Raw genomic sequence first — 72,089 nt, forward strand, 5'->3', positions numbered from 1 at the left:
ACCTGCGACTGTTCATCTCCAAACCAGCAGAGGGCGACAAACCCCACAGTTAACAATCACTAAACTAAATTCAAAATTAGTTTAGATCAGCCGGAACCGGGAACACGTCCCGTAAATCCTGATGTACTTGATACATCAAAAGAAGGATGGCGTCTACGCTAATATTAGTTTCTCAGTTTATCCCGAAGAACCCTCTATGGTGGACCTGCGCCTGGACCCATCCCGACTCATTCTTATGTGCCGGCCTCATCGACACGACAGCCGTCGGCACTGATCCTCAACATCTCGTCTCCAAAATGGAGTGATTACTTTGACTTACAAACAGATGGAAATTAACAGATTCTCTTAATGTTTCAATCCAATTTGTTTTGTAATCACGGTTCCTTCATTGGCCAGAGGAGAACTGGCCCCCGACTGAGCCTGGGTTCTCCCAAGGTTTTTTTCTCCATTCAATCACCTGATGGAGTTTTGGTTCCTTGCCACTGTTGCCTTGGCTTTTGGCTTGCTTAGTTGGGGACAATTAATATTCAACAATTGTATTGATCTGTGTTGTATTATCTTCATGTTATCACTGTGAAGCTGCTTTGATACAATCTGTATTGTAAAAAGCGCTATATAAATAAATGTGACTTGACTTGACTAAACCTGCGACTGTTAATGTCCAAACCAGCAGAGGGCGACAAACCCCACAATTAACAAACACTAAACGTGCGACTGTTGATCTCCATTTATAACATGCTCTCATGGAATTATTTAAGTCATACAAGGGTGTTTCTTAAACGTCAGAATTTTTTAATGAACAGTTTATTTCCCCCTTTTTGTTATAACAAGGTCAAATTTCCTTCTTTTTAAAATTATTTTACCCTTTAAAAGACTTTAGAATATTAAAGTATATAAATAATATTTCCATCACACGGAACAATTACAAGAAGTCAACAGTGTCAGTGAAGAAGATGAAATGTGAGACATCTGATGAGTGAGGAAAATAAAGAAAAGTCAAAGTAAATATCAGAACATGTAATGAAATATTAACAGGCAAGACTAAGGAGTATGCATTTTATTCCAAAAATATTAAAAATGTAATTTCCATGACAGAATGCTATTAAACACAACAAAACATTTGAGATGTGATGGTAATGACACTATGTGATGATTTTCATGACTCTCAGCAAAAGGACATTATTTGTAATGTTTTATGAAAAGTAGATGAATGTCAGTAATTCTATAGACGAATCCGACGAGCGTTCTTGTGTAGGCTGCCATCTTGTGGCGACGCCATTACTGAGCTGTTACACCGGCATAGACATATGCACCGGTATGTAAACAAACCTCGGAGATAAGGTGATAACGCACCCTTGATGACAGCTACAGCCAGGCAGACTTGTTGGGTTGATGATGTTAGACATTGGCCTCCAGTCACAGATGAAGGTACAAACGATCTTACAGATTATTTATGAAAATAGCTTGGCAAGCAAGCTAGGCTAACGTTTGCTACCGAGGAAACTAAAAAAGATCTGTCCATTTGGCAACAATAAATAAATGAAATCAAATAAACAATTTCATGTTTTTCATTTGTGTCCATTATTTATCTCATTTTTACATTGCAACGGGCATGGGTAAGGTAACGTTACAGCTAGAAAGTATACACAATATCGACCAACTACTGTTTTTAAACCATGGAAAGAGGTCAATATAACAGCAGGAAAACAATAATGTCACATAACGTTACATTTAGCTCAGGAAAGCCATTTAATGACCATAGCATGTAAATTGAATAGAAAAAATAACAAGAGAGGAGATTTTGCTGATCACTATATCACACATTTATTATATTTTTTTACTTATGTCATTAAATAATTGTTATTATACGCGAATGTCCGCGTCTTGTACTCGCCCAGGAAATCTGTGTAAACCGTACGGCACCAGACAGGGGCAGTCGACCCGGGGTATTCACAGTGTTTTCTCTTCAAAATTGAAATTTTACTGCCACCATTGAAACAATTTATAACGGAAACTGTTTACCCACTCGACATTATACAAGGGCAAACGTTGTAACGTTAGTGACAGTCGTAAATCGCGGGCTGTTTATTCCAGTGGACGCAAGTTGCAACTAAAACAATAGAAGGCAATGGCGCAACGCTACCCAGCAACAGCTCAGTAATGGCGCCCGCTTACTTCCGGTAGTTTCGCCGGATTCGTCTATAGTCTTCTACAGAAACATTAGACTTTATTTGATGGTTTGTAACCCCAGTATATCTCCAGAAATTGGAGAAGTGGTGTATTCCAGTACCATAAATCTCCTGTGAGGACGCTGAACATCTGCTGATAGAGCGCCTCTATTCTCAGAGGAACACAATCACCTGATGATGCAAATATGAGTTTCACTGTCTGACACTTTATTCTCTGAAATGAGTCAGAAGAGTTGGACTAAATGGAGAGATGAGCTTTGCTCATATTTAGGGTGAGTGTAGTCTGAATTATACATCTTCTTTAACAAAATACACAACATTTCCTCTCCTCTTATCCTTTGAGGTATAACACAAAGATTACAAATTAAACTGAACCACCTATAGTCGAGAATAATGAAATGAAATTTCTCTTATAAACATTTCTATAAAAGAATGAGAACATTCAGCTTTCAAGTTGAATTCCTTATGTAAATGAACAGAACTAATCACCTGGGAATGAGGTTAGCCTACCTCAAACGCTAGCTTACCCTTAGGGGATAATTCTGCCCCGAGCAATAAGGGGAACCCCTGACTGAGTATAATTGAAGGCGCGACTCCCGTACTGGATATCGTGGCCTGTCTGGTTTTCATTTTCTGTCAGAACAACGGGTGATGACGGTTTCCTGAGGAGATGGGCAATATGCTGTGGTAGGCTCAGAAGTGAACACTCCTGACACTGGTGTACTGTCACTAATTTGGTCAGTAACGTCAGTGAGTTTGTGGAAATTTGTCAAGCATCAAGATGTTTGTCTGAAACGTGTAACCTCCTGGAAAAAGAGGATTTGGTCGTTTGAAGGTCGAGAAGGAAGTAGAGCCAGTGGAGCCACGGGATTCTCTCAAGAAAAGAACAGAATACAGAGATTTACAGACCAGCAAGATCATGAACTCCAGGCCTAAAACACCTAGAAACCCTGAGACCTGCCATGGGCTGGATGGAACAGAAGAGGCACAGACACGAACAACACCAGTGACTGCTTCTTCTAGAAGGACTTATGGTCTATGTGAAAAAGAATGGACAATGAGAAAAGAAACAAGAAGAGATCAAACCATTTCAGAGACTACGGACAGCAATCTTTGCACATAGAGGAAAACAAGTGTATAAAGGATGTCCACACTGAGCAAAATGAAAAGCATGTACTGACACACACACACACACACACACACACACACACACACACACACACACACACACACACACACACATACACACAAATTATATTGTCTATTGATTGTTGATATTTTTTTGAGTTATCAAAACCAAACAATATGCTAACATCACTGATACATTGTGAGAGCCCAACAAGGCCTTGAAAAAAAAAAACATTTTGGGAAAACAAATACATGATGGAGATTTAGATATTGTCTTTTATGGTTTAATTTGGAATGTAACCTGTAAAACGGCTGTGTGTATATGTATGTATGTATCTTATCATTTTCCAATGCATTATATTATGTGTTCTATGTTTAAACGTTGAATTTCAGATAACTTAATGATTGGTGTAGGACACTCCTGCTGACTCTGCTGGTTCTTAAATGTCATCTCACCCACATACAAGATCATGTTTGTATCTCATATTTCCAAATTTTCGAAGAGTCTCTTTGATAATTCTGCCCAATCGAATGGAGCTGTAACGAGTGTGCATGAGGTGTCGACCCAAAGACGGGTAAGATTCGCCGATGGCCATAGAGGGGGACAACCTAAGCCAGGGCTTCACCTCCACTGGGCACCTGCCCGATAGAGAAGGGAGGCGTAATCTGTGAGTGGATGTGATGCTTCTTTTGGGCCAGGAGTATCAGAGAGGGGACTGTACGAAATTGTAGTCTGCCTCGACCCGGATTCCACTCCCAAATATATTTTAGAATGAGCTCATCCCCAAAATGGCTTATCATAGAGATGAAGGAAGTGTTATATTGTTTCTTCACCTTTTGGGTTGATCACTTCATGAATGGGAATGGGTGTGAGACACCGATAACCTCCTCAGACAGCGAGGTGTCTCAACTTTATTAACATGCAGAACACAGCAGTTACAACACAAGCAACTTCATTTACACATCATTTTTTTCTTACAATTGTGTAGTGTGTGATCCTCCATCAGCAGCTGCAGTTTCTCTCAGCTGTATTAGTGCAGTCACTGTGACGTCTGACTGACAGAGGTTTTTGTACGACTCTTTATCACTGTGTGAACACCCATTTACCACTGATATAGTGTGCACTCTGACAGTAATAATCTCCTGTATCTTCAGTCTGGACTCCACTGATGCTCAGAGTAAAATCACTGCCAGATCCACTGCCACTGAATCTAGATGGAGTTCCAGTATTACTGTATGTTGTTGCAAATATGAGGAGTTTGGGAGCTTCTCCAGGTTTCTGCTGATACCAGGCTAAATAATAATGACCACGAGACGCATACACATTACTGCTGGTTTTACAGTTTATTCTGACTTGTTCTCCTGGTTGAACTGCTGATATTGATGGACTCTGAATTACAGTGATCTGTCCTCTACACTCTGGAAGAAAACAAACAAAAATGAAAATTATATATGATGATTGTCACGGATCCATCTGCGTCAGCACCAGATACCTTCACTCCGCCTACTCGTTCCGGTTCCCCTGACTACTAATCATCACCACCTGTCGTCACCACCTGCCATCACTTATCCGGACTATCATCCACTCCATATATACTCACCTCATTCAGTCACTCACTGTCTGGTCTCGTCTTTACCACGATTACAGACTCCCTATCGCTATCTCACGTTCCTGATTCTACTTACCCGCATCGAATCTCCAGCCCGTCAGCCTCCCGTCTGTTCCTGTCCTTGGTCCCCGTCTGCTGCCAGTCCTCTCCAGTCTCCAGCTCCGCTGTTCCGGTCAGCTCTCCAACCTCCCGCTCCTGTTCAGATAAGGAAACCATCATCAGACTGTTTATAGCCCTCTCCAACTTCTACTACCACGCTACTTACCATTCAGTGACTGTTATTCAATAAACTCTGTTCATACTCACCCGTCTGTGCCATTCTGTTCTGTGACAGAAGACCAGACCAACCTAAACATGCTTCAACCGACGCCCACAACCACCACGGCCACGAGTTCCCCACCTACAGCACCCCTTCCCCGGACTAGTGCATCTGTGCTCGCTACTTCCACCGTAGCCTTTTCCTCTGCCTCTGCCTCTGTATGTCCCATGGCCCAACCAGCGCCCTTCTCTGGCGAGGAGGAGGAGTGCAGCGGCTTCCTTCTGCAGTGCGAGCTCTACATGCAAATGATTCCATCCTCGTTCCCCACTGAACAATCGAAGGTAGCTTTTTTCATTTCCCTTCTCCGTGGTCGGGCTCTTCAATGGGCTCATGCCCTATGGAAAGATCGTGGGCCCGTCACCAGAACCTTCGCCACATTCTCCAGTCATTTCCAGGAAGTGTTCTCACAATCTGTGCACTCGATCTCCGTGCAAGATCAGCTGTTTCGATTGAAGCAAGGGAGATCCTCAGTTGCTGCATATGCTCTGCAGTTCCGGACCCTCGCCGCTACGCTGGGATGGAATGAGTCTGCCCTCATCACCGCATATCGCCACGGTCTGAATCCCGACATTCGCCTTCAGTTAGCCATCTACGATGACACAGTGGGTATCGAGAGCATCATACAGCGATCCATCCGCATCGATCAACGCCGCACTGCTTGCCAGCTAGATAGCCCTGCACCTCCGCCTCCTCGCCCATCTGCCGCTTACAGTCCTCCAGCACCAGAGCCGATGGAGATCGGGTCTGCACGCCTACCGATCTCCGAGCGCAACCGCCGCATAACCAACGGGCTATGTTTGTATTGCGGGGCTGCTGGTCATATGTTATCCACCTGTCCCATTCGTCCACCTCGACCCGCAGTGAGTACTGTTCAGTTACCCCTATCCATATCGAATATGAAGTATACATCTGCTACTATCACTTATATGAACCGTTCCCTTCCAGTTCAAGCGCTAATTGACTCAGGATCCGCCGGTAACTTCATCTCACTCACCACTCTCCATCGGCTCCAAACTAAGCAACGTACCATTCCTCACACCCTTCACGTTCAGTCCATCGTCGGAAAACCTCTTGGCCGGGGCCGGATTGGACACCGCAGCCCGGACCTAGGGCTAGAGATCGGCTGGCTTCACAAGGAGGCTGTTTCCTTTCTGGTGCTGGAGGGCTCGACGGCCGAGATCATCCTGGGACGCCCTTGGTTAGAACTCCACTCACCGCATATCCAATGGTCCACCGGTGAGGTCTTACAGTGGGGTGAAGAATGCCACCATCATTGTCTGCCTACCATTTCCAAGCCAACTATCTGCCCATCCGCTCCGGTTCAGAAAATCTCTCTGTCCGCCACCTCCGTGGAGGGTTCCACTACCGTGTTTCTCCCGGAAATTCCTCCTCCTTACCGGGCGTTCCAGGAGGTCTTTGATAAACAGCTGGCAACCACCTTACCACCTCATCGGCCATGGGACTGTGCGATCGACCTGCTGCCTGGGGCGGTCCTACCGCGAGGTAAGATCTATCCTCTGTCCATCCCGGAGCAGAAGGCCATGGAGGAGTACATCCAGGAAGCCCTGAGCCAAGGATTTATTCGACCATCCACGTCCCCTGCCGCATCAAGTTTCTTCTTCGTGGGCAAGAAGGACGGAGGCTTGCGCCCCTGCATCGATTATCGTATTCTCAATCAATCCACCATCAAGTACCGCTATCCTCTTCCTCTGGTCCCCGCCGCTCTAGAACAACTCCGTGGGGCTACCGTCTACTCCAAGCTCGATCTCCGGAGTGCTTACAATCTCATCCGCATCCGTGAAGGAGACGAATGGAAGACAGCTTTCATTACCCCTGCGGGGCACTACGAGTACCTCGTCATGCCCTTCGGATTGTCCAACGCACCCGCCGTGTTCCAGGGGTTTATGAACGAGATATTCAGAGACTTACTACACCAATTTGTCATAATCTATATCGATGATATCCTCATATACTCTCCAGATCTGTCCACTCACATCCGCCATGTCCAAACCGTACTCCAACGCCTCAGAGATCATCAACTCTTTCTGAAACTAGAGAAGTGCGAATTCCATCTAGACACCGTTCAGTTCCTGGGCTACCTCATCACTCCCCGCGGTATAACCATGGACCAGAGGAAGGTGGATGCCGTCAACAACTGGCCACAACCCACCTCTCGGAAGGACCTCCAACGGTTTCTTGGGTTTGCAAACTTCTATCGCCGCTTCATCAAAAACTTCAGTCAGACCTGCTTCCCTCTCACAAACCTCCTCAAGGGCGGGGCCAAGTCTCTGTCCTGAAACACCGACTCCACACGGGCGTTTGACAGCTTGAAACGGGCCTTCAGTTCCGCTCCTACCCTCTCCCTTCCCAATCCAGCTCTACCCTTCATCGTGGAAGTGGATGCCTCCACCTCCGGGGTAGGAGCGGTTCTTTCCCAGCGGCAGGGGACTCCATTGCAACTCCATCCATGTGCCTTCTACTCCAAAAAACTGTCCCCGGCGGAGCAGAATTATGATATCGGCAACCGAGAGCTGCTCGCAATCAAACTGGCCTTAGAAGAATGGAGACACTGGCTGGAGGGGGCTCAACACCCTTTTACCGTTATCACTGATCACCGGAACCTCGAATACCTCCGTGAGGCTAGAAGACTCAACCCCCGTCAAGCTCGCTGGGCCCTCTTCTTCACCCGCTTCAACTTCTCCGTCACCTACCGTCCTGGACACAAGAATGTAAAAGCAGACGCTCTATCACGACAGTTCCAGCCCAGTTCTCCTCCTCTCAGTCCCGAGACCATCCTCCCTCCAGCCATCGTCGTAAGCCCCATTCAGTGGAGTATGGACGATCACATTACCGAAGCCACCCAATCCGAACCTGCTCCGCCGGGAGGTCCAGAGGGACGGGTTTATGTCCCGACTCGCCTACGCCTGTCCCTCATGGACTCAGTACATACCTCCCCGGGCTCTGGACACCCAGGCAGCCAATTAACTCTCTCGCTCGTCCAACAACGTTACTGGTGGCCGGGTATGGCCCAGGATGTCTCCCGATACGTCAGGGGATGCTCAGTCTGTGCCATGGCCAAGGTTCCCCGTCATCTTCCCGAAGGCAAACTCATTCCCCTACCAATTCCCACTCGACCCTGGTCCCATCTGGGTGTCGACTTTGTCACCGACCTTCCCCGTTCCAACAATCACACCTGCATTCTTGTGGTAGTCGACCGATTCTCCAAGGCATGTAAACTAATTCCTCTCCCCGGGCTCCCTACTGCCTTTGAGACCGCTGAAGCCCTATTCCACTACGTCTTCAGGAACTTTGGAATCCCCGAGGACGTCGTATCTGACAGAGGTCCACAATTTATCTCCCGTGTGTGGAAGTACTTCTTCAATCTCCTGGGCGTTTCCGTCAGCCTTACGTCGGGGTACCACCCCCAGTCCAACGGCCAGACTGAGCGGAAGATCCAGGAAATCGGGAGATATTTACGGTCATACTGCCACGACCACCAGGACTGCTGGAGTCGCTACCTGCCGTGGACCGAGTATGCACAAAACTCTCTCCGTCAATCCACCACTGGGCTCACCCCCTTCCAGTGCATACTCGGTTACCAACCTCCTCTGTTTCCCTGGTCCGGTGAACCATCAGATGTTCCAGCAGTCCATCACTGGTTCCAGACGAGCGAGAGGGTCTGGGACTCAGCCCATACTCACCTCCAGCGGGCTGTCCGGAGACACAAGAGCCAGGCGGACGTTCGACGTGCCTCAACTCCCCAATACCATCCGGGTCAACTGGTCTGGCTCTCCACCCGGGACATCCGTCTCCGACAGCCCTGTCGTAAGCTGAGTCCCAGATACATCGGTCCGTTCGCCATACAGAGGCAGATCAACCCCGTCACCTATCGACTCACTCTTCCCGCTCACTACCGCATCGCACCTACCTTCCATGTCTCCCTCCTCAAGCCCTATACTAATCCTCTCACTCCTTCCTCCCCAGGGTCTGGTGCTGCGGACGTGCCCCCTCCTCCTGTGGATCCGGAGGACGATAACATCTACCGAGTGCAAGAAATCCTCGACTCCCGGCGACGGGGCGGCCTTCTGGAATACCTCGTCGACTGGGAAGGATTTGGGGTGGAAGAGAGATGTTGGGTTCAGCGGGAGGACATTCTTGATCCCACCCTACTCCAGGACTTCCATTCGGCCCATCCAGGTCGTCCTGCACCCAGGGGCCGTGGCCGTCCCCGTCGTCGGTCCCGCCCGCCAGCTGGAGCTGGCCGTGGGCGGGGGGGTACTGTCACGGATCCATCTGCGTCAGCACCAGATACCTTCACTCCGCCTACTCGTTCCGGTTCCCCTGACTACTAATCATCACCACCTGTCGTCACCACCTGCCATCACTTATCCGGACTATCATCCACTCCATATATACTCACCTCATTCAGTCACTCACTGTCTGGTCTCGTCTTTACCACGATTACAGACTCCCTATCGCTATCTCACGTTCCTGATTCTACTTACCCGCATCGAATCTCCAGCCCGTCAGCCTCCCGTCTGTTCCTGTCCTTGGTCCCCGTCTGCTGCCAGTCCTCTCCAGTCTCCAGCTCCGCTGTTCCGGTCAGCTCTCCAACCTCCCGCTCCTGTTCAGATAAGGAAACCATCATCAGACTGTTTATAGCCCTCTCCAACTTCTACTACCACGCTACTTACCATTCAGTGACTGTTATTCAATAAACTCTGTTCATACTCACCCGTCTGTGCCATTCTGTTCTGTGACAATGATATACAGTATATGATAAATAGATATAATTTAGATTTTAAGAGAATTTATAATTATTGTAAAAACTGTATCACACAAACCTTGAGCAAACAGTGCAATGGTCCAGATGAAGATGCAGATGTTGTTCATAGTTGTAGTTTAGTCTTGTGTGATGATGAAGAGTGTGTGTGTTCTGCTCTCAGTCATGAAGTGTTAAACTCACAGCACTATAAACACTCTCAGAGCACTGAAGCATGTGCTGACAATGCAAAGAAGTGGGCAGGATTTACAACAGCTTGTGCTGACAACACACTCATATACACTAGAGTTACACAATCATGACTTTATTTAGTGTGTTTATTGTGACTCCTGAGACACTGAGGATGTGCAGATGAACGTCCATCTCTGTGTCCATATTCAGTCATGTGACCATCATCACTGCTACACTTCCACTAGATGAAGCGCCATCACTAAAGTAAGATCATGAATCATGAGTGTGTTCAGAAAGTATCAGGACTGATTGTGAATCTCTAATCAGAGTTCATGGTGTCACTCCATCTATCATGAAGCCTCATGTGTGTCTGAAATCATCAGATGGAGAAGAAACAGGCTGTTAAAGATGGACACATATTAGAGCTTGTTCACGTTTCATGAGATTCAGAACCAGTCCAGATACTTTTATAACACACCTTGAATATGAAAACATGCAAAACACAACTTTTAGATCTTCATTGTCACACTTTCTATTGACTTTGGCTCTAATATTCAATAAAGTCATTATTTGAACAGATTCTCACTGAAGATTGAAGTGTGAAGCTGCAGGTTTTTCCGTCAATCATGATGATTGATCTGCATATGAAGAACAGAAGCATCATTATGAGAAACTCATCATCCATGATCAAAGAGGTCAAAGGTCACCTCAGAGGTCACAGCTCATCCCATATATTTCTTTAAACAGTGTTATATCAGAAAGCATTTAGTCAAATCTGAATGAGTGAGTGTTGAGAAGAGCTGAGGATCTTCTAATATCAGTGTGTTGAAGTGTTGTTTCTCTCTCTCTGCTGGAGTGTGTGTTCACTCGAGTGGAATAGAGGTTTTTGTACGAGTGTTTCATTAGATTGGATCACTGTGGTGGACATTCGGTGGAGGAACTAAACTGGTGATCAGTAAGTCTGTCCATTTAATCACCTAATAATAAATACAATTTAGATTTCAGAAAGTGTTTTACAGTTGAAACAAGAACAACATTTATTAATAATAAATGGTTATTTTGATGATTAGATGTTGTGGTAAAACTTTACTTCAAGCCTTAATGTACGATACATTATAAAGGTTTTCATAATGTATGTTATAATGCAGTATATATTTTCTTAAATAATTGCAACCACATTTAAAATGTATTATAATACTTAAAATATCTTGTTACATCTGAAATTGGTTGTTTGTCATGAGTGTGAAAATGAATAGATAATATTATAATGTGTTAAAGTCTTGGTTACAATTACTGATGAGATCATACATGCATTATAATGAGTAAAACAATATTTAATTAATGCATTAAAAATACCTTTATAATGCAATATGTATAAAGGCTTTAATTAAAGTGTTACTGATATTTTTGTATAATTATTTAATCTAAAACAATGATATTATTATCAGAATAGCATTATTCCTTTAAAAAAAATCAATACAATTTTAAGCATATCTCTATACTGTGTCTCACTATGAGTTTATTCAGTTTATTAGGGCCCGAGCACTAACAGTGCGAGGACCCTATTGAAACTGTTAGGATAATGTCACAGGTCGGGATGGCCCCCCCTGTTACAGACCACCCCTATGGGCGTACCACCTCAAGGAGTTACCCAGAAACACCACGACCACAAACAAGGTATCAAATGTAAAAATATTTTATTGAATTAAAATTTCATAAACTAAAACTGGATGTTTCTTCTTCTTGGCTGCTAGGGGTCAGTATAGATCGGATGCTGTTCTGGAATTCACACGGCAGTTCCTCTTCAGACAGCCAGGGGTAAGTATAGAGCAGATGCTGTTCTGGAATTCACACGGCAGTTCCTCTTCAGACAGCCAGGGGTAAGTATAGAGCAGATACTGTTCTGGAATCCACACGGCGGTTCCTCTTCAGACAGCCAGGGGTAAGTATAGAGCAGATGCTGTTCTGGAATTCACACGGCAGTTCCTCTTCAGACAGCCAGGGGTAAGTATAGAGCAAATACTATTCTGGAATTCACACGGCAGTTCCTCTTCAGACAGCCAGGGGTAAGTATAGAGCAAATACTGTTCTGGAATTCACACGGCGGTTCCTCTTCGGACAGCCAGGGGTAAGTATAGAGCAGATACTGTTCTGGAATTCACACGGCAGTTCCTCTTCGGACAGCCAGGGGTAAGTAAAGAGCAGATGCTATTCTGGAATTCACACGGCAGTTCCTCTTCAGACAGCCAGGGGTAAGTATAGAGCAGATGCTGTTCTGGAATTCACACGGCAGTTCCTCTTCAGACAGCCAGGGGTAAGTATAGAGCAAATACTATTCTGGAATTCACACGGCAGTTCCTCTTCAGACAGCCAGGGGTAAGTATAGAGCAGATGCTGTTCTGGAATTCACACGGCAGTTCCTCTTCAGACAGCCAGGGGTAAGTATAGAGCAAATACTATTCTGGAATTCACACGGCAGTTCCTCTTCAGACAGCCAGGGGTAAGTAAAGAGCAAATACTATTCTGGAATTCACACGGCAGTTCCTCTTCAGACAGCCAGGGGTAAGGATAGAGCAGATACTGTTCTGGAATTCACACGGCAGTTCCTCTTCGGACAGCCAGGGGTAAGTAAAGAGCAGATGCTATTCTGGAATTCACACGGCAGTTCCTCTTCAGACAGCCAGGGGTAAGTATAGAGCAGATACTGTTCTGGATTTCACACGGCGGTTCCTCTTCAGACAGCCAGGGGTAAGTATAGAGCAGATGCTGTTCTGGAATTCACATGGCAGTTCCTCTTCAGACAGCCAGGGGTAAGTATAGAGCAAATACTATTCTGGAATTCACACGGCAGTTCCTCTTCGGACAGCCAGGGGTAAGTATAGAGCAGATACTGTTCTGGAAGTTGCTGACTTCAGCATGAGAGACTCGGTGGGCAGATTCAGGCTTTCAATATGAGAGGCGCACTGGAAAGATGCTGGTTCTTCTTTAGGACAGGGAAGTCAAACAGCAGTGCATAAACATTCCACAATTCATCTTTGAGTCAATAGTATATACGTACTCACAGCAGGTGGCTGGCTACAGCATGAGAGACTCGGTGGACAGATTCAGGCTTTCAATATGAGAGGCTCAATGGAAAGATGCTGGTTCTTATTTAGGACAGGGAAGTCAGACAGCAGTGCATAAACATTCCACAATTCATCTTTGAGTCAATAGTATATACGTACTCACAGCAGGTGGCTGGCTTCAGCATGAGAGACTCGGTGGACAGATTCAGGCTTTCAATATGAGAGGCTCAATGGAAAGATGCTGGTTCTTATTTAGGACAGGGAAGTCAGACAGCAGTGCATAAACATTTCACGACTCCTCTTCACACTGGATAGACCGGAGGCACACTCCTGCACAGTGCATACTCAACGCACACAGTAAGGGGTTAATTCTGGAATAAGACGGCTGGGGGCACGAACAGACACAACAATCCTCACCTCAGTGCAACCGTCAATCACTTCAAATAATCATATGTGATCACTCCACAATAGTCACTTCACACTAGGCACAGCAACTCACACCACTCGCAGTGAATAAGATCTCCACTCGTAATCCCAGCCAGCTCACTCCTCTCGTGCCAAATGGAAACAGCGTGTCCACACTGTATGGAGAGTATACTACGCACACATCACTGCCATAAAAAGGTTTCCACAAGATCAAACAGAAGACCTCAATCGGCAAATTCGCTGATCACTGATAACGGTATGAGACCAGAGTCAGATAATGAGGATCTCCAATAGCACTTAACTGTTACTGCTGTCTCTCCTTCTCTATCCGGGGTTAAACTGCTGTGTTCAGGCTCCTTCCCTGCCGTGGGTTCCTCTGTCCCCTGCCACACCCTGCTCTTCACTCAAACATCCGCTTTTATGATCCCCCTCGTGAACGCGATGATTCAATCTCCGCCCATCTCACAGCTGCCGCTCGTTTCTCCTTTGCGGAATCCAGCCGAACTGTTTTTCATGGGGCAACCGGCGGGGTGTTACATTAAATTAGCTCCCCATGGAAACAACACCGCGTTCATGGTTCCTCACTTTGTCACCTGGTGACATCCTCCCCCACCAGTCTGTTCTAGTCCCTAGAACCAATTCTCGAGACCCAGTCCCCATACCTCTCCGGGGGTTGTCCTCGGTTTTCCCGTTGAGATCGTCTCGGAGGGGAGGCAGGATCTACCCCCCTTGGCTCGATAGTTGGAGCTCTCGGAACAACTGCCCAGCCTACTAAGGGTGGCTGGGGTGCCACCGGATCGGAGGGAGCCTCCACCACAGGTTTTGGATAGTTCGGGCAGGGTCGGATTAGATTCCGATGTATGACCCGCTCTGGGCCAGACTTCCCCTCTGGACGAATGGTGTACACCGGCTGGTCGAGACGTTGCTGGCGTTGCACCACATAAGGCTGAGCCTCCCACCGGTCGCTCAGCTTGCCCTTTCCTTGGCGCCGATTGTCCCGCAGCAAAACTCTCTCCCCGGGCAACAGTGGGGCCTCTCGTGATGTCCGGTCATATAAACGCTTATTCTTAGCAGCAGCTGTGTTTATTCTCTTAGTGACCTCTTCGTATGCCGAATGAAGTCGCTGATGGTGCTTGCCGGCCCAATCAGTCAGGCTCATAACTTCCCCTGCCGCTGCCGTCCCAAGCAGCAAATCCGTGGGCAAGCGTACATGTCTCCCAAACATCAAGTACGTCGGTGCGTACCCAGTTGTACTGTGAACACTATTGTTATAAGCCTGAACCAGAGCGGGAAGATTATCCACCCAGTTACTCTGACGGTCCGTGTCCAGTGTTCCCAATAAGCCCAACAGGGTCTGGTTGAACCGCTCACATCCCCCGTTTCCCTGAGGGTGGTACGGCGTGGTGTGGGTCTTCTTACACCCATAGAGCTGGCACAGTTCCTGAATAACCTTTGATTCAAAGTTCGGCCCTTGATCCGAATGAAGGGTCTCTGGGCACCCAAACGGCTGGAATACTGTCCTCCACAAGGCATTTGCGGTGGTGACGGCAGTCTGGTCCAAAGTTGGAATGGCCCAAGCGTATTTTGTAAACAGGTCAGTTACCACCAGGATATTCTGAATACGGTCCGCCGGTCGACTCAGTGTCAGGTAGTCCATAGCCACGATGTGCAGAGGGGCTTTGGCTCGTATCGGGACCAGTGGGGCTCTCACCTCCTTCCTTGTTTTGAAGAGCGTGCAGCGTGGGCAGTCCCGGATGAATAAGTTGACGGACGCCTCCATCCCTGGCCAATGGAAATGCCTTCGCAGCAAAGATAGCGTCCTCTCTTGCCCTTGGTGTCCCAACTGAGTGTGGTAAGCTTGCAGAAGAGCCTGAACCTGGCCCTCCGGTGCAACCACCTGGCAGACTGCTTCGCCCCGCTCGGCATCTTGGATGGTCCGGCAGACCACCCCATCCCGCAGATAGAGCCTCTCCCACTGCCCCAAGAGTTTTCTCACCGCCCACGTCTGGGCCCGGCGTTCTGTCCTCTCCGGCTGCAGCCCCTGTGTCAACCAGGACCGTATTGCCAGCAGCCCAGCGTCTGCCGCCTGCCGTCCCTTCCACCGCTCGGGGTCCCAGCCCCAACTAACGGGGGCTTCCTCCGGCTGGAGGCCCGGTGCTTCCACAATTCCTACCATGAGTCCCTCATCACGCTCCTCCCTGGTCTCCATTGGGACGCTCCGGCCTTCGGCCCCTGGAAGTCTGGACATTACATCAGCATTAGTGTGCTCCCGTCCCGGCCGATACTGAAGTTCGTAATCATAATTAGCCAGTTGAGCTACCCAGCGCTGTTCGACTGCCCCCAATTTGGCTGTCCGCAAGTGGACTAGTGGGTTATTATCCGTTATCACCAGTACCTTCGCTCCCCATAGATAGTCTTTGAATTTCTCGCTCATTGCCCACTTCATAGCCAGCAATTCGATTTTAAATGAGCTGTAGTTGGAATCATTTCGCTCAGCAGGGTGAAGGCTTCGGCTTGCGTAGGCAATGACTCGTTCCACTCCCTGCTGCCGCTGGGCCAGCACTGCTCCTAAGCCGAGGTTACTAGCATCTGTATATAGAATAAACGGCTGGGTGAAGTCCGCATAGGCCAGAATGGGGGCCTGAAGCAGCTCCTGTTTGAGCCTCCGAAAGGCCACATCGCAGGCGGAGTCCCAAGCAACAGGAGGGGACCCGCGACCACGGGGACGGCCTGTACCCGCAAGGAGCTGATTTAATGGTCTAGCGATCTTAGAGAAACCCTTAATGTACCGCCGATAATACCCCACGAAACCTAAAAAGGACCTCACTTGTCGCACTGTCTTTGGTACACCCCACTCCTGTACAACGGACACTTTTTCTGGGTCCACCGAGACTCCAGAGGCACTTACACAGTGGCCCAGAAATTTCACTTCCTTACGAAATAGCTGGCATTTATCTGGTTGCAACTTCAGTCCGTACTTCTCCATAGCCTGAAACACTCGTTCCAAGTGCTGAAGATGGGATGCGAAGTCAGGAGAGTAAACAATGACATCATCTAGATATACCAACGTGGAATCTACTAACTGGCCCCCCAGACACCGTTGCATCAGCCTTTGGAAGGTAGCTGGAGCGTTGCAAGGGCCGAACGGCATCCGGTCCCACTCGAAGAGCCCGAAAGGGGTGGTGAATGCAGTCTTTTCTCGGTCTTCCTCCTCCACCTGTACCTGCCAATATCCACTGGCCAGATCTAAGGTGGAATACCACGCGGCTTGTGTCAGGCTGGTTAGTGAGTCCTCGATCCGCGGTAGTGGAAAGGCATCCTTCTTGGTGACTTGGTTCAGTCTGCGGTAATCCACGCAGAACCTCCAAGCTCCGGTCTTCTTTCGCACCAAGACGATCGGAGCCGCCCAAGGGCTACTGCTCTCCCGGATGACCCCTCTCTCCAGCATCCCCTTCAACAAGGTACGAACCTCGGAATAGAGGGTTGGTGGCACAGGCCGGTACCGCTCCCGGCTTGGTGCGGCATCACCCGTAGGGATCTGATGTTTCACGATGGCGGTGCGGCCATAATCCTCATCATGTGTAGAAAATACGTGTGTTTGCTCTATACTTAAGCTTTCAGAGAATAGGGTGACTTGGGATCCGGTGTCAACCAGGCACTGGACGTTAATGCCATTCACCTGGACCTCCACAAGGGGGCAATGCCCGACTAGCCGATCTCTAGGGGAAGAAGGTAAAGAAGGGTCACTTAAGGGGGTCCCGACCACTTGACCCACAGTGGCCGGTGACTCTAAAAACCCCCTTGTGAGCTGCGGCGAGTGCCACACTGGCGACGGTAATGTCCAGACTCTCCACAGTTATTGCAAATTGGGCGACCCTGGTCATCCCACTGGAACCTAGGCCCCGCAGGCCGGGATAGACGTCTCCCTCTATCTCGACTCCCGTCGGAGTAAGAACGCTCTCGAGGCAAGGGCAATGGACTTGGCCGGTCTCGACGGAACTCCTCCAAAATAGTCTTGGACAGCTCGGTCATTTGTTCCTGGACGTCCTTCATGAGTTCAGCCCGAAAGGTCTGCTTCCAATCGGATGGCCCAGCCGAGACTGAATCCCGGGCCCCACCGACAGCCATACAAACAGAGGGGTCCACCGCTTCCGCATGGTCCAGTTCCAAAGCCAGCGCCTCTCTCCGCAACTCCTCGAACGTCGATTCGGGATTTCGGCGGAGCTGTATCCGTAAACTCTGACGAATGGGGCCTTCCCTAAGTCCCAGGAGGAATTGATCGCGCAACAGGGTCTCTTCCCCTCCCAGACCATGGTCGCGCCTCCCCTTCAGCCTGGTATACTGTTCCCGTAGTTGCAGAGCATAGGCCCGTAGGGTTTGCCGGGGTCCTTGTTTACAATTAAAGAACTGAGTCCGGAGGACGGCTACAGGAGTAACATCGCCATACTGTCCAGTCAAGAAATCGAAGACCGCCTGTGCCGTAGCCCGAGTCCCTTCTGGCGCAGCCTGTACTTCCCTCCGGGCCTCCCCCTCAAGTGAATTTAGGACAAACTGCAATGTCTGGGAGGCACTTAGCCCCTGGAGCCCTGCCAGATATTCAACTTGGGCTTTCCACTCCGACAAGCTCAGCTCTGACCCTGATCCTCCATACCTTCGTGCCCATGGGGCTCCCATAAAAATGGGCGTGACTTGAGGCCGGAACGCTGGCAACTCTTCATCTGCCATCGGGTGTCTCTGGTCGCTCAACCCGAGGTGGTTATCCTGCCGACTACGCCAATTCTGTCACAGGTCGGGATGGCCCCCCCTGTTACAGACCACCCCTATGGGCGTACCACCTCAAGGAGTTACCCAGAAACACCACGACCACAAACAAGGTATCAAATGTAAAAATATTTTATTGAATTAAAATTTCATAAACTAAAACTGGATGTTTCTTCTTCTTGGCTGCTAGGGGTCAGTATAGATCGGATGCTGTTCTGGAATTCACACGGCAGTTCCTCTTCAGACAGCCAGGGGTAAGTATAGAGCAGATACTGTTCTGGAATTCACACGGCGGTTCCTCTTCAGACAGCCAGGGGTAAGTATAGAGCAGATGCTGTTCTGGAATTCACACGGCAGTTCCTCTTCAGACAGCCAGGGGTAAGTATAGAGCAGATACTGTTCTGGAATTCACACGGCGGTTCCTCTTCAGACAGCCAGGGGTAAGTATAGAGCAGATGCTGTTCTGGAATTCACACGGCAGTTCCTCTTCAGACAGCCAGGGGTAAGTATAGAGCAAATACTATTCTGGAATTCACACGGCAGTTCCTCTTCAGACAGCCAGGGGTAAGTATAGAGCAAATACTGTTCTGGAATTCACACGGCGGTTCCTCTTCGGACAGCCAGGGGTAAGTATAGAGCAGATACTGTTCTGGAATTCACACGGCAGTTCCTCTTCGGACAGCCAGGGGTAAGTAAAGAGCAGATGCTATTCTGGAATTCACACGGCAGTTCCTCTTCAGACAGCCAGGGGTAAGTATAGAGCAGATGCTGTTCTGGAATTCACACGGCAGTTCCTCTTCAGACAGCCAGGGGTAAGTATAGAGCAAATACTATTCTGGAATTCACACGGCAGTTCCTCTTCAGACAGCCAGGGGTAAGTATAGAGCAGATGCTGTTCTGGAATTCACACGGCAGTTCCTCTTCAGACAGCCAGGGGTAAGTATAGAGCAAATACTATTCTGGAATTCACACGGCAGTTCCTCTTCAGACAGCCAGGGGTAAGTAAAGAGCAAATACTATTCTGGAATTCACACGGCAGTTCCTCTTCAGACAGCCAGGGGTAAGGATAGAGCAGATACTGTTCTGGAATTCACACGGCAGTTCCTCTTCGGACAGCCAGGGGTAAGTAAAGAGCAGATGCTATTCTGGAATTCACACGGCAGTTCCTCTTCAGACAGCCAGGGGTAAGTATAGAGCAGATACTGTTCTGGATTTCACACGGCGGATCCTCTTCAGACAGCCAGGGGTAAGTATAGAGCAGATGCTGTTCTGGAATTCACATGGCAGTTCCTCTTCAGACAGCCAGGGGTAAGTATAGAGCAAATACTATTCTGGAATTCACACGGCAGTTCCTCTTCGGACAGCCAGGGGTAAGTATAGAGCAGATACTGTTCTGGAATCCACACGGCGGTTCCTCTTCAGACAGCCAGGGGTAAGTATAGAGCAGATGCTGTTCTGGAATTCACACGGCAGTTCCTCTTCGGACAGCCAGGGGTAAGTATAGAGCAGATACTGTTCTGGAATTCACACGGCAGTTCCTCTTCGGACAGCCAGGGGTAAGTATAGAGCAGATACTGTTCTGGAATTCACACGGCAGTTCCTCTTCGGACAGCCAGGGGTAAGTATAGAGCAGATACTGTTCTGGAAGTTGCTGACTTCAGCATGAGAGACTCGGTGGGCAGATTCAGGCTTTCAATATGAGAGGCGCACTGGAAAGATGCTGGTTCTTCTTTAGGACAGGGAAGTCAAACAGCAGTGCATAAACATTCCACAATTCATCTTTGAGTCAATAGTATATACGTACTCACAGCAGGTGGCTGGCTACAGCATGAGAGACTCGGTGGACAGATTCAGGCTTTCAATATGAGAGGCTCAATGGAAAGATGCTGGTTCTTATTTAGGACAGGGAAGTCAGACAGCAGTGCATAAACATTCCACAATTCATCTTTGAGTCAATAGTATATACGTACTCACAGCAGGTGGCTGGCTTCAGCATGAGAGACTCGGTGGACAGATTCAGGCTTTCAATATGAGAGGCTCAATGGAAAGATGCTGGTTCTTATTTAGGACAGGGAAGTCAGACAGCAGTGCATAAACATTTCACGACTCCTCTTCACACTGGATAGACCGGAGGCACACTCCTGCACAGTGCATACTCAACGCACACAGTAAGGGGTTAATTCTGGAATAAGACGGCTGGGGGCACGAACAGACACAACAATCCTCACCTCAGTGCAACCGTCAATCACTTCAAATAATCATATGTGATCACTCCACAATAGTCACTTCACACTAGGCACAGCAACTCACACCACTCGCAGTGAATAAGATCTCCACTCGTAATCCCAGCCAGCTCACTCCTCTCGTGCCAAATGGAAACAGCGTGTCCACACTGTATGGAGAGTATACTACGCACACATCACTGCCATAAAAAGGTTTCCACAAGATCAAACAGAAGACCTCAATCGGCAAATTCGCTGATCACTGATAACGGTATGAGACCAGAGTCAGATAATGAGGATCTCCAATAGCACTTAACTGTTACTGCTGTCTCTCCTTCTCTATCCGGGGTTAAACTGCTGTGTTCAGGCTCCTTCCCTGCCGTGGGTTCCTCTGTCCCCTGCCACACCCTGCTCTTCACTCAAACATCCGCTTTTATGATCCCCCTCGTGAACGCGATGATTCAATCTCCGCCCATCTCACAGCTGCCGCTCGTTTCTCCTTTGCGGAATCCAGCCGAACTGTTTCATGGGGCAACCGGCGGGGTGTCACATTAAATTAGCTCCCCATGGAAACAACACCGCGTTCATGGTTCCTCACTTTGTCACCTGGTGACAATAATTTTTAGGGCCCGAGCACTAACAGTGCGAGGACCCTATTGAAACTGTTAGGATTATTTTATTTTATTTTTTTAGGGCCCGAGCACTAACAGTGCGAGAACCCTATTGAAACTGTTAGGATTATTAGGGCCCGAGCACTAACAGTGCGAGGACCCTATTGAAACTGTTAGGGTTATTTTTTTTTATTTTTTTTTAGGGCCCGAGCACTAACAGTGCGAGGACCCTATTGAAACTGTTAGGGTTATTTTTTTTTTTTTTTTTTTTCTTTTTTCTGCAAAGTAAGTGCCATTTTCGGGGCCGCAACATGCTCAAAAACTCACCAAATTTGGCACGCATGTCAGGACTGGTGAAAAATTTCGTATTTTGTGGGTTTCGCAGATGGGCGGGGCAAAATGGCTCGCTAGCGCCACCTAGAAAATTGGAAAAAATTAGCCCCTCTTCCACGTTCAACCTACATGCACGAAATTTGGTGGAGACGTGTATCATATCAAGATGCACAAAAAACCCTCAAGAACCCATACCCTAAACTCGACAGGAGGTCCGCCATTTTGAATTTGGCGGCCATTTTTGGACGATTTACAGACTCCGTACTTTAACGAACTCCTCCTAGGGATTTAGTCGGATCGACTTAAAATTTCTGCTGTGCCTTCTAAAGGCATTGACGATGTAAAGTTGTGCTATCTGCGCGTTTTCGTCGATGGGCGTGTCCGTGGCGTCGAAGATTCGCCATGAAACAGGAAGTTGTACTAACTTGGCTGTAAATGCCCAGATCTGCACGAAATTTTACACATTTGACAAGAGTCCCGCCGTGAACAAATCTACATGCCGACATTCACCCACAGTCATAGCGCCACCTGCTGGCAACAGGAAGTGACCTTTAACGAAGCAGCCCCCGCCGCTTGTTTGACCGACATGTACGAAATTTCTGTGGTACATCTACCATGACCAGACGCACAAAAAAGCCTCAAGAACCCATACCCTAAACTCGACAGGAAGTCCGCCATTTTGAATTCGGCGACCGATTTGGGACGATTTACACACTCCGTACTTTAACGAACTCCTCCTAGGGATTTAGTCGGATCAACTTCAAATTTCTGCTGTACCTTCTAAAGGCATTGACGATGTAAAGTTGTGCTATCTGCGCGTTTTCGTCGATGGGCGTGTCCGTGGCGTCGATGATTCACCATGAAACAGGAAGTTGTAGTAACTTGGCTGTAAATGCCCAGATCTACACGAAATTTTACACATTGGACAAGAGTCCCATCCTGAACAAATCTACATGCCGACATTCACCCACATTCATAGCGCCACCTAGTGGCAAGAGGAAGTGACATTTAACGAAGCAGCCCCCGTCGCATGTTTGACCGACATGTACGAAATTTCTGTGGTACATCTACCATGTCCAGACGCACAGAAAAGTCTCTTGGAGCGATGCCCTAAACTCAACAGGAAGTCAGCCATTTCTAATTTTACCGCCATTTTTGGATGATTTACTCATTACGTACTTTAACTAACTCCTCCTAGGGATTTAGTCGGATCGCCTTCAAATTTCTGCTGTGCCTTCTAAAGGCATTGACGATGAAAAGTTGTGCTATCTACGCGTTTTTGTCGATGGGCGTGTCCGTGGCGTCGATGATTCGCCATGAAACCGGAAGTTGTAGTAACTTGGCTGTAAATGCCCAGATCTGCACGAAATTTAACACATTTGACAAGAGTCCCGCCCTGATCAAATCTACATGCCGACATTCACCCACAGTCATAGCGCCACCTGCTGGCAACAGGAAGTGGCCTTTAACGAAGCAGTGTGGCAAATGCACAGCCGCACTGGCTGAGCTGCAGAAAATGAAACGCGGCCGCCTCACACCCCGACGTGCTACAGGTGCGAGGGCCCGCCCATCGCTGCTTGCAGCTTTAATTTTATTTTATTTTTTTAGGGCCCGAGCACTAACAGTGCGAGGACCCTATTGAAACGGTTAGGATTATTAGGGCCCGAGCACTAAAAGTGCGAGGACCCTATTGAAACTGTTAGGATTATTTTTAGGGCCCGAGCACTAACAGTGCGAGGACCCTATTGAAACTGTTAGGATTATTATTTTTTTTTTTTCTTTCTTTTTTCTGCAAAGTAAGTGCCATTTTCGGGGCCGCAACATGCTCAAAAACTCACCAAATTTGGCACGCATGTCAGGACTGGTGAAAAATTTCGTATTTTGTGGGTTTCGCGGATGGGCGGGGCAAAATGGCACGCTAGCGCCACCTAGAAAATTGGAAAAAATTAGCCCCTCGTCCACGTTCAACCTACATGCACGAAATTTGGTGGGGTCGTGTATCATATCAAGACGCACAAAAAAGCCTCAAGAACCCATACCCTAAACTCGACAGGAGGTCCGCCATTTTGAATTTGGCGGCCATTTTTGGACGATTTACAGACTCCGTACTTTAACGAACTCCTCCTAGGGATTTAGTCGGATCGACTTAAAATTTCTGCTGTGCCTTCTAAAGGCATTGACAATGTAAAGTTGTGCTATCTGCGCGTTTTCGTCGATGGGCGTGTCCGTGGCGTCGAAGATTCGCCATGAAACAGGAAGTTGTAGTAACTTGGCTGTAAATGCCCAGATCTGCACGAAATTTTACACATTTGACAAGAGTCCCGCCCTGAACAAATCTACATGCCGACATTCACCCACAGTCATAGCGCCACCTGCTGGCAACAGGAAGTGACCTTTAACGAAGCAGCCCCCGCCGCTTGTTTGACCGACATGTACGAAATTTCTGTGGTACATCTACCATGACCAGACGCACAAAAAAGCCTCAAGAACCCATACCCCAAACTCGACAGGAAGTCCGCCATTTTGAATTTGGCGACCGATTTGGGACGATTTACACACTCCGTACTTTAACGAACTCCTCCTAGGGATTTAGTCGGATCAACTTCAAATTTCTGCTGTACCTTCTAAAGGCATTGACGACGTAAAGTTGTGCTATCTGCGCGTTTTCGTCGATGGGCGTGTCCGTGGCGTCGATGATTCGCCATGAAACAGGAAATTGTAGTAACTTGGCTGTAAATGCCCAGATCTGCACCAAATTTTACACATTTGACAAGAGTCCCGCCCTGAACAAATCTACATGCCGACATTCACCCACAGTCATAGCGCCACCTGCTGGCAACAGGAAGTGACCTTTAACGAAGCAGCCCCGGCCGCATGTTTGACCGACCTGTACGAAATTTCTGTGGTACATCTACCATGTCCAGACGCACAGAAAAGTCTCTTGGAGCGATTCCCTAAACTCGACAGGAAGTCCGCCATTGCTAATTTTACCGCCAGTTTTGGATGATTTACTCATTACGTACTTTAACTAACTCCTCCTAGGGATTTAGTCTGATCGATTTCACATTTCTGCTGTGCCTTCTAAAGGCATTGACGATGTAAAGTTGTGCTATCTGTGCGTTTTCGTCCATGGGCGTGTCCGTGGCGTCGATGATTCGCCATGAAACAGGAAGTTGTTGTAACTTGGCTGTAAATGCCCAGATCTGCACGAAATTTTACATATTTGACAAGAGTCCCGTCCTGAACAAATCTACATGCCGACTTTCACCCACAGTCATAGCGCCACCTGCTGGCAACAGGAAGTGACCTTTAATGAAGCAGCGTAGCAAATTCACAGCCACAACAGCTGAGCTGCAAAATATGCAAAGTGGCCACCTCACACCCCGACGCGCTACAGGTGCGAGGGCCCGCCCATCGCTGCTTGCAGCTTTAATTTTTTTTTTTTTTTCTTTTTTCTTTTTTCTGCAAAGTAAGTGCCATTTTCGGGGCCGCAACATGCTCAAAAACTCACCAAATTTGGCACACATGTCAGGACTGGTGAAAAATTTCGTATTTTGTGGGTTTCGCGGATGGGCGGGGCAAAATGGCAGGCTAGCGCCACCTAGAAAATTGGAAAAAATTAGCCCCTCGTCCACGTTCAACCTACATGCACGAAATTTGGTGGGGACGTGTATCATGTCAAGACGCACAAAAAAGCCTCAAGAACCCATACCCTAAACTCGACAGGAGGTCCGCCATTTTGAATTTGGCGGCCATTTTTGGACGATTTACAGACTCCGTACTTTAACGAACTCCTCCTAGGGATTTAGTCGGATCGACTTAAAATTTCTGCCGTGCCTTCTAAAGGCATTGACGATGTAAAGTTGTGCTATCTGCGCGTTTTCGTCGATGGGCGTGTCCGTGGCGTCGAAGATTCGCCATGAAACAGGAAGTTGTAGTAACTTGGCTGTAAATGCCCAGATCTGCACGAAATTTTACACATTTGACAAGAGTCCCGCCCTGAACAAATCTACATGCCGACATTCACCCACAGTCATAGCGCCACCTGCTGGCGACAGGAAGTGACCTTTAACGAAGTAGCCCCCGCCGCTTGTTTGACCGACATGTACGAAATTTCTGTGGTACATCTACCATGACCAGACGCACAAAAAAGCCTCAAGAACCCATACCCTAAACTCGACAAGAAGTCCGCCATTTTGAATTTGGCGACCGATTTGGGACGATTTACACACTCCGTACTTTAACGAACTCCTCCTAGGGATTTAGTCGGATCAACTTCAAATTTCTGCTGTACCTTCTAAAGGCATTGATGATGTAAAGTTGTGCTATCTGCGCGTTTTCGTCAATGGGCGTGTCCGTGGCGTCGATGATTCGCCATGAAACAGGAAGTTGTAGTAACTTGGCTGTAAATGCCCAGATCTGCACGAAATTTTACACATTTGACAAGAGTCCCGCCCTGAACAAATCTACATGCCGACATTCACCCACAGTCATAGCGCCACCTGCTGGCGACAGGAAGTGACCTTTAACGAAGCAGCCCCCGCCGCTTGTTTGACCGACATGTACGAAATTTCTGTGGTACATCTACCATGACCAGACGCACAAAAAAGCCTCAAGAACCCATAACCTAAACTCGACAGGAAGTCCGCCATTTTGAATTTGGCGACCGATTTGGGACGATTTACACACTCCGTACTTTAACAAACTCCTCCTAGGGCTTTAGTTGGTTCGACATCACATTTCTGCTGTGCCTTCTAAAGACCTCCGTGAAGTTGGCACCCCATAAAACGAAATAATCTCCAAAACTATGCCAATGGTTTGTGCTGTATTTGTGCTGATTTGTGCCGTAAAAACGAACATTTGTGCTGGTTTGGAGTTTGAGATATTGATGATTATTTTTTTGGTTGTGTTACGTCACTCTCCACCCCATATCGTTCAAATCGCTCCAAACCAGTGTCATTCGTTTGTGCTCTGTTTGTGCTGGTTTGTGCCGTTAAAACAAACATTGTATCCATTTTCCTTTCGCAGATATAGCAAATTTAATTCGGGAGCTGTGACGTCATTCTCCACCCCATTTCTTCTGAATCGCACACAAAATGTGTCTTTCGTTTGTGCTTGGTTTGTGCTGATTTGTGCCGTTAAAATTAACATGGTATCTATATCCCCTCCTTTAGAAATATCAAATATAATTCGGGGCAGTGACGTCACTCTCCACCCCACCTCGTCTAAATCGCACCAAACCGGTGTCGTTTGTTTGTGCTCGATTTGTGCCGGTTTGTGCCATTGAAAGAAACATTGCAACTACGATCCCCTCTTAAACATATTTAAAAAAAAAACTTTTTAAGCAGTTACATAACTCTCCACCCCATTTGTTCTAAATCGTTGCAAAACTGTGACGTTTGTTTGTGCTCAATTTGTGCCGGTTTGTGCCGTTACGATGAACATTGTGTATTTTTCCCCTCCTTAGAAATAAAACATTGGATTCGGGACAGTGACGTCACTCTCCACCCCACCTCGTCTAAATCGCCCCAAAACGGTGCCTTTTGTTTGTGCTCGATTTGTGCTGTTTTGTGCCGTAGAAAGAACCATAATAAATTATACAATTCTTCAGACATCCCAAAATCTTTGGAGGAGTACTGATGAGTGACGTCACGAAAGCAAGCCGCGCTCTCCATCTCGTCTACAAACCTGTCTGGTGCGTTTGTGCTCGCACAGGGCCGCGGCTGCTGTCATTGTTCCTTTCTTCCTCTTTAGATACGGAGACTTCGTCAAGCTCAAGATAAAAAAAAAAAACGGTATGTGATTGAGTGACCCGAATCACTTAAAAATGCACGTGTGTCAGTTTTTTTAAAACTTTGTAATAATAATCTCCTTTGTTAGCCTATTATGTTTTTTTTATTCAAATCGAGCATTATTTATCAGATGAAAGTTTAGGCTAGTTTTATACGTGTAGGCTATTATCTTGGCCATATCTAGGCCTCGGCCTATATTGAATATGATAAAATTATCAGAGAATTGTATTCTCTGAAGGAGAACGTGAACCAAAGACATGTGAGCAGTGTTTCTGTTTGTTTAAAATGTTTTTAAAGCAACTAATCGAAGGGCTGTTACTTGTTAGTTTGCTGTTCTTAGCTGGTTTAACATCTTCCCAGTCATTTCACCGCACTAAACAAAGAAAGACGAGATTGTATTCATTGTGTGGGTGAAGAGTATTCATTTAATACCAGCAAACCACCTGGTTAAAGTTTCTCATTCTCATTCTCTCTCAGCTGAGCAGACAACATATCCAAACTGGTTTCCTTTTAAATGCAAAGATGAATGTAAAAATAACAGAGCGGTTTCTGTGAAGAATTTACAAATATTTTTTTAATGAACCATAAAATAAGAGAACTACAAAACTGTTTTCAAGAGAAGTGTTAAAATGAATAGATCTGGGTACAAATAACAGAACAGAACATTTACTAAAGAAATATATAACTTCTGTTCAAGAAATCATGGAACTGTTAAAACAGGAATAATGTGAATATAGATAATGTAGATTAAATAGAAAAACAATATAGACCATTCTCTTATTGATTATGAACTAATTTCTGCAGAGACCAGTCCAAGAAATTGTCCATTTATCAATGGTTTTAGTCCTCCTTTGTGAACAACATCACATGGGGTTGTATTTTGGTTTTTGCTGAGACTGTTTTTACATGGTCACACAGGTCATCATATTTCTCCCAGGCAAAAGAGTTTCTCCTACAGTAAGCCACGTAATGTCCAAGAGATTTCCTGGTTGGTCCTGGAATGAATGCAACAACCCCTCGCAAAGTGAACCGCTGATTGTCTAGCTCCATGTCGACAGGGATTTCAGACAGTGGATGGTTAGTATCACTTGTTTCAATGCACAGTAGTTGTCCAGGTATGCATCTGTGTGTGACAGAGCCATTGCAGAGGAATTTCATTGATTGATCATCATTAATTTTCCAGCTATCTGGACACTCTTGGGGGGATTTCAGTGGCTTCAGACACTTGGACCTGTTGAGATGTAGCCCATCTTCCAGTGCTGCTTGGAGGCTTTTCAGTCCACCAGTTTGTAGAATATCTACATTGACTGGTAGGAGATAGATGGTTCTTGAAGATTTGGTATTTCGGCTGCAGTATGGAGAAGAGCACTCAGCTGTAAGTGTTGCACTTGGCATTTGCTTCATTGTTGATTCAATTATGTTAGCAACATTGCAATCCGCATTGACCTGCCTCACACCTGATTTTAGATGAACACACTGAAATGTATCCAACAGCATTTTTGCCCTCTTTGCGTAAGCATCTTTTCCAACTCCTTTTGTGACTATGGTCTTTACCAAATCAAACATTTCAGATTTTGAGTGCTCTTTGTCGAGATAATGACAGAATGATCCGCTGTCACAGAATGCCGAGCAAAGGCACTGGCAAAAGGAATCAAAGGCACAGGTATTATTTACACTTACAAGCATTTTGTCTACCATGATGGGCTTATTAGCCTGGTAGTTCCCATTTTTCAAGACATGAATTCTTGTATTTTTTCTTTTCAGGTTTATGTCTGCATGCAACCACTCAGAGCAAGGGGTCAGGTAGGACAGTCGCTTTTTTGGAGGAACACCGAGACCTTTCCAGTTTTCAACAGGGTCTTCCTCCACTAATTGTTGCCTAACTTCTGTGTCCTGCTCACTGTGGGCACTTTTTGTCTTCTGATTCTTTGTCTCAATGTGCTCTGTGTTCACCGGTGCAGATGAAATCCTCATGTTTCCCTCAAGAAACTCAAGGTGGCGTATGACAAAACGGTCAAGTCGGATGGGGAGGCTTTCATGTTTGAAAAGGCCATGTTTTATGTTTTTAAATTCAGCCTCAACATTTGCAGAGCTTGCTGTGTTGTGTACGCTTTTGAAGTGTGGAACCATCACAGCTGTCCAAAGGGGTAGGTAGCATGCCATTCTTATCATATTTGGGACAAGCTCTGGAAGGAAATGAAGATTGTCTCTGTCACCATGATGTGCGGCAATCATCTTACTTTCTTCACAGATTTCTGTAACCCATGTTTTCAGATCTGTGGGGAGTGTCTCCTCGACTCCCGTCACCTCTGTTGAATGATCATCTTCAGTGACACATGGCAAGACTCCCTCTGCAAATCGTCTCTTTAATTGTGCTTTGCATGTTTCCGAGGCAACAGGTAAACCTTTGTCATCGTTTCCTTCTGATTCACTGAAGGCAACAACTGCAATGGAATGAATGAGCTCTCTTGCATCTTCCAGTGTATCAGACTGTAAAAGTTGTGCCATGGCTCGTAGATAGAATTCTCTAACTCTGTTTCCTCTTTGTCTTAGGCATTCCCACCGGCTAATGAGCTTGATGCAGTGTGCAACATCTACTCTGATGAAGCAAGGTGGTAGCTTTGAGTCTTCGGGTTTCCTTGCCAGCACTCCAAAGCACTGATTGATGTATGTTTTCAGGTCTGGGTAAGGAGTGAAGGCTTTAACCAGTGCTCCAAGCAAAGCCAAGGAGAAATCACAGACCGCCTCTTTGGGCACAGCAGCACCTGCTCGTTGCCATTCCGTGAGCCAGTTGGCAATAGAATTGATGGTGTGGCTCTCTGATAGCATTTGCACTACTGGAATATGATCTCCCTGTGAACACAAAACTCCTTGATACAGGAAGACATGTCCAGAATTGCCACAGGGTCTTCTCAGTCTTTTCACAACTGTACCTGTTGCATCAAAACTCACAAATGAGCCAGAGTACTTGGATTTCATTTGATACACTTGCATCTGAGATGGGGTCCAATAATGGCAAAAAAACCTGTCAAGGCCTATGTCATGAATGCTTCCGTTGTGGGGTACACTGTATTTTAGTAGATGCAATGACATGATTGGGTCTTTGTCTCCAAGTTCTTTGTCACCCATCTCTTGTTTGGCTTTTCTTAATGTTGCCAGATTTGGCAGGTGGCTAGGCTCTGGGTCACCAACATCCATCATTTTGTAAGCCTCAGCTGCTCGCCATACATGTGCTGGTTTTCGGCCTTCCCAGAGTTCTTTAGAGACACGTGTTCTCAGATCCCCTGATAACTTCCGTTTTGCTTTGCCAGTATGGAGACTTTCATCAACATTACGGATTATGCATTGAAGCACAACTGGTTCATTGTCCACTGGCATGTTCTCTGCTGTTATAGACAATTGTGCGTCACACTCGGTGCAGTTCCCAATTATGTCTATGTAGTGAGATGCATTATTTGGATACATTTTTGCCCTTCTGAATCTAAGAGTGCATGAGGTCTTGATATTTTTCCATATCTCTTCATACAAGACGTGTGTCCATGCACCACGTTTCAGGATGGTGTATTCTCTTTTGTCATTGTAATCAACCTTTTCAGGCCAGATTTCCACCCATCTCTGATGAGAGAGACTGATCTCAAATGTAATGTCGTAGCATTGACTTTTGTCTGCCTTTGACACTGCTGAATGAAAATCTGCTGAGCTTTCTTGTGAGTTGTCACTGTTTGGACCTTGATCTTGGGTATCTGTGTCGATTTTGCTTAGCTCAAGGATTTGCCATATATTGTGCCTATTTGTCTTCACAATAGTATAAAGGTTCTTTGGTGAAACTTTGTTATTTAGTTGTTTGCTTAAATCTGCCCACACCTTTTCTGTGGGAACTGCTATGTTTGTTCCTGTAATAATCTGTTCCTTTGCAGCACTGATGACTTTGATGATGTCATCACGTCCACAGGCTGGTTTCCTAGGCATCTGATCAAAACAGGAATTATGTTTAATGTAGTTTTTAATAAAGTAGTTGGGCCAAATTAACTACCTCGTGTGTGTGTGTGTGTATATATATATATATATATATATATATATATATTACTGTGGTTTGAATAAGCATGTAACCTGTTGGTAACAAGTATGTATGTGTATATATGTATATATATATATATATATATATATGAAGAGTTCAGATGCAAAAGCCTCTAAGTGCCATTTGAAATGTTCTCCTAGAATGATCATTTTTATCAAGATTGTATATTTAAGTTCTGTAATTTAACTTAAATGACAATTAATAGGCAATCTTCATTGCAATTTAAGTGAAATTACTGAACTTAAATATACAGGCTTGATAAAAATGATCATTCTAGAAGAAAAGTTCAAATGGCACATAGAGGCTTTTGCATCTGAACTCTTCATATATATATATATATATATATATAGGGAGTGACTTAGTCGCCATTCACTTAAACTGTATCTTTTTTTTCAAAAATCAGTTCAAGTTAATGATGGCTGAAATAAAAACATATGGGCTATGCAATTTATATGTATATAGTCCAATTGTTCTGAGGTCATTCAATTAGATTTACCTTAGAACATCTTGTCATCCATCCTATATTGGTCGTGTTTGGATATTGCAACTTTTTTTATAACTAGAGAATCCATCATTCGGTGGCTTTAAAGAACATACAGAATTTTCAATGTTTCAGTAAAAATCTCATCTCAAAGTCATTGTTTTCTGTTACTCTTTAAATCCAATCACATGGATCACCTAGTCAATGAGTTCAGAAAAAGATTTACTTATAATCCTTTGGTGAATTAAATCAACTAAATCATTACAAAAGAGCATGAAAAGACAACACATTCTCCAGTTATATGAAAAGTAGCTGATAACTGAATAACTGAACTTGGCCAGTACAGGATGGGTGACAATCTTTTCTGTGAATTTGTTAGATTTTAGTCTGTTCACATTTGTAAAGTTAATTATATGACTTCACAGAGGATTAAATGGAACAGATGCCACTTGTATATTGCTTTTTGTAATTTCCTCTGCATAACATCAAGCTTTTTGCCATGAAATGTGCATTGCTGTACATATCTTAACTAATAACTTAATGTATTTTATGGCATGGCATAAGAATCTAGGTCTACTCTTATTAATATGACAAATGGAGGATCATTTGGACATGATACATTTAGCTGATGGCCCAAAATTAATAAAAGGTTTCACATCTTTGACATGTCTGTCAATTTCTTATTTGTTCAAATTATCCTGTAAATTTTATTGACCAGCACTGATTATTTTAGTACTTTTTTAGTATTTTATCTCAGAGCACATGCTTACCTTTTTCACAGCCAGATGCCTTTTCCTGTTTTGTTTTCCCATGCAGTGCTTAGGGTAAACAAATGTTTTTAAGGGGGCAGAAAGACTTGTGTCTGTAATGAAATGTCTGTAAACTGAAGCCTTTAGTATTCAGAAAACTTAAGACAGTACACAACTTTTTTTATTAATTTTTATTTTTTTTATTGGACAAAATTACAGCATCAGTCACACGTAGGCTTGAGCCAGGGTATTGGGCTACATTAATATTTCATAGTGCATTGGAGATTTTATAAAGACCAAATGTCAATATCTAGCACAAATCTAGACCAAAACATTTCCGTATCTAAAGAGGAAGAAAGGAACAATGACAGCAGCCGCGGCCCTGTGCGAGCACAAACGCACCAGACAGGTTTGTAGACGAGATGGAGAGCGCGGCTTGCTTTCGTGACGTCACTCATCAGTACTCCTCCAAAGATTTTGGGATGTCTGAAGAATTGTATAATTTATTATGGTTCTTTCTACGGCACAAAACAGCACAAATCGAGCACAAACAAAAGGCACCGTTTTGGGGCGATTTAGACGAGGTGGGGTGGAGAGTGACGTCACTGTCCCGAATCCAATGTTTTATTTCTAAGGAGGGGAAAAATACACAATGTTCATCGTAACGGCACAAACCGGCACAAATTGAGCACAAACAAACGTCACAGTTTTGCAACGATTTAGAACAAATGGGGTGGAGAGTTATGTAACTGCTTAAAAAGTTTTTTTTTAAAATATGTTTAAGAGGGGATCGTAGTTGCAATGTTTCTTTCAATGGCACAAACCGGCACAAATCGAGCACAAACAAACGACACCGGTTTGGTGCGATTTAGACGAGGTGGGGTGGAGAGTGACGTCACTGCCCCGAATTATATTTGATATTTCTAAAGGAGGGGATATAGATACCATGTTAATTTTAACGGCACAAATCAGCACAAACCAAGCACAAACGAAAGACACATTTTGTGTGCGATTCAGAAGAAATGGGGTGGAGAATGACGTCACAGCTCCCGAATTAAATTTGCTATATCTGCGAAAGGAAAATGGATACAATGTTTGTTTTAACGGCACAAACCAGCACAAACAGAGCACAAACGAATGACACTGGTTTGGAGCGATTTGAACGATATGGGGTGGAGAGTGACGTAACACAACCAAAAAAATAATCATCAATATCTCAAACTCCAAACCAGCACAAATGTTCGTTTTTACGGCACAAATCAGCACAAATACAGCACAAACCATTGGCATAGTTTTGGAGATTATTTCGTTTTATGGGGTGCCAACTTCACGGAGGTCTTCTAAAGGCATTGACGATGTAAAGTTGTGCTATCTGCCCGTTTTCGTCAATGGGCGTGTTCGTGGCGTCGATGATTCGCCATGAAACAGGAAGTTGTAGTAACTTGGCTATAAATGCCCAGATCTGCATGAAATTTTACATATTTGACAAGAGTCCCACCCTGAACAAATCTACATGCCGACATTCACCCACAGTCATAGCGCCACCTGCTGGCAACAGGAAGTGGCCTTTAACAAAGCAGCCCCCGCCGCTTGTTTGACCGACATGTACGAAATTTCTGTGGTACATCTACCATGTCCAGACGCACAGAAAAGTCTCTTGGAGCGATGCCCTAAACTCAACAGGAATTCAGCCATTTCTAATTTTACCGCCATGTTTGGATGATTTACTCATTACGTACTTTAACTAACTCCTCCTAGGGCTTTAGTCGGATCGACATCACATTTCTGCTGTGCCTTCTAAAGGCATTGACGATGTAAAGTTGTGCTATCTGTGCGTTTTCGTCCATGGGCGTGTCCGTGGCGTCGATGATTCGCCATGAAACAGGAAGTTGTTGTAACTTGGCTGTAAATGCCCAGACCTGCACGAAATTTTACATATTTGACAAGAGTCCCGTCCTGAACAAATCTACATGCCGACATTCACCCACAGTCATAGCGCCACCTGCTGGCAACAGGAAGTGACCTTTAACGAAGCAGCCCCGGCCGCATGTTTGACCGACCTGTACGAAATTTCTGTGGTACATCTACCATGTCCAGACGCACAGAAAAGTCTCTTGGAGCGATTCCCTAAACTCGACAGGAAGTCCGCCATTGCTAATTTTACCGCCAGTTTTGGATGATTTACTCATTACGTACTTTAACTAACTCCTCCTAGGGATTTAGTCTGATCGATTTCACATTTCTGCTGTGCCTTCTAAAGGCATTGACGATGTAAAGTTGTGCTATCTGTGCGTTTTCGTCCATGGGCGTGTCCGTGGCGTCGATGATTCGCCATGAAACAGGAAGTTGTTGTAACTTGGCTGTAAATGCCCAGATCTGCACGAAATTTTACATATTTGACAAGAGTCCCGTCCTGAACAAATCTACATGCCGACTTTCACCCACAGTCATAGCGCCACCTGCTGGCAACAGGAAGTGACCTTTAATGAAGCAGCGTAGCAAATTCACAGCCACAACAGCTGAGCTGCAAAATATGCAACGTGGCCACCTCACACCCCGACGCGCTACAGGTGCGAGGGCCCGCCCATCGCTGCTTGCAGCTTTAATTTTTTTTTTTTTTTTCTTTTTTCTTTTTTCTGCAAAGTAAGTGCCATTTTCGGGGCCGCAACATGCTCAAAAACTCACCAAATTTGGCACACATGTCAGGACTGGTGAAAAATTTCGTATTTTGTGGGTTTCGCGGATGGGCGGGGCAAAATGGCAGGCTAGCGCCACCTAGAAAATTGGAAAAAATTAGCCCCTCGTCCACGTTCAACCTACATGCACGAAATTTGGTGGGGACGTGTATCATGTCAAGACGCACAAAAAAGCCTCAAGAACCCATACCCTAAACTCGACAGGAGGTCCGCCATTTTGAATTTGGCGGCCATTTTTGGACGATTTACAGACTCCGTACTTTAACGAACTCCTCCTAGGGATTTAGTCGGATCGACTTAAAATTTCTGCCGTGCCTTCTAAAGGCATTGACGATGTAAAGTTGTGCTATCTGCGCGTTTTCGTCGATGGGCGTGTCCGTGGCGTCGAAGATTCGCCATGAAACAGGAAGTTGTAGTAACTTGGCTGTAAATGCCCAGATCTGCACGAAATTTTACACATTTGACAAGAGTCCCGCCCTGAACAAATCTACATGCCGACATTCACCCACAGTCATAGCGCCACCTGCTGGCGACAGGAAGTGACCTTTAACGAAGTAGCCCCCGCCGCTTGTTTGACCGACATGTACGAAATTTCTGTGGTACATCTACCATGACCAGACGCACAAAAAAGCCTCAAGAACCCATACCCTAAACTCGACAAGAAGTCCGCCATTTTGAATTTGGCGACCGATTTGGGACGATTTACACACTCCGTACTTTAACGAACTCCTCCTAGGGATTTAGTCGGATCAACTTCAAATTTCTGCTGTACCTTCTAAAGGCATTGATGATGTAAAGTTGTGCTATCTGCGCGTTTTCGTCAATGGGCGTGTCCGTGGCGTCGATGATTCGCCATGAAACAGGAAGTTGTAGTAACTTGGCTGTAAATGCCCAGATCTGCACGAAATTTTACACATTTGACAAGAGTCCCGCCCTGAACAAATCTACATGCCGACATTCACCCACAGTCATAGCGCCACCTGCTGGCGACAGGAAGTGACCTTTAACGAAGCAGCCCCCGCCGCTTGTTTGACCGACATGTACGAAATTTCTGTGGTACATCTACCATGACCAGACGCACAAAAAAACCTCAAGAACCCATAACCTAAACTCGACAGGAAGTCCGCCATTTTGAATTTGGCGACCGATTTGGGACGATTTACACACTCCGTACTTTAACAAACTCCTCCTAGGGCTTTAGTTGGTTCGACATCACATTTCTGCTGTGCCTTCTAAAGGCATTGACGATGTAAAGTTGTGCTATCTGCCCGTTTTCGTCAATGGGCGTGTTCGTGGCGTCGATGATTCGCCATGAAACAGGAAGTTGTAGTAACTTGGCTATAAATGCCCAGATCTGCATGAAATTTTACATATTTGACAAGAGTCCCACCCTGAACAAATCTACATGCCGACATTCACCCACAGTCATAGCGCCACCTGCTGGCAACAGGAAGTGGCCTTTAACAAAGCAGCCCCCGCCGCTTGTTTGACCGACATGTACGAAATTTCTGTGGTACATCTACCATGTCCAGACGCACAGAAAAGTCTCTTTGAGCGATGCCCTAAACTCAACAGGAATTCAGCCATTTCTAATTTTACCGCCATGTTTGGATGATTTACTCATTACGTACTTTAACTAACTCCTCCTAGGGCTTTAGTCGGATCGACATCACATTTCTGCTGTGCCTTCTAAAGGCATTGACGATGTAAAGTTGTGCTATCTGTGCGTTTTCGTCCATGGGCGTGTCCGTGGCGTCGATGATTCGCCATGAAACAGGAAGTTGTTGTAACTTGGCTGTAAATGCCCAGACCTGCACGAAATTTTACATATTTGACAAGAGTCCCGTCCTGAACAAATCTACATGCCGACATTCACCCACAGTCATAGCGCCACCTAGTGGCAACAGGAAGTGACCTTTAACGAAGCAGCCCCTGCCGCATGTTTGACCGACATGTACGAAATTTTTGTGGTACAATTAACATATCCAGATGCACAGAAAAGTCTCTTGGAGCGATGCCCTAAACTCAACAGGAAATCGGCCATTTCTAATTTTACCGCCATTTTTGGATGATTTACTCATTACGTACTTTAACTAACTCCTCCTAGGGATTTAGTCGGATCGACTTAAAATTTCTGCTGTGCCTTCTAAAGGCATTGACGATGTAAAGTTGTGCAATCTGCGCGTTTTCCTCAATGGGCGTGTCCGTGGCGTCGATGATTCGCCATGAAACAGGAAATTGTAGTAACTTGGCTGTAAATGCCCAGATCTGCACCAAATTATACACATTTGACAAGAGTCCCGCCCTGAACAAAACTACATGCCGACATTCACCCACAGTCATAGCGCCACCTGCTGGCAACAGGAAGTGACCTTTAATGAAGCAGCGTAGCAAATTCACAGCCACAACAGCTGAGCTGCAAAATATGCAACGCGGCCACCTCACACCCCGACACGCTACAGGTGCGAGGGCCCGCCCATCGCTGCTTGCAGCTTTAATTATTATTATTTTTTTTTTATTTTTTCTGCAAAGTAAGTGCCATTTTCGGGGCCGCAACATGCTCAAAAACTCACCAAATTTGGCACGCATGTCAGGACTGGTGAAAAATTTCGTATTTTGTGGGTTTCGCGGATGGGCGGGGCAAAATGGCACGCTAGCGCCACCTAGAAAATTGGAAAAAATTAGCCCCTCGTCCACGTTCAACCTACATGCACGAAATTTGGTGGGGACGTGTATCATATCAAGGCGCACAAAAAAGCCTCAAGAACCCATACCCTAAACTCGACAGGAGGTCCGCCATTTTGAATTTGGCGGCCATTTTTGGACGATTTACAGACTCCGTACTTTAACGAACTCCTCCTAGGGATTTAGTCGGATCGACTTAAAATTTCTGCTGTGCCTTCTAAAGCCATTGACGATGTAAAGTTGTGCTATCTGCGCGTTTTCGTCAATGGGCGTGTCCGTGGCGTCGAAGATTCGCCATGAAACAGGAAGTTGTAGTAACTTGGCTGTAAATGCCCAGATCTGCACGAAATTTTACACATTTGACAAGAGTCCCGCCCTGAACAAATCTACATGCCGACATTCACCCACAGTCATAGCGCCACCTGCTGGCAACAGGAAGTGACCTTTAACGAAGCAGCCCCCGCCGCTTGTTTGACCGACATGTACGAAATTTCTGTGGTACATCTACCATGACCAGACGCACAAAAAAGCCTCAAGAACCCATACCCTAAACTCGACAGGAAGTCCGCCATTTTGAATTTGGCGACCGATTTGGGACGATTTACACACTCCGTACTTTAACGAACTCCTCCTAGGGATTTAGTCGGATCAACTTCAAATTTCTGCTGTACCTTCTAAAGGCATTGACGATGTAAAGTTGTGCTATCTGCGCGTTTTCGTCGATGGGCGTGTCCGTGGCGTCGATGATTCGCCATGAAACAGGAAGTTGTAGTAACTTGGCTGTAAATGCCCAGATCTACACGAAATTTTACACATTTGACAAGAGTCCCGCCCTGAACAAATCTACATGCCGACATTCACCCACATTCATAGCGCCACCTAGTGGCAAGAGGAAGTGACTTTTAACGAAGCAGCCCCCGTCGCATGTTTGACCGACATGTACGAAATTTCTGTGGTACATCTACCATGTCCAGACGCACAGAAAAGTCTCTTGGAGTGATGCCCTAAACTCAACAGGAAGTCAGCCATTTCTAATTTTACCGCCATTTTTGGATGATTTACTCATTACGTACTTTAACGAACTCCTCCTAGGGCTTTAGTCGGATCGACATCACATTTCTGCTGTGCCTTCTAAAGGCATTGACGATGTAAAGTTGTGCTATCTGTGCGTTTTCGTCCATGGGCGTGTCCGTGGCGTTGATGATTCGCCATGAAACAGGAAGTTGTTGTAACTTGGCTGTAAATGCCCAGACCTGCACGAAATTTTACATATTTGACAAGAGTCCCGTCCTGAACAAATCTACATGCCGACATTCACCCACAGTCATAGCGCCACCTAGTGGAAACAGGAAGTGACCTTTAACGAAGCAGCCCCTGCCGCATGTTTGACCGACATGTACGAAATTTTTGTGGTACAACTAACATATCCAGACGCACAGAAAAGTCTCTTGGAGCGATGCCCTAAACTCAACAGGAAATCGGCCATTTCTAATTTTACCGCCATTTTTGGATGATTTACTGATTACGTACTTTAACTAACTCCTCCTAGGGATTTAGTCGGATCGACTTCAAATTTCTGCTGTGCCTTCTAAAGGCATTGACGATGAAAAGTTGTGCAATCTGCGCGTTTTCCTCAATGGGCGTGTCCGTGGCGTCGATGATTCGCCATGAAACAGGAAATTGTAGTAACTTGGCTGTAAATGCCCAGATCTGCACCAAATTGTACACATTTGACAAGAGTCCCGCCCTGAACAAAACTACATGCCGACATTCACCCACAGTCATAGCGCCACCTGCTGGCAACAGGAAGTGACCTTTAATGAAGCAGCGTAGCAAATTCACAGCCACAACAGCTGAGCTGCAAAATATGCAACGCGGCCACCTCACACCCCGACGCACTACAGGTGCGAGGGCCCGCCCATCGCTGCTTGCAGCTTTAATTACAGGTTTGTTTTTCCTTCATATTTAGTTGATCTTTTATTGTAGAAATCATACATGTAAAAAGAGATTTGACATCAGAATGTAAATGTTGCTCCTTTCTGTAGTTCAGTCAATGATACTGAATCTCTTTTGCTCATGTTGTGCTTATAATTCAGTGCTTTATAATACAAACACAGACGTTGTTTTCTAGTTCTTATAAGTTATATACATTTCTTTTTATGTGAGCTTGAATCAAACTTTTACATTGAGTTTTTTATTTGTTGAATATCTCACTTGAGTACAAACTAACTTTATTTTGGGATATCCAATTAAACTGAATTAAAGCAGTCTGTGTATTGCAATGTTTAGTTTGATTCATGCGGTGTGTGTGTGTGTGTGTGTGTGTGTGTGTCTCCTGCAGCTGGTCCCACAGTGAAGCCCTCAGTGTCTCTGCTGCCGCCCTCTTCTCTGCAGATCTCTGGAGACTCAGCCGCACTGCTCTGCCTGCTCAGCTCTTACTCTCCACAGGGGGCGCTAGTGAGCTGGACACTGGACGGGTCAGAGGTCACCGAGGGGGTTCTGACCAGCGCAGAGAGCCAGCAGGACGGCCGCTACAGCCGCAGTAGCGTCCTGACCCTCAGCAAAGCACGCTGGGAAGAGGGAGAGCTGTACGTCTGCAGAGTAACACATGATGGAGCTCCTCATGAGGTCTCGTTCCACAAGAGCTCTGAGTGCTGATGTTTCTCTCCTGAAGATGAGCCGTATCTGAGTGTCCTGTGTCAGGCAGGATTCATATGAGTCTAGTGCTGCAGCTGGAGTGCTTTACAACTCAATACTCAAACAGTGTGTGTGTGTGTGTGTGTGTGCGTGTGTTTGCTGCAACATTCAATAAAGCTTCTCAACAAGTTCACTTTGTGTCTGACAACATCATTCAACTAACAGATGAAGATGCAGGAGCTTTTCAGAAGGTTGATGTGGCAGTAAATGTCAAATAAAGCTCTTGGGGTTTGAACATGGTCTCTGGAGACAGAGCTGCTCTATTCTGAGAGATCACAATCACTCCACCCTTACAATGCAAATGGGCTTTCAGTCTCACTCTCTGATTGGTCACATCATCTGGACTGGAACACTTTCACTTCTGCAAATGAAGGTGCTGGTATTTAAAAAACAAAAATATAATAAAATAATTAAAGTGACTGAATGCAGTGTGTTCAGTTTGACTGACAGGATTATATATTACACCTAAAACATGATGATTATAATAAAACACTGACTCATTCTCTTCATAAACACAAGATTGTTGTAGATTGTAAATATATAGTGTTATTAGTGTGTGAAAACACAATCATAAATCATTCTTCAAACCTGGAAGATGATGCTGAAAGTCATGTTTGTTGGTTGATGAAGAAGAGCTCTTGATGATGTCATGTTCAGTTCATAGAGCTATAAACACATTGGAGTGAAGTGTGTGTTGATCATATAAAACACACTCTGAATGCAAAAGCTGCTGTAGACTGTGAGCTCACGACGAGACCGAAGAGAGATCAGGACGAGATACAGACTCACCTCGGACTCATCAGAGTCGAACAGCTTTACTGACGGGGTTAAACAACGGCTTTACATGGCCGAAGCACAGTCACAGTAAACATACTCACATACACACTTACACACAAATAGACACAGCTAAATATATGTATATATATATATATATATCAAATAGGTTATATGGGCCATTCTACAAAATTGGTTCAAATTTAGACAAAACATGAGCAGAAACTGTCTAACAAAAGCTTATTTGATGTCTATTTTAGAGTAAAAACTTTATAATCTATCCAAAACTAGCCAACAAAATGTTGTCTTTCATATTTCATACAGTATGTAACAGTGTGCATCTCTGCATTCATTCATTCACTCACACACAGACACCCGATTCATATTTAAGCAGTCTTTTTGTGTTTACAGAAACTATTCTATATCGCGATTAGAACAAATCTCAGTAGGCTATAGCAATATAGTTTGGATTTGTTCATATAAAAACAACGTTTACTAATGTAGGATCAAGAGTGAATGAATGGCACAGATGCGATATACGTGTCTGTGCCATTCATGCATTCACACACAGACACGCAATTCATAATATAAAGTCTTTTAGCAGTTTACAGACACTGAATCCGCTCCTCGAAATGAAATTACCAGCACTTCTAAGGTAACTTTTCCAGGATTATTACCATAGTATTATTTCTCAGAGCGCAGCAAAACGAGGTAAAGTACAAGATTCTTATTAATGTTTTATCCAGCTGATGTGGGCATTGGCATGGCTTGCCTCAACATTTGCGTTTGAATAGCGGGCGCGTGTCACATTAACACGTAATAAACTATAATGAGCTGAAAGGAAAAAGACTAACATCTCTCGTTTCACAAAATTCACGGTTCGGTTCGATACGATACACTTGTGTCACGGTTCGGTTCGGTACGGTTCAGTACGTTTAAATACAGCAAAAAGAAAGAAATGGCAGAGAAATTTCCTTGATTTAATTTTTTTATTATAATTTTATTAAAACTAACATCATAAAGTATAATATTTTTTAACTTTGAGCAATGATGGAACTATAGAACTATAGGCCTACTAGACTTTTCTTAGGAGCATATAAAACAAAACAGCTCCTTGGACAAAATGAAATGTAATATTGCAGTAGTTGTAAACAAAGGTTTATTTTAGTTTAGATTAAAGGGCATATTGCAGGTTAGAGGACCCAACGAGTCAATGCATATAAAAACAATGTAGGAACTAGATTTTCTTTAAAATATACGTATAAACACGCTACAGAAGCTTCTGCAGTCGTTTTTGTGAGAAAATTTTACTTCCGCGTCTGAAAATGGGCGTGGCGGGCGTGACGCAATGAGCGGGAGAGCCGTCGATTCACACAACAGGAAAACAATGGATCGCATGACATTTCGGACGCTGAGGAAATACTCGTATGACGGATCAAGCCATAAAGTTATGAGCCTGCTATGCTAAAGAGATCAGGGACAGGCCAGGATAATGTCCGACAGAACGGTCAGAGAAAAATTGAGCTGTGATGTGAGGAGAACCAGTGGAGAACAGGACAGGTGCCTTTTAGGTGAGAGACGTGCTTATAGTATACACGTTCGCTAACGATATACACTGTGCTCACAATATTGTACAGATTATTATGATCCTATAACAGGCCAGCAGACATTAGTATGTTTAGGGTAGATTTATATACTATTAAATGTATAAAAACTTTACTTGAGTATATTTCTATACTAAAAGCATAGGCTATACTCAGGTACATTTTTAATACATATTTTTCACCTAGGTTATAACATAAACAGAACATTAAAGATTTGAGTATTTAAACAACCAATTTTGTTTTTCAATTACAAGTTCTATTAAGGGCATGACATGACAAAGTTACCTATATAACACTATTTGATGCCATTGGTAGTATACGACGATCAATATTCTTGCTTCGGCATACCATGATGTTGAACTCCATCATATCTCCAAGATGCTAATCATTTGATCTGAAGTGAACGCTACACACGACCGCGTTTTCCGAGCCGATGCAGAGGAGAAATCCCGTCTGTTCACCTGCTCAAACCGCACCAGGAACGAAAGATAGGCTATATAGCACCGTCCCTTTTATTGTAATGGAAACTTGTGGACTCGATCTTGAAGTCCTGACAGGCTGGAGTTTTTGCAATCTCCACAAACACAATAATTTACCATGACGATGATCAATTAAAATGCATTAAGCTAACGAAAGCACACTGACTGACGAGCGCTCTCACTGAACACCAGCCTGCTCTCCTCTGAGCCGAGGCTGAGGCTCCCTGATATGACGTCAAATGACGCGATGTTGAAAAAAAAAGCCGTTTTTACTAGCAGTCCAAGAAACGCTCACTTTATCTTCTAAATTAGTGCCCTTATGTTGTTTTAAAACATTTTAAATCCTGCATTAACTTTTCATATGGTATTTTCATACAAGGTTATCTATAAATTTCGATTTTTTTTTTACCTGCAATATGCTCTTTAACATTTGAGGGCAGCAATTGTATTCATAAAGTCAAAATACAACCGACGTGATGTTACTTGAAAGCATTATAGCCTACTATTCCTGCCAAACTTACAGATAGTTGTGTTATACAGTAAATCCATGGTGATGTTGCTGATCTGTGGACACTGGATAGTTCATTCATGGCACAATGTTTCTTCCTAGTTTCCACGTCAGCGCTGTTTGATCCGTTAATAATGGAGAAATGTGAATGTTTCTCACTAGATCTCGCAACGATGTTTGTAACAAACTGATCGTTGTACAGCCGAGTTACAAATTAAATAAGAACGTCTATTCTAATTTCCTTTTTTAAAGATGGTTGAAAACAGAGTTCATGGAACATACTGCAAGTTCAAAATCTCCTTCCGTGTATTTCACACAAAACATACACACACGCGGGACTATAGACATTGCCTTTGGACTTATGCACACACACTTACTCTCATACAACGGGCTTTATATTGTTGTGGTGTATTATTGTTTGTGTGTATGTTTTGTGTGAAATACACGGAAGGAGATTTTGAACTTGCAGTATGTTCCATGAACTCTGTTTTCAACCATCTTAAAAAAAGGAAATTAGAATAGACGTTCTTATTTAATTTGTAACTCGGCTGTACAACGATCAGTTTGTTACATAGTGGTGGCCCGTACGGGGACGTTCTGTTTTTTTTTTTGTGAAATTGTTTCTTTGTTGTTCCTGGTTATGGATGAAGAGATAAATGTAAATGATGGAATGAAATCTCAGAATGGAAATGCTAATGAAAATATACAAGTTGTAAATACCAATAACTCTGATGCTGGTGCTCCAGACTCAAGAATGAGTTTGGGTGTAACATCAGCTGCAGATTTCACTGCTGGTCCGTTTGTAACTAGACGTAATCCTACCGGTGAAATAACATCTATGCTTAGCTCCTTGTATATTTCTGATGATGAGGAAAAATCTGATGATGAGGATGATGATGATGAGGAAAGCAGTGTATTGAATGTGAATGTGTTACAAACAATGCAAACTGAAGTTGATAAACTTAAAGTGGATTTATTGGCTCTTAGTGCTAGAGTACAAACAAATGAAAATGATTGTAAGCAGTCAGTGGACAGTTCGATTAATAGAGAAACTAGTTTTCGTGAGGCAGTGGACGCTGGCTTGGCAGATTTGGAAGAATTTTTCCGCAAATCACAGGAAAAGTTGGAGAGAGCGGTATTTGATTGTTTTCTCAGAAGAGATGCAAAATGGGAGAATCAATTGAAAAAGCTGCGAATTTCCAGTACACCTTCTTATCTGTCTAGATTACAGCCCTATTCCCCAACTACTCCCATATCTTCGATTCATGATTATAGAAAGACCACGTTTACATCTAGTGTTAACTTTCCCACTGCCCAGACAGGCAATGCTACTTATGATGTAACCTCTGTAAATAATCCTGTATCTAATGTGCCTACCCCTCCAGTGGTTCCCAGTATCTCATCTTTCAGCGGCCGGCCCCCAATTCGGTTGGAGTTTCCGACGTTTGGCGAGTCTTCTGAGACTTCGGACGTGCTCAACTTTATTGAACAGTGTGAGAACTATCTTAACATCAGACCCCTTCCAAGTGTGGAGCTGGTCGGCACCCTGAGCACGGTTCTTAAAGGACCTGCCCTGAGTTGGTGGAAGGCTGAGAGGAACAAGGTGACTGATTGGCAATCGTTCAAAGAGGCATTTATGGATGCGTTTCTTCCAGATGATTACCTCGCTGAGGTGGAGGATAAGCTGCGGTCTCTGGTGCAGCTGCCGCGTCAACACCTAAGAGATTTCGCTTACGATTACAGAGCCCTCTGTCTTAAGTGGAAACCTGATATGGCTGAAGAAGAGATGGTGAGCCGCATCCTTAACAACACAAATCCCAGGGTGGCAGGCTGTTTGAGGGGAACGGTGAAAACAGTGGAACAACTGGTAAAAGTGGGTTCAATGGTGGAAAAAGACTGCATGGGAGTTAAGGATTACTGGCAGAAGGTGGATTGTCAGAATGGGAAGGAAAAGGCCAATAAAAGACCAAGTGAACGGAATAACTCTAAAAGTCTAGCAGGATTATCCATTGCGCAACCACACCCTATAAGTTCCCTGTTAGTAGTCCCGGTAACAATAAAAGGGAAAGAGGTGAAGGCTGTACTAGATACTGGGAGCACTTACACCCTAATGCAAGAAAGTCTGTGGAAACAGTTAGGGGGTGAACCAAGTGCTAACCCTCTGGTACCTCTTCAGCAATTCATTATGGCAGACGGGAAGATACATCAAGCATTCAATAAGAAAACCATCTGTTACAATTGGCATGAGAAAGTATGTGGGGTGGATATATCATGAAGGATGCTCATTTGGCATTTCCCCTGATAGCAGGTTTGGATTTCCTCAGAGCCACTGAAGCTGTAGTGGATGTAGGCCAAGGGAGATATGGTCTGAAAGTGGGCAAGGGGTATATGTATCATTCTTTTATAACGACTACCATAAATCCTGGAGGTGTTACGATACCAGTAGGAGAGAGAAAACCCACTTCTGCGACCGTGAGTCTTTATTATGCCTTGCCTTCTACAGGACATCTCTCTCTCTCTTCGCCTGATGTGGAAGTTACTCCTAAATGGGACTCCGACAATCAGGAAGAGTTACTGAAGCTGATTGAGACCTGGCCTCACACCACTTCCCAGCTGCTCGGGAAAACATCGGTAGAACAACACAAGATCATACTATGTGATGAGCTGCCTGTTAGATCTCGGGCATACAGAGTGTCGCCTTTAAAAAAAAAAAAAATTGATGAGCAAGTCAGTCTGATGCTAAGAGACCACATTATCGAGCCCTCCTGCTCCCCATGGTCGTCTCCCGTAGTCCTGGTCCCTAAACCGGATGGGTCCTACAGGTTCTGCATCGACTATAGGAAGTTGAATAGTAAGACCATACCTGACGCATATCCGATGCCTCTCATTCATGACATCCTTGAATCCATGGAAGGCGCCTCATGGTTCACAACATTGGATTTGCGATCAGGATACTGGCAAGTGGAAATGGAGGAGGAAAGTAAGAATAAAACAGCCTTTATCACCACCCAGGGGCTGTTCCAATTCCGTTCTATGCCTTATGGACTCAGAAATGCTGCAGCCACTTTCCAGAGGCTGATGGAAAAAGTCTTAGGAGAATTGAGAGGGCAGTTTTGCTTTGTATATATTGATGACATTATAATATATTCCCGGACAATAAAAGAGCATGTACAACACCTGAATGCCATTCTACACAGACTTCATCAGGCTTCACTTACTCTCAACATGAAGAAGTGCCACTTCTTTAAACGACAGTTAAAATTCCTGGGACACATCGTGTCGGAGAAAGGGGTGGAAGTGGATCCTGAAAAGACCCTGGCGGTGTCAGATTATCCCACGCCCAAAGATCTTAAAGCCCTCCAACGCTTCTTGGGATTAGCTGGATGGTATCACAAATTCATTCCACGCTTCGCTGACATCACTGCGCCCCTGAACCATCTAAAGAAGAAAGGAGTAAAATGGGACTGGACTCCAGAATGCCAAACCAGTCTGCAGACTATCAAACGGAAATTGCAAGACCCACCTGTCCTAATGCAGCCGGACCTCAATCTACCATTCCAGGTTCACACGGACGCCAGCGATGTGGGCCTAGGAGCTATTCTCTCCCAGCTTACCTCTGAAGGGGAGAGAGTAATAGCCTATGCCTCAAGAACCTTGAGAGGACCAGAGGTAAACTATTCTACCTCGGAAAAAGAGTGTCTAGCGGTGGTCTGGGCAGTGGAAAAATGGAGACATTACCTGGAAGGAAGGCCATTTGACATTTACAGTGATCATGCTGCTTTAACGTGGGCCTTTAATTGTCCAAAGACATCTTCTCGGTTAACTCGATGGACTCTGAGATTGCAGCAATTTACATTCCAAGTGCATCTTCGGAAAGGATGTCTTAATTTGGGACCAGATGCCTTGTCTCGAGCTTATGGGCCGTTGGAAAGAGACAGTGCACACTGTATGACTATAACCCCTCCCAGATATGTATCCGACATACCTCACACTCTAGGAGAAATCTCGCAGGCCCAAAGCCGAGACAGTAATATTGCTCTCCTGCTGGGGAATCCCCAGACTAGTAAAAGGCAAGATCAAAGGATTACCTTCGTAGAACACCAGGGGGTGGTATATCGGCGCATACCAATCAAGAATGATGGAGAGCGGTTCCAGTTGGTTGTGCCGCAGGAGCTGATACCGGGTTTCTTACATTACTTCCACGATAACCCACTGGGAGGACATCTAGGCCGACTAAAAACCTTGCTGCGACTTTTAGAAGTAGCGTGGTGGGTGTCCGTCCGTAAGGATGTTTGGCAGTATGTCAAAGGATGTGAAATATGTCAAAAATATAAACATGAAAATACTAGACCAAGTGGCTTCCTACAGCATACCCAGGTTAATGAACCAGGACACACTTTGGGGATGGATTTCATGGGTCCATTTCCTCTGAGTAAGAAACGAAACGCATACCTTCTAGTGATTGTTGACTATTTCACAAAGTGGGTGGAGTTGTTCCCCCTGCGAGATAGCAAGACGCTGAAAGTAGTTTAAATACTCAGAGAAGAAATATTTACCCGATGGGGGGTGCCTAAATACCTGGTGTCAGACCGAGGAGCACAATTTACATCCAAGGTGCTAGCGGAACTATGTCGGTCTTAGGGAAGCATCCAGAAACTCACTACCAGCTATCATCCGCAAACTAACCTGACTGAAAGAGTCAACAGGACAGTAAAGACCATGATTGCGTCCTATGTAGGACAATATCATCAGACGTGGGATCAGTGGTTACCGGAGCTAAGGTTCACCATCAATACAGCTCACCAAGAGACCACCGGTAGAGCTCCGGCGGAGTTAATGTTGGGTCGTCAGCTTAATGGACCTCTGGAGAGGTTGATCCTTAGACCCCCCACGCCTGACCAAGTTTCCTATACTCTAGTCGAACGTCAAAACAAGATGGCAGAGGAGGTAAAACTCCGAGTTGGGGTACAACAAACCAGACAAGCTAGATATTATAATGCCCGACGGAAGGATGCGCAATTCAAGCCGGGAGATCTAGTCTGGATTAGGACTCACCCTCTCTCGTTTGCCGCCACTAAATTCGCTGCCAAGCTAGCGCCCAAGTGGGAGGGTCCAGCTGAGATTTTAAAAAGGATGGGGCCAATAAATTACACAGTGAGTTGGGGCAGTCCACTTAAAACAGATGTTATAAATGTGGTTAATCTAAAGCGCTGGTACGGACAATCTCCACCTATGCCGAAGGCTGGGGGGGGGGGGGGATCTATGTAGCGTGGCCACATAGGAGGAAAGTTTAGATATGGTTAGTGACTATTATTTAATGTTTAGTCACGGGAATTTCCTAACTTTTTCTACTTTACTCTTTACTCTGAATGCCTTGCTATTGTACTGTATTTGCATCCCAAGGTCTGTGCGCGCTTGAACATGTGATGACGTTTGTCACGTGGGCGTTGGTCACAGGTAAACAGGAAAAGACTTTTAGTTTGCCATAAAAGGAACCGGAAAACTAAGGTTCAAGAGAAGCGTCTTCTCATTCACAAAACCGGCCGGTGTTTATGTGGATTTTCCCGGGTTCGATTGTCTTAGAAGCGCCGACTCGCCGTTCCTCAGTGGAGAACTTCTATTGGCTCGTTGCCAGGATTACTTTTCGAGGACTTAAGCCTGTCATCCCCGCTTTTGATCACGCTCACGGTGTTGACATTCCTTCTGGTGAGGCTGATCTTAACACACACTCACACACACACACGCGGGACTATAGACATTGCCTTTGGACTTATGCACACACACTTACTCTCATACAACGGGCTTTATATTGTTGTGGTGTATTATTGTTTGTGTGTATGTTTTGTGTGAAATACACGGAAGGAGATTTTGAACTTGCAGTATATTCCATGAACTCTGTTTTCAACCATCTTAAAAAAAGGAAATTAGAATAGACGTTCTTATTTAATTTGTAACTCGGCTGTACAACGATCAGTTTGTTACATGTTATTAGTGGCGAATTCAAATGTTTTCTTTACTTGATTTGGCTGTGTAGTAACAATGCTGATCAAGATCGGCTCGCGCTGCATTTGTCCAAACTGATAAACGGTCCGTCAACCAGACAACCACACAATAACGAGCAGCTCAGTTTCATTTCCGCTTATATTAGGCAATGTTGTGGTCACGCCAACGTCTCTTACATGATGAACGTGCTTGCGACGCGCCTACATTTGAATAACGAAATGTTGGTCGGCAGGAAAAAAAACCGAACGAACCGATCAGTTCAAAAATGCGTACCGAAAACCGAACCGAAAGCCTTGTACCGAACGGTTCAATACGAATACGTGTATCGTTACACCCCTACAGATTACATAAACTGAGAATATTTGTTTTAATATAAATTACTTCATTTAAAATAAGAGCATTTTAGCTTCATAACGAAAAATCTCTCGTGTCTCTGTGACAATTATTCACTGAGTTACAGTTCATTTTATGGACGTGTTTCAGAATGGACTTCACTGACAGAGAGAAGGCAAAATGTGCATCATGTTTATTTTTCTTTATTTAACAAAAAGAACAAAACTTTGTTTTTATTGTGAGTATACACAAAAAATAGACACTTAACAGGATCTAATGGTGTACAACACTTAAATGTAAGATCAAAATCAACAGAGTAATGTGAGTCTCTTTTAAGGAAAAAAAATCAAGCTTGTCGCACCGGTGCGATAGCCGACCACAGAGGATCAAGTGTCAAATATGACATTGTTTGAGATGTCTTTATGACACCTTGACATAAACCAATACACCATAATCTGTCAGTGTCTTTGTCATGACAACTTGACATTACTAAGACAACACAACCTGTCATAAACATGACATAGCAGATTAATTATCAAACTTAAGAAAGCACCTAGCTTTATGGGTTAACATTACATTAAACTGTCAGGTGGTTGGTTTTGACATTGGCTGTCATGAAGCCATTATAACTTTTTAATGACAAATTCAAATAGTACCACTGTAGTTGAGGTCACGAAAAATATTCATGACACAGTTATAATGGCCTCATGACAGCCAATGTCAAAGCCAACCACATGACAGTTTAAATTACAATAATGGAAGTATAATGGACTTCAATGGGACCCAAATGGTTCAAGGTCCAAATGACAGTTTCTGTTCAAAGGGCTTTAAAAGACACCAGACAATGAATAAGGGTCTTATCAAGCGAAACGATCGGTCTGGTCTGTGATGCGTGTTCGTGACTCTCCTGTTCGAACTCGTTCATCAAAAACCTTCATTTCTTTTCGACTGAAGAAAGAAAGGCATGGACATCTTTAAATAATGTCCATGTAAATTATCAGCAGAAGTTTTTTTAAAAGTGAACTAATCCTTTAACTTAATTTAATGTCAAATTGTCATGACAAAGACACTGACAGGTTATGATGTATTGGTTTATGTCAAGATGTCATAACAAAGACATCTCCAACAATGTCAGGTGTCATGTCAGTCTTATGCACACCTTTTCAAGTAAAGTGTTACCCAACCTTTCTTTTCCTGCTTCACCATTGCTTCTGTTTTTTTTTTTAAACTTTGTAAGTTAAGTAAGTAAATTACTATATATAAAGATAGGGAAAACAAATTGCTACATTGCTCATTCATTCTAGTTACATATGCTGTAATACAGACAGTAAAGCAAAAATATATATTTTTTTTCATCACAATGAAATATTGATTTGTGTGAAAAATCATTCAAACTTCAAACATAAAAGTTCATAATTTATGCAATGTTCCCTGTAGTATTTTAACATCCAAAAATGACACACCTTTCATGATTTAGAAATTAGGTTAATTCATATTAGAAATGCAATATGTAGAATAGAAATATTTCCATCTTGCCATGAAATCAATAAGATGTAAATTATATTATGTAATCCATTGTTCCATATTTAACTTATTGTGTTAATTGAGTGATTCCTGCAAGCATTTGATATAGTTGTACAATACATGTCAAATGTTATACTTTTTTCTCTTTTGGCAGATATGGTGAGCTTAAAGCTACTAAAGGCATTGTCACATTGCTTTTAAGATCATTTTCAACAGTTACTTGCAGTGGTTTCTAAAACATCGGTAAACTTTTTCTTTTATAATTCTTTGTAATGCGAGTTACATGGAGACGATCAGCAATAGATGTCATATTCAGAATTACTGGGTGAGTTGCATAAAGCCCGTAGTCCTCCAACATTCTCCCTCAAAGTATTTATGAGGCCTGGTAGACCATCACTAAAGAGGAGCCGATTCTCTGCAACATTTACTATTGCCTTAATCACATCATCGAGGATCTTTACCATAGGCTCCCAGAGGATGTAACTTTTACTTTGCTTCTCCATTACATTGACTCTTCCACTAAGAAGACTCAGAAGGGTCACAGCTTTCCTGACCTTTTCCTGAATATTACCAGTATCCTCTAGATCCTTTTTAATGCCTTTGATTGCCCCCTCAATCCTCTTCAGTGCCTCATTGGTCATCTTAATTTCCCCATTTGCACAAATGATCTTTTTCTTGTATTCAAAAACTTTTTCGATGCTGTCCTTCACTTTCAAATCAAAAGTGTGTTGCTCCTTTTCAGCAGCATTGAATGCATCTGAAGCCTGGTTTAATTGAATCAATCCAGCACTAAGCATTATTGGACCTAGAGGCAAAACCAAGAAATCTTGTCAAATCAGAAATGTCTTAAATAAATGCATAACTTTACAATTGATAAGATTTACTATTAAGGAGGATGATAAAATGTCTCACCAACTATCCATCCAAAGAATGGTATTGCCATCAGTACCCCACCTGTAATTGCAACACCTTTACTTGTGTTCATCCTTTCTTGTAATATTATTAGAGCATATTTAGCTGATTCTAAGTTTTTTTCAGCCTGTTTCAAAGCTGCTTGGGACTCCTGTAAAAAAATCTCAGCAGACTTCTTCTCTATGTCTGATTCCTCCATTTCCTTGCATTTTTCTTTCTTCTGCTGATCAAGATTGTGTTTCTTTCCAGTAAGTTGCTCCATGCCTTCATCCAAATTTAACAGCTTTTTACTTATTATTGTTTCTGTCATTTTCATGCACTGTTCAGAGTGTTCAATATGTTCCCTGATTTGTTCGTAATTGGAGCACATGTCAGTGGAGGGATCTACATGTGCATCCAAAAGGGACTTGCAGATGTTACTGATAGAGGCAATTCCTTCCTTTAGAAGTCCAGAAACTGACTTAAAACATGCAGTGTTAATGGTTTCCAGTCTATGAACGCATGAAGTAATTACAAAAGAAGGTTATATACAGTGGGATACTTATTGTTACCTTGTATTTAAAATATATTCAAAAAAATACTTTTACATAATCATTTTTAATATCTATGTTGCAATATTATAATATGTGCAGGCAAGATAATAATAATAATAATAATAATAATAATTATACTTACTCAGGTCTCTGGTGTCTGTAGAATTGGTTATCCATGTTTTTTCTGTTACACAAACACAAAAGAGAGTATCTACATATTTTGACAATGATATCTCATAACAGTTATAATAATGTAATAAGTAAGGTTTCGTTTAATTCCTCATCTTAGTGAAGTTTACATCTTTATATAAAGTGTTCTCAATTACTATTGTAATATTTTAGCTGCAACTCATTTTTACAATTTCCACAAACCTTGAATTGTACAAAAGGATTGCTGTACTCTCGATGCTTACCTTAAATAAATGTAGCTATTCCTACCCGATAGTGTGGTAATTTAACAGAGGTTAACAACTCTGATCCCGGGGACCCACTGCTTTGCACATTTTGTATTTCTTCATTATTTATCAAATGTCATTCAGTTCATCAGCTTGCTAGAAGTGTGTCAGATGAGAACGTCTCGGTTACGTATGTAACCCTCGTTCCCTGAGTACAAGGAACGGAGACGTGTCGTCGGGGAGTTCCCTGACGAATTGGGATCACGCTAGGGAGCCTTATTACCTCTGATAGAATTAAAAACGAGCCAATAACAATGGCATGCAATGTTTGCATATATAAAAGCGGAAGTAAAACATTGCATAGACGCTTTTTGCTGAGGAGCCGAACAGAGTCCAGCCCTCCGCGAAGGTACAGCAACATGGCAAAGGGACGACACGTCTCCATTCTCTGTACTCAGGGAACGAGGGTTACATATGTAGCCGAGACGTTCCCTTTCGTCCTGGGAACTCGTAGTTCTTCCTGGGAACTCGTAGGAACGCGTAGTTCCCTGACGAATTGGGATCCCTAATAAAACGCAATGATGCTGGCCCCTTCCAGCGCCCAGCGAGGATCTTTCACCGCGTTTCTCACAGCGTCGCGTTTCTCACAGTATAATCCTCATTCGCTCACCAACAGGAATCACCGAAGTAGCCGTGTGCTGAACTGAACCAGCAGACGAACTAGACCGGAGATACTCTGAAGGGACTCCCCCATGTTTCAGGGATCCCAGTCTCGAATGTAGCATTGCGAGAGTCATATTCCCGCAATGAGAGCATGACTCATCCACAATCGCCGCCTCAGCGTGCGCTAAGCCCAAGCACGAGAGGCAGTGTTTATGGCCATCTTCCTGAGGGAGAGATCGACCTCATCCAGAAACGCACGGGTGAGTCGACATCCTGAAAAGGATGTGAACACACCGTGGAGCTCTTTTAGAAGGAAAATAAAATAAAAAAGAAGAAGAAGAAGAAGCACTTTGAAGCGGCGAAGCACCGAGGGATCAGCGCGGCAGACACTTCCGGGTGAAACTGCAAGCCCTTGTGTTGCTCTCAGTCGCGTTGATCACACAAGCGCCGTCACACCAGCAGCCGTCAAAGAGTCTTCTTTCTCCAGCCCGTTTCTCTTCAAAAGGTAAGGAACAGCAGCACACAGGCACTACTGAGAGGCTCCGAAGAAAAAAGCGTCTATGCAATGTTTTACTTCCGCTTTTATATCCACGCTTGTTGGCGGCTCGTGGAATGCAAAGATTGCATGCCATTGTTATTGGCTCGTATTTAATTCTATCAGAGGTAATCAGGCTCCCTAGCGTGATCCCAATTCATCAGGGAACTCCCCGATGACACGTTGGAGTTCCCAGGATGAAAGGGAACCCTCGTTCACTGAGTATGGAATGAGTATGGGGAGTATGGGGACCATGCACATGGCGGCAGGGGTCTGAGAATGCGTGACTCTGGGTGCGGGACTGTAGCTGCAGGCTCAGAGTCTCCGAGTCATAATACTGTTTCCCTTTTCACAATCAATAAAGATGAAAAAAATAACATTAATATTTTAACAAATATGAAACTAAATGCGCTTATTTAATGGCTACAACACGTAAGTAGGGCTTACTCTCTATATGTACAAATTGCTGCACATTAATTTAATTCTGAATTTTGCAAGTTGAGAGGCATTTGTTTGTACATATACATATATGCAACGTTTGTCAAGTTCATGGATAATTGTATTTGTTAATCATTATGATACTAAAATCATAATAAAGTAGGCTATATGTGCAAAAAACAAATCAGATAAGCACAGAATATGAACGCAACGCGTTTAATTACACGTTAAGCATTTTACTCCCATAGAAAACCATTATACAGTTTTTTAAACATTAAAATTAAAACTTCCCCACTATTAGCAAACCTTACACTCAAGGAGCAAAACACCGGCCTAGATTTGCACAATTGTAAGCACGTTATCAGCTTCACCCTTTTTGCAAAACATTACACACAGTGATTTGTAAAACTCTACACACATCTTCACACCTTAGACACAGATAAGGATTGTGAGGTTACTTCCTTGTCATTACAAAGCCCCAGTTTGCCATTGACCACACTAATGAATGAATTGGATATGCACATCCACCAGGTGTGGAAGCACACATGTGCTAATTTGAAAACACAGCACTCAGGTGTGCTATAAAACGCAGCAGGTGAGTTTTCAACAAAAAAGAAGGATCTAGAAGAAGAAGAAGAAGAAGAAGAGTGAGAATAAGATGGGGAGCTCAAAGAGGACATGAAGGAGGTAGAGGAAGAGGAGAAGGAGGAAGAGGATGAGGAGAAGGGGGTAGAGGATGAAGAACAGGAGAAAGAGGTATAGAGGAAGAGGAAAAGAAGGAGATAGAGAAAGAGGCCTAGGTAGAGGAAGAGATAGAGAATGACTTGAATAGTTGATAGAACCTGAACAAAGAAGACGAGGACCAAATTTGACTCAAGAAATCCGCGCAACACTTATTGACCATGTTATCAACCATGGACTGACACTGATGGAAGCTGGACAAAGAGATCAACCCAATCTCTGGTTGATACTGTAACTGAATAGTTACAATATTCTTGTTGCTTTTACAGTAGTTTTTCTTCAGAGTCAAGTATGTACTTCATGCAGTAATTTTAATTTGTTTACAGATATTATTTGTTTCATTGACTTCATTTTTGGTTGATTGCTGTAACTGATTATGCTAAGAAATACTGTAAAGGCCATTGCACACCGAGTCCGAAATTCGCATCCGAAATTTTCGCACGTTAAAAAAAAAAATTCTACCTCACGTTATGTCAGTCACGCTTGCACATCGCATCCGAAACTTTCGTCCGTCATAAAATTATTCGGATCGGGTTCGATTTTCTGCGTTTTTCGCATCCAGAGCCAGCATTTTGAGAGGTCTTTTCAGGGCCGGGGGGAGCTCGTCCTCAAATCATTGCACATATGCGCCGTGCTTTCAGTTTCGGTTTTCAATTCGATCAAGTGTTTATGTTCTCTTCTCTATATTGGATTATGAAATTAATAAACCTCCCCTTTCAATCAGATTGAAATTTAAGATCGAATAAGGTGTGATTGAGCAGCCTATTCGATAACTAATGTATTATTTGGGCACAATATACACAATAACAGCCTAGCTGTTCTGTCTGCTCAGCGCTTCCAACGGGCCGCGTGCGGGTGTGTGTTTGTCCGTGTGTGTGTGTCCATACCTGGTCCATTTCAGACACACTGCCAGTCTCCGTTCAGAATCGATTGGTTCACGGAAATTGGTGGTCTTGTTTTTAATATGTGGCTCCAGAATCGCTAGCAAAGCATCAAACTGTCCCACTGACATTCTGAGGTAAATTTTGAATCGCTCAGGATAAATTCGCAACTCCTTGATAAGGAACTCTCCTTCCTCTCGGCGCAATTTCAGGATTGGATGGACGTAATATTTTCTCTTTCTTCCCTTTTCAATAAGAGAGGGCAAAAATCATCCTCACTGCTTGACGAATCCATTGTACGGTGTACATTTTAGGACATCCTCAGACCTCAGACATATGAAGACAAGGCATCATGCCTCAGACTAAAAGGCTTCAGTTATTGGACAAAACAGCATCACGCCTCAGACTGAAAAGCTTCAGGTCTCAGGAAAAACAATGTCAGGTGTCAGGTCTCGTACATTTAGGCATCAGGCAAAACAGCCTCAGACTAAAAGGCATCAGGCACAACAGCCTCAGACTAAAAGGCATCAGACAAAACAGCCTCAGACTAAAAGGCATCAGACAAAACAGCCTCAGACTAAAAGGCATCAGGCAAAACAGCCTCAGACTAAAAGGCATCAGGCACAACAGCCTCAGACTAAAAGGCATCAGACAAAACAGCCTCAGACTAAAAGGCATCAGACAAAACAGCCTCAGACTAAAAGGCATCAGACAAAACAGCCTCAGACTAAAAGGCATCAGACAAAACAGCCTCAGACTAAAAGGCATCAGACAAAACAGCCTCAGACTAAAAGGCATCAGACAAAACAGCCTCAGACTAAAAGGCATCAGGCAAAACAGCCTCAGAAAAAAAGGCATCAGGCAAAACAGCCTCAGACTAAAAGGCATCAGACAAAACAGCCTCAGACTAAAAGGCATCAGACAAAACAGCCTCAGACTAAAAGGCATCAGACAAAACAGCCTCAGACTAAAAGGCATCAGACAAAACAGCCTCAGACTAAAAGGCATCAGACAAAACAGCCTCAGACTAAAAGGCATCAGACAAAACAGCCTCAGACTAAAAGGCATCAGACAAAACAGCCTCAGACTAAAAGGCATCAGACAAAACAGACTCAGACTAAAAGGCATCAGACAAAACAGCCTCAGACTAAAAGGCATCAGACAAAACAGCCTCAGACTAAAAGGCATCAGACAAAACAGCCTCAGACTAAAAGGCATCAGACAAAACAGCCTCAGACTAAAAGGCATCAGGCAAAACAGCCTCAGACTAAAAGGCATCAGGCAAAACAGCCTCAGACTAAAAGGCATCAGACAAAACAGTCTCAGACTAAAAGGCATCAGACAAAACAGCCTCAGACTAAAAGGCATCAGACAAAACAGCCTCAGACTAAAAGGCATCAGGTCAGACATAAAGGCATCAGGCGAAACGGACTCAGATGGAGTTTGGAGGTTCGCATTGCCCCGCCCCTTGTGACGTCACGTGTACATGCGGTTCATAGCTCGAAAGAACCAAAGAAAGCTTTACTTCACAATAGTTTGCACATATTATGTCATCTAACATTTTAAACGTGCAAATAAAACTCGCGAAATGCATGTTCTCTTCTGCATACAACGAAATAAGTGTAACATTTAATTAGAGCATAATATGTCACTAAGATTTTTTGTAATGTTGTAAAGTGTAGCCTAATTTCTTCCTGTGATTAAAGCTAATTTTTCAGCATCATTTTCAGCATTACTCCAGTGTCACATGATGATCCTTCAGAAATCACTCTAATATGATGATTTAATGATCAAGAAACATTCATTATTATTATTATCAATGTTGAAAACAGTTGTGTAGTTGTGTTTGATGAATAGAAAGTTAAAAAGAACAGCATTTATTCAAAAAACATTATAAATGTCTTTACTGTAACTTTGATCAGTTTAACTCATCCTTGATGAATAAATGTTTTTATTTATTTTATTTATTTCACCCCAAATATAAAACAAAAATTCTTACTGACCCCAAACTTTTAAACGGTAGTGTTTAATGTTACAAAAGCTTTAGATTTCAGATAAATGATGTTCTTTTGAAAGATTCTTTTGTTCTTTTGCTGTTCTCTCTTCAAAGAATTTGGGGAAAAAAATGTACACACCTGTTTTCAACACTGATAAACATAATGAATGTTTCTTGAGCATCAAATCATCATATTAGAGTGATTTCTGAAGGATCATGTGACACTGAAGCCTGGATTAATCATGCTGAACGTTCAGTTTTAATCACAGGAATAAATTACACTTTAGTGTAATTTTTAGCCTACTGTATATTCACATACTGCCCTACAAAGGCAAAGCGCAGTAACTACACATTGGTCAAAAATGACTGACTTGTAATGGGCTTTATGACATGTGTTCTGTCTTGTGAAAAAATATCTGGGTTCAATTATGTCCCATTTCGGAGATGCATTACCACAAAATTATCTACCCATAACATGTTTGACTGGCTGGTATAAAAAACTTAAAAGGCCTTTTTCCCCGTTTCTTTGTTTGCGTAGGCCTAGTTACTGCACTTAGCCTTTGTAGGGAAGCATAGAAAACAGATGATTGAATAATAATATTTCACAATATTACTGTTTTTAATCAAATAAATGCAGCCTTGGTGAGCAGAAGATAATTTCAAAAACATTTTAAAAATCTTTGTGTTAGGCTATATAGGCTATCGTTGATAAATGTTTTAATTAAATGTTACACTAATTTCATTGTATGCAGAAGAGAACATGCATTTCGCGAGTTTTATTTGCACGTTTAAAATGTTAGATGACATAATATGTGCAAACTATTGTGAAGTAAAGCTTTCTTTGGTTATTTCGAGCTATGAACCGCATGTACACGTGACGTCACAAGGGGCGGGGCAATGCGAACCTCCAAACTCCATCTGAGTCCGTTTCGCCTGATGCCTTTATGTCTGATGCCTTTTAGTCTGAGACTGTTTTGCCTGATGCCTTTTAGTCTGAGGCTGTTTTGCCTGATGCCTTTTAGTCTGAGGCTGTTTTGTCTGATGCCTTTTAGTCTGAGGCTGTTTTGTCTGATGCCTTTTTTTCTGAGGCTGTTTTGTCTGATGCCTTTTAGTCTGAGGCTGTTTTGTCTGATGCCTTTTAGTCTGAGGCTGTTTTGTCTGATGCCTTTTAGTCTGAGGCTGTTTTGCCTGATGCCTTTTAGTCTGAGGCTGTTTTGCCTGATGCCTTTTAGTCTGAGGCTGTTTTGTCTGATGCCTTTTTTTCTGAGGCTGTTTTGTCTGATGCCTTTTAGTCTGAGGCTGTTTTGTCTGATGCCTTTTAGTCTGAGGCTGTTTTGTCTGATGCCTTTTAGTCTGAGGCTATTTTGCCTGATGCCTTTTAGTCTGAGGCTGTTTTGCCTGATGCCTTTTAGTCTGAGGCTGTTTTGCCTGATGCCTTTTTTTCTGAGGCTGTTTTGTCTGATGCCTTTTAGTCTGAGGCTGTTTTGCCTGATGCCTTTTAGTCTGAGGCTGTTTTGTCTCATGCCTTTTAGTCTGAGGCTGTTTTGCCTGATGCCTTTTTGTCTGAGGCTGTTTTGTCTGATGCCTTTTTTTCTGAGGCTGTTTTGCCTGATGCCTTTTAGTCTGAGGCTGTTTTGTCTGATGCCTTTTAGTCTGAGGCTGTTTTGCCTGATGCCTTTTAGTCTGAGGCTGTTTTGTCTGATGCCTTTTTTTCTGAGGCTGTTTTGTCTGATGCCTTTTAGTCTGAGGCTGTTTTGCCTGATGCCTTTTAGTCTGAGGCTGTTTTGCCTGATGCCTTTTAGTCTGAGGCTGTTTTGTCTGATGCCTTTTTTTCTGAGGCTGTTTTGTCTGATGCCTTTTAGTCTGAGGCTGTTTTGTCTGATGCCTTTTAGTCTGAGGCTGTTTTGTCTGATGCCTTTTAGTCTGAGGCTGTTTTGCCTGATGCCTTTTAGTCTGAGGCTGTTTTGTCTGATGCCTTTTTTTCTGAGGCTGTTTTGTCTGATGCCTTTTAGTCTGAGGCTGTTTTGCCTGATGCCTTTTAGTCTGAGGCTGTTTTGCCTGATGCCTTTTAGTCTGAGGCTGTTTTGTCTGATGCCTTTTTTTCTGAGGCTGTTTTGTCTGATGCCTTTTAGTCTGAGGCTGTTTTGTCTGATGCCTTTTAGTCTGAGACTGTTTTGCCTGATGCCTTTTAGTCTGAGGCTGTTTTGCCTGATGCCTTTTAGTCTGAGGCTGTTTTGTCTGATGCCTTTTAGTCTGAGGCTGTTTTGTCTGATGCCTTTTTTTCTGAGGCTGTTTTGTCTGATGCCTTTTAGTCTGAGGCTGTTTTGTCTGATGCCTTTTAGTCTGAGGCTGTTTTGTCTGATGCCTTTTAGTCTGAGGCTGTTTTGCCTGATGCCTTTTAGTCTGAGGCTGTTTTGCCTGATGCCTTTTAGTCTGAGGCTGTTTTGTCTGATGCCTTTTTTTCTGAGGCTGTTTTGTCTGATGCCTTTTAGTCTGAGGCTGTTTTGTCTGATGCCTTTTAGTCTGAGGCTGTTTTGTCTGATGCCTTTTAGTCTGAGGCTGTTTTGCCTGATGCCTTTTAGTCTGAGGCTGTTTTGCCTGATGCCTTTTAGTCTGAGGCTGTTTTGCCTGATGCCTTTTTTTCTGAGGCTGTTTTGTCTGATGCCTTTTAGTCTGGGGCTGTTTTGCCTGATGCCTTTTAGTCTGAGGCTGTTTTGTCTCATGCCTTTTAGTCTGAGGCTGTTTTGCCTGATGCCTTTTTGTCTGAGGCTGTTTTGTCTGATGCCTTTTTTTCTGAGGCTGTTTTGCCTGATGCCTTTTAGTCTGAGGCTGTTTTGTCTGATGCCTTTTAGTCTGAGGCTGTTTTGCCTGATGCCTTTTAGTCTGAGGCTGTTTTGTCTGATGCCTTTTTTTCTGAGGCTGTTTTGTCTGATGCCTTTTAGTCTGAGGCTGTTTTGCCTGATGCCTTTTAGTTTGAGGCTGTTTTGCCTGATGCCTTTTAGTCTGAGGCTGTTTTGTCTGATGCCTTTTTTTCTGAGGCTGTTTTGTCTGATGCCTTTTAGTCTGAGGCTGTTTTGTCTGATGCCTTTTAGTCTGAGGCTGTTTTGTCTGATGCCTTTTAGTCTGAGGCTGTTTTGCCTGATGCCTTTTAGTCTGAGGCTGTTTTGTCTGATGCCTTTTTTTCTGAGGCTGTTTTGTCTGATGCCTTTTAGTCTGAGGCTGTTTTGCCTGATGCCTTTTAGTCTGAGGCTGTTTTGCCTGATGCCTTTTTTTCTGAGGCTGTTTTGTCTGATGCCTTTTAGTCTGAGGCTGTTTTGCCTGATGCCTTTTAGTCTGAGGCTGTTTTGCCTGATGCCTTTTAGTCTGAGGCTGTTTTGTCTGATGCCTTTTTTTCTGAGGCTGTTTTGCCTGATGCCTTTTAGTCTGAGGCTGTTTTGTCTGATGCCTTTTAGTCTGAGGCTGTTTTGTCTGATGCCTTTTAGTCTGAGGCTGTTTTGTCTGATGCCTTTTAGTCTGAGGCTGTTTTGCCTGATGCCTTTTAGTCTGAGGCTGTTTTGCCTGATGCCTTTTAGTCTGAGGCTGTTTTGCCTGATGCCTTTTTTTCTGAGGCTGTTTTGTCTGATGCCTTTTAGTCTGAGGCTGTTTTGCCTGATGCCTTTTAGTCTGAGGCTGTTTTGTCTCATGCCTTTTAGTCTGAGGCTGTTTTGCCTGATGCCTTTTTGTCTGAGGCTGTTTTGTCTGATGCCTTTTGTTCTGAGGCTGTTTTGCCTGATGCCTTTTAGTCTGAGGCTGTTTTGTCTGATACCTTTTAGTCTGAGGCTGTTTTGCCTGATGCCTTTTTGTCTGAGGCTGTTTTGTCTGATGCCTTTTTTTCTGAGGCTGTTTTGTCTGATGCCTTTTAGTCTGAGGCTGTTTTGCCTGATGCCTTTTAGTCTGAGGCTGTTTTGCCTGATGCCTTTTAGTCTGAGGCTGTTTTGTCTGATGCCTTTTTTTCTGAGGCTGTTTTGCCTGATGCCTTTTAGTCTGAGGCTGTTTTGTCTGATGCCTTTTAGTCTGAGGCTGTTTTGCCTGATGCCTTTTAGTCTGAGGCTGTTTTGCCTGATGCCTTTTAGTCTGAGGCTGTTTTGCCTGATGCCTTTTAGTCTGAGGCTGTTTTGCCTGATGCCTTTTAGTCTGAGGCTGTTTTGTCTGATGCCTTTTAGTCTGAGGCTGTTTTGTCTGATGCCTTTTAGTCTGAGGCTGTTTTGTCTGATGCCTTTTAGTCTGAGGCTGTTTTGCCTGATGCCTTTTAGTCTGAGGCTGTTTTGCCTGATGCCTTTTTTTCTGAGGCTGTTTTGTCTGATGCCTTTTAGTCTGAGGCTGTTTTGTCTGATGCCTTTTTTTCTGAGGCTGTTTTGTCTGATGCCTTTTAGTCTGAGGCTGTTTTGCCTGATGCCTTTTAGTCTGAGGCTGTTTTGCCTGATGCCTTTTAGTCTGAGGCTGTTTTGTCTGATGCCTTTTAGTCTGAGGCTGTTTTGTCTGATGCCTTTTAGTCTGAGGCTGTTTTGTCTGATGCCTTTTAGTCTGAGGCTGTTTTGCCTGATGCCTTTTAGTCTGAGGCTGTTTTGCCTGATGCCTTTTAGTCTGAGGCTGTTTTGTCTGATGCCTTTTTTTCTGAGGCTGTTTTGCCTGATGCCTTTTAGTCTGAGGCTGTTTTGTCTGATGCCTTTTAGTCTGAGGCTGTTTTGTCTGATGCCTTTTAGTCTGAGGCTGTTTTGTCTGATGCCTTTTAGTCTGAGGCTGTTTTGTCTGATGCCTTTTAGTCTGAGGCTGTTTTGCCTGATGCCTTTTTTTCTGAGGCTGTTTTGCCTGATGCCTTTTAGTCTGAGGCTGTTTTGTCTGATGCCTTTTAGTCTGAGGCTGTTTTGCCTGATGCCTAATTGTACGAGACCTGACACCTGACATTTTTTTTCCTGAGACCTGAAGCTTTTTAGTCTGAGGCGTGATGCCGTTTTGTCCAATAACTGAAGCCTTTTAGTCTGAGGCATGATGCCTTGTCTTCATATGTCTGAGGTCTGAGGATGTCCTAAAATGTACACCGTACATTTGGTATTTTTGCGTTTTTTCCCGCAAAGGTTTAAGAAATACGCAACGGACTCGGTGTGCAAGGTTTCTATGCGTGACGAATTTTTAAGCTGACGAACACGAAAATACGCATACGAATATTTCGTGCTCAGTGTGCAATGGCCTTAAGTATTACAGTAAAATAAATACTTGAAATTTTCAGTCTGCAGCATCAGTGTTGTGCAGTGCTTGGTAAGTTTATATATTTGTGTGCAATCTCCCTATATCTCAAAGTAATCATGAAAAATGTTGTGAGTTTGTCACTTTTTTTCATTTTCATCTTTTTTTCAATTATCCCTTACATAAAAATAGTTTTTTACAAATGTGTTTTTTATTTATCACAGCAGTGTGAAACTGGCTGCAATAGTATCTGATCATTGAGGATTGTGTTGGTTAAATGAAAACTAATAGCATTTTCACAAATATGTGTATATCTATTGACTGAAGTGTGTATGTGTTGACAGAAGTGTGTCATTTTGCAAACAATCTTGGAATTATGCAAATTGAGTGTGGTGTTTGGATAATTGTCATTATATTTTGAAAAAAAGAACCCGGTTTTCAAAATTGCGTGTAAACAATTGAAAAAAACTGTAAGAAATCATGTGCCTTAATTCTGATTAGAATGTCCCCTTATTGTGTCGAAATAATGAGTTACGACGAAAAAACAAATTAATATCTCAAAATATCAAGTTTACCTTTTTTTATTCTTCACCATGCGTTTCAGGGCTTCCATAGAATCCAGCCTGAATATAATTGCTTCCAGAAATTATTTTTGGGGGTGCTATCGTGGTGCTATGGTCTTTATTGGGCTGCTGAAGCACCTGCTGGCCCCTCGCACTACAGAGAGAGTTGGAGTTGAGTAAAACATGTATATAATAAAATAGCAGCTGCCAGCTTGGTTGTGGTAGGCTACATCTTGTTGGAAATGTAACCCTCTTTCTCTCTCCCCGCACGCTCACTGACCTCTAGCACCGCCTCTGCTGCTCTGCGTTGTGTTATGAATGATCGTGGGTGGTGGTAGAAAGCAAGGACTCGGACACAGAAGGATTCGGGATCGTGGCTTGACCGTTTATTCCACAGCACAGCGTCTATAATGTTGAAAACATGAACTAAGCTTACGTTTTAAACTAGCAAAGTACATTTCAATGCACATGCAATTCAACAGCAAGCTCATGCTGCTTATATAATCATACAAAGCTTTGCGTTAGCCACTATACATTAATCACATTTTAAAGGAAAAACAAAAAACGTTAACTCTGCATCCCTCTGCATTTAGGTCTTTAACAGTTTACAACACAAAATATCTCAATAAACTGAACTTTAGTGCGATAACAACAAATATATTTTACATTTCTTTTTTTCCACTACCATTAACGTGGCTTACCTATAACGTCACACTGCTATGACATATGGTTCTGCGGTTCTGCAGTTGGTTAATCATAGACATATACACTAGACCTCACCTTGGGGGTCTAAGCATGCGTCAAAACCCACGCCATCTTGGAACAGGGGTCTTGTCATAGGAAGTAGCTAGGTAACGCTGCTATCTCTGCCTTTACTTCGAATTCATTGATGGTGGCGGACTTTTGTGCAGCGTATGATGTTCATGGATGAAATCTGAACTAGGAAGAATGTTTTAAAAAAAAAAAAATTCTTTCTGGAATCAATGATAAATACATGTCTGACCGTTGGAACAAACCAAAAAAACAAGAAAAATCGCATTAATGATGAGACCTGTGTCTACTACATTGACGCTGATGCATTAAAGTGGAGGGGCTCCCCTGTTTCAAGATGGCGGCTCTATTGACGTATTCGTTCCAATGAATTGCTGTAGCCAAGGTGAGGTCTAGTGTATATGTCTATGTTGGTTAATATTGAAAATATGACGTACGCATCAACGCTACGGTATCTCAAGAGGCCCAAACAGCGCTAAAGGCACTTGAATCAGTTTGAACATAATAGCATTATGGGGACACCTTGTGGACAAGGCAATATACTGCCTTACAGAAACATCATACTGGCATTCATGCTCCTGCAGTTCAATAAAATTTTGCATCTATAATGGTGTTCACGGAGACATGGCTGCGTCCTGATGTTCCTGACTCTCTGTGTGAAGTGGAGGGCTTCTCCTTCATTCGCTCCGATAGGAGTGAGATGTCAAGAAAGAGGCATTTGTGTTTTTATTATTGATAAATGGTGCAGGCAATATACAGTGCGGAAAAGTATCTGTAATCCCGACGTCGAACTAATGTGCCTGAGTTTAAGACCTCTGTATCTGCCCAGAGAGTTTGGCAACATCATCTTGTGCAGTGTGTATGTCCCTCCAAGCGGGAACGCAGCGAACGCTGCGGCACACATAACTAACTGTGTACATCAACAGTTACTGCGCACTCTGGAGGCCGCGGTTGTGATTCTAGGGGATTTTAATCACTGCAATTTGGAACTGTCACTCCCGGGTTACTCACAGTATGTTAAATGTGGTACAAGAGAGGACAGAATTCTTGATAAGTGCTATTGTAATGTGAAGAATGCTTATGTGAGCAGGGCTAAACCCCCGTTGTCAAATTCGGACCACAATGTAGTACATCTCATTCCTACTTACAGAACTGTTCTTAAAAAGCAGTAAACCATACACAAAGACTGTGAAGGTGTGGACGAGCGACAGCATAGAGTCTCTTAAAGGCTGTTTTCTCTCGATAGACTGGAGTATCTTTCACGAACTGGACGTGGACAAAGCGGCAGAGACGGTCACGGATTACATACAATTTCGCGTAGACAGTACCTCAAAGAGAAATAATTATGTATCCCAACAATAAACCATATATAAGGAGGTTAAAGACTGTATCAACCTTAAGAAATTGGCATTTAAAAGAGCTAATGAACTGAATGACTTTTATCTGAGATTTGAAACCCAGGATTTTTCTTTTGAAGGGAAAAATATTTTAGAGACAATTAATGCCGCAGAGCAGGATGTAAGGCTGGTGGTAGAACCCAAAGTGGTAAGATTGCATTTTAAAAACTTATGTACTAAGAAGGCAACGAGTCCGGATGGAATATCCGCATTTTTGTTAAAGACATGTGCAGATGAACTGACACCTGCATGGTCTCCAATCTTTCAAAAATCAGTAGACTCACATGTCATACCCACCTTGTGGAAGAAATCAGTAATTACACCGGTACCTAAAAAACCATGCCCAAAGGTAAATAATGATTTTAGGCCGGTGGCACTAACCTCCATTGTTATGAAATGTTTTGAAAAGATAATGGTGTCATTTCTTAAACAAGATATTGGTGTGTTTTTAGATCCATTTCAGTTTGCTTACAGGCAGGGGTGTGGCACTGACGACGCTATTAGTACAGTAGGTAGACAACCAGAATGTGGTTTTTACCGCCGCAGTTTTGCCGCGGCGGTAAAAGCTGAGGTGTATTTGCTGCCTTTGGCCGCTAAGAGGCGCTACAATCACAGACTTTGAAAAGTGTCCGTTTTTTGTGTAATCTTCAGCTGCGCCGCGGCTCATTCAGAGCGATTGAAAGATGGTATCAGATCAATTCAAGTGAAAAGTTGTTAAATTAATTAATCACAATACTGAAATTAAATTGAAAAAATAATGAAACCTTAAAACATTGCAGTCGAAACATATTAGGGTACATAAATGAGGGTTTACAATCGTATAAGACAACAATGCATTATCAGTCCAGCGATAGCTGTGTGGTTAACGCATCAATCCTCAACCTCATCTACCTCCAAACGACATGAGATCGAACCTCGTTACATGCTGTTGGCCGACAGCTTTTATGTTTTAGCCTACCGTTCTTGAAGCTTAAATAGATAGCTGTTTATTAGCGAGTTTATTAACTGTTTATTTAGGCCTACTTAAAGTGTCCGACTTAATTTGCCACTTCTCATTGAGAGCTGAGGTCGCAGATAAATTCAAGGTTAACACTCTAGCCTGTACTTGGGGACGGGTCGGACATGTCCCCACCACTTTTTGCCAGGGTCGATATTGTCCCCACCACTTTTGAAATCTTAGCTAACCGCATTCGTTTCATTCATCTAGCGCTGAAATGTGTTGTCTTCAATCGGACGCACGCTGCAATCCGTTGTGGAGGTTTCATTAGTTCCGGTGAAATCACAAATCAATCCGAGGCGACGGTTTTGCAATCCGTCCGCTCAGTTTATAAACTGTAGGCTACTCACGGATTCTTAAACTGTTCCCTTGGTTTAACAATTCGTGCCCACGGATTCATAAACCATACCCACGAGTTCAATCCGTGCAGATTTGTAAACCGTGCCCTCAGTTTTTGAAATCTGTACCCACAAATTCATAAACCGTGCCCACGCTTTCGCAATCCGTACTCACGGGTTTGTAATCCGGACTCGCGGATTTGTGGCTCGTCCCCGAGAATGTGCCGCATGATTCAACCAGGCCTCCTGTTTAGATGCGGGATGCTTTGTTTTTAAAAGGACTTCACTTACAAAAAAACAAATAAATAAATATAGCCTAAGACAAACACAAAATAGGCCTATAAAAATAAAACATTCATAAATTGTTTTATGATTAACATAGGCTATTCCTGTCTTAAGTGAACTCATTTAAAGTTATAAACGCAAATAATAGGCCTAATAATTATTATTACATTTAGGCTACATACTGTATTTAGATAGAAGACGCTTTTATCAACAAAAAAAAGAAACAAAGCAATTCGTCAAATGTCAGTCATAATACAGGTTAGATAATAATAAAACAGGGCTGAGATTATCACAAATAGGCCTAAACACAAGATTTTGACGCATAGGCACATATCCATGTGTTTGTGCACAAAAAAAATAAATAACATTGACTTTTTGCCTTTATTAAACATTTAAAATATTCGCAAATTAATATGAAAAAAAAAAATAGATTTTACTTTCTAAAAACTATATTTTGCCCGCAGTGCTAAATGAGAAGAGCATGTCGGGAACCATAGAGTGAGATGCTTTAGGCCTATAGGTGATTTATAGGCTAATCATAATAAATGTGTCTGAAAAATAACGACGTTTTCTTGTTATTGTGAGTTTACACAAACAAAAGTAGTTACAAATAATGTATTATGTATTATGTATTTTTTCCGTATGACCAGAAATGCTAGATTATTTTAAATTGTTCCACTGTTGATAGGAGTGCGCGCTTCACACAAACAGTTGGATATGCCTTAAAAACTTGTTTGTTTGTTAGAATCTTAGCCCATTATTATTGTCTAAGACTGACATTTGACGAATTGCTTTGTTCTTTTTTTTTTATGGATAAAAGCATCTTTTAAATAGGCCTATGTAGCCTAAATGCATTTTGATTTGTTAGCTAATTATTATTTGCGTTTATTACTATGAATGAGTTCACCGAAGACAGTAATATATTTAACATAAAATAATTTATAACTTATAAACAAACCTTTTGCAGTTTTTGAACTGTGTTATTATTATTTTATTTTTATTTTTTCGCTTGTTATAGTAGTGAGATTTTTCCTCTAAAAATTTACTTTAAAGATAAAAGTATCCTAAATGTACTTATTTTTTTTAAATACAAGAAATTATCCATTTTAAAAAAGGATTTTAAAAACAATGCAATGCATCCCGCATCTAAACAGGAGGCCTGGTTGAATCATGCGGCACACTCTGGGGGACGAGCCACAAATCCGTGAGTCCGGATTGCGAAAGCGTGAGTCCGGATTGCGAAAGCGTGGGCACGGTTTATGAATTTGTGGGTACAGATTGCAAAAACTGAGGGCACGGTTTACAAATCTGAGAGCACGGATTAGGAACTCGTGGGTACGGTTTATTAATCCGTTGTGATAAAGTGCAGTTATGTTTCTAACGTTAGTTTTTTGGAGCAATTGAATGCCTTCAAACAAAAGCTACCGAGGAATCGTCAAGAAAAGTAAAGGCCAGTTTTAAAGTTTTACAAAAAATGAACCATGTTCAATTTGTAGCCTATAGCCTATATTGTTCTTGAATTGTTCGAAGAAAAAACGACATACTAAAAACGCCAGCCTAATCTCAGGAGCTGCTTTAGGCGCTTTTCCACTGCATAGTACGGTACGGTTCGGTTCGGTACGTCTCACTTGTGGTGCTTTTCCACTGCATGGTACGGTACAGTACGGTTCGCTTCGGGTCGCTTTAAATGGTACCTGGTCTGTTGAGGTTCCAAGCGTACTGTACCGGTACTAAAATGTGACGTGAAACACTGCAGATCACTGATTGGTCAGACAGAATCGTCACTACCAGCGTCACTACTAGCATCATTGGATTTGCGACACGAGACACGAGACACTTTTTTAGCAGTATTTTTGTTTTGCTGCCATCAGCCTCATTTTAAACACATTTTTCCGTCTAGCAGTTAAAAACAACCACATACCGAGAATCAGGAACACCATCCCCTCGATAGTCTCCATTGTTCCTGTGTTGTGGGTTTGAAAATGTGGCGCTTTTAAGATGATGTCATGGCAGTAGAGGCGCGCGCAAATAACGATCAGTCCCACACACTTTGAAGGGGTACTACTGCAGTGGAAACGAAAAGCGATCCGAACTGTTCCGCGCCGAATCGAAGCGTACTGAGCCGAACCGTACCGTACTATGCAGTGGAAAAGCGCCATTTGATTACGCTCATGGGTGGCGTTTAAAAAAACGCGGCGCTCCCATTGAAAACAATTGAAATACACGTGTGGAAAAGCGCTTTGGTGGACACACGGCCTTTCAAGTGGGGGAGGGCGCATATTTGCATTTGAATGTTGTGTTACATTCTAAAACATTTAACGTGTGACGCGCACACACACAACTGCTCATGCACACACACAGGCCTTACATTCTGTTTGACTGTGTTATTGTTGCAAACATGCTGCTCTAAACTCTAGTAAACTAGTGTTTTCTGTCGGTGTCAGCAGCAAAGATAAAGTTGATGATGATGACTCGCCTTCACAGTGAACGCGCATAGGCCTAAACGCATAGGCTATCGAATTAGCCTACTTACGCAGAGAGTTGCCACTTTATTTCGTTTTTAAATGTTTTGTTTTAAAGTAGACATTTAAAGCTTTCTAGTTCTCAGGTCTGTGCATGAGGCAAGCATCGCGGTGTTTTGGTTCATATGAGACGCGCTCCAGTTCACACGCGCGCCTCTGTGTCCTGATTGTCTGATATTTATAATGTGTTAATCCAGTCAATTCGTTGATGAAACATTAATTAAAATGAAGATAGAATTTATCTGAAACGAAATTTACAAGCTTTCTACAAAACAAAACTTAATTGGTGGTCAAAATCATGATTCATGTCTGACCCACACCAAATATTTTCCGATAGCCTATGGGCTATATGCACGCATAAGTTCCGCATTTGACGTAAGGATGCTCGTCCATTTCCGGTTGTGTAGATTAAAGCGGAGGAAAACCAGAGAAAACGGGATTATGGCAGAGTCTTCAATATTTACTGTCCTCCCGCCTTTGAAATGAAACGTACATACGTTTAGATGTAATTTTATATATAGTTATGTTTATTTAATATAATTTTAAAAAGAAGCATAAACACAACGAGGGGTGTCTGTTTTATCTGTTTTTGTGACTAACGTTTCATTAGTATAACCATGGAGTATAAAATTCAATATAAATTCTCGGTATTGCATTGGACTCTATGATCGGCGGAAGTTATCGAGCATCCTTACACCTTCACCGGAAATACCACCGTGCATAGAGCCCATTGGGTAGCTTTAGATCCTATCTTACTCATCTCATGCGGTTCACTTTTCATATAGCCTACTCAACATAGACGAAATAATAAAAATAAGTAACATAATATTATTAAACATAAATGTGAAACGTAGCCTATGTTTATTTTATGTATTTTT

General features: G+C 43.5%; 3 protein-coding genes, 1 long non-coding RNA gene and 1 pseudogene across 6 annotated transcripts; 2 read left to right on the forward strand and 3 right to left on the reverse strand.

The window, feature by feature from the left end:
- Positions 1 to 14,313: 14,313 nt before the first annotated feature.
- LOC148964990 (uncharacterized) lies at positions 14,314 to 14,916 on the reverse strand. The gene has a single exon (XM_089127696.1). The coding sequence runs from the start codon at positions 14,914 to 14,916 to the stop codon at positions 14,314 to 14,316; it is 603 nt and encodes a 200-aa protein (XP_088983822.1).
- A 2,564-nt stretch (positions 14,917 to 17,480) lies between these two features.
- On the reverse strand, positions 17,481 to 18,416 carry LOC148964991 (uncharacterized). The gene has a single exon (XM_089128022.1). The coding sequence runs from the start codon at positions 18,414 to 18,416 to the stop codon at positions 17,481 to 17,483; it is 936 nt and encodes a 311-aa protein (XP_088984148.1).
- A 7,969-nt stretch (positions 18,417 to 26,385) lies between these two features.
- LOC148964992 (uncharacterized) lies at positions 26,386 to 31,542 on the forward strand. Of its 3 annotated transcripts, XR_016150716.1 has the most exons (8): positions 26,386 to 27,413; positions 28,329 to 28,487; positions 28,594 to 28,785; positions 28,982 to 29,073; positions 29,175 to 29,213; positions 29,372 to 29,557; positions 29,685 to 29,809; positions 29,964 to 31,542. It is a non-coding gene; the product is annotated as an uncharacterized LOC148964992 (long non-coding RNA). The 3 variants fall into 3 exon arrangements; XR_016150717.1 differs by lacking the exon at positions 26,386 to 27,413 and having other exon boundaries at positions 27,661 to 28,487; positions 29,662 to 29,809; XR_016150715.1 differs by lacking the exon at positions 26,386 to 27,413 and having other exon boundaries at positions 27,661 to 28,487; positions 29,964 to 31,541.
- Positions 31,543 to 33,018: 1,476 nt separating this feature from the next.
- LOC148964993 (immunoglobulin lambda constant 7 pseudogene) lies at positions 33,019 to 40,757 on the forward strand (annotated as a pseudogene).
- Positions 40,758 to 50,710: 9,953 nt separating this feature from the next.
- Positions 50,711 to 54,658, reverse strand: LOC148964994 (uncharacterized). Its single transcript, XM_089127365.1, has 3 exons — positions 54,510 to 54,658; positions 52,934 to 53,424; positions 50,711 to 52,826 (listed from the first exon to the last, which is right to left on the reverse strand). Exons 1-3 carry the CDS (start codon positions 54,656 to 54,658, stop codon positions 52,315 to 52,317), a joined length of 1,152 nt encoding a protein of 383 aa, XP_088983491.1. The 3' UTR covers positions 50,711 to 52,314.
- Between the last annotated feature and the right edge of the window lie 17,431 nt (positions 54,659 to 72,089).

This window comes from Pimephales promelas, chromosome 25 (assembly GCF_988280905.1).
Source record: "Pimephales promelas chromosome 25, fPimPro1.hap1.1, whole genome shotgun sequence".
In the NCBI taxonomy this organism is placed as follows: domain Eukaryota; kingdom Metazoa; phylum Chordata; class Actinopteri; order Cypriniformes; family Leuciscidae; genus Pimephales; species Pimephales promelas.

Bases quoted from the DNA above. Each gene is read 5' to 3' on its own strand.
- LOC148964990 (XM_089127696.1), bottom strand. From the start codon at position 14,916: ATGTTTGGGAGACATGTACGCTTGCCCACGGATTTGCTGCTTGGGACG.
- LOC148964991 (XM_089128022.1), bottom strand. From the start codon at position 18,416: ATGGCAGATGAAGAGTTGCCAGCGTTCCGGCCTCAAGTCACGCCCATT.
- LOC148964994 (XM_089127365.1), bottom strand. From the start codon at position 54,658: ATGACTCTCGCAATGCTACATTCGAGACTGGGATCCCTGAAACATGGG. The intron at 53,425-54,509 runs GTGAGAAACGCG...ATGCGTTCATAG, and splicing joins GAGCGAATGAGGATTATACT to ACTGGAAACCATTAACACTG. The intron at 52,827-52,933 runs GTGAGACATTTT...TTTTGCCTCTAG, and splicing joins ATTCTTTGGATGGATAGTTG to GTCCAATAATGCTTAGTGCT.